Source organism: Trachemys scripta, chromosome 14, assembly GCF_013100865.1.
Source record: "Trachemys scripta elegans isolate TJP31775 chromosome 14, CAS_Tse_1.0, whole genome shotgun sequence".
NCBI lineage: Eukaryota > Metazoa > Chordata > Testudines > Emydidae > Trachemys > Trachemys scripta.
Window position 1 is genome coordinate 14,134,305 of NC_048311.1, and position 72,089 is coordinate 14,206,393.

General features: G+C 44.5%; 1 protein-coding gene across 1 annotated transcript; it reads right to left on the bottom strand.

Annotated features, from left to right (window-relative positions):
- Positions 1–10,214: 10,214 nt before the first annotated feature.
- Positions 10,215–56,343, bottom strand: LOC117887408 (heparan sulfate glucosamine 3-O-sulfotransferase 3B1-like). Its single transcript, XM_034790003.1, has 2 exons — positions 55,396–56,343; positions 10,215–13,942 (listed from the first exon to the last, which is right to left on the bottom strand). The coding sequence occupies exons 1-2, from the start codon at positions 55,932–55,934 to the stop codon at positions 13,324–13,326; spliced, it is 1,158 nt and encodes a 385-aa protein (XP_034645894.1). The 5' UTR covers positions 55,935–56,343; the 3' UTR covers positions 10,215–13,323.
- Positions 56,344–72,089: the final 15,746 nt, after the last annotated feature.

A 72,089-nucleotide genomic window follows, 5' to 3' on the forward strand; every position in this document is an offset into this window, starting at 1 on the left:
AATGCGAATGTGACACACCCCTCAGCTTCATTCATGCCACGTTACCCTTCTGAGCAGAGCCCTGGAAAGCCGGCAAATAGCCTGTCTCCAGAAGAATGTGTGAAAGAGAAGCAGGGGCATGGGAAATGGAAGCCAGCTGCAGCCATGCATCCTTCACTGCTGTTGTAGAAACCACTTGAAATGGTAAACTCAGTGTAACAGGGCGCTCTGCCCCTTTAATAGCCTTGGGCAGGGCGGGAGGGAGAACAGGGAACTGCTGACCCCACCCTCCAGAGAAGCCCAGCAGGCAGGTGCTAGGAATCAGCTAGATCTGTACTGCATGACCATGACAGGCCCACGTTCTCAGCTGGACAATATAAAGGGGGACAACCAGGTGAGAGCTGTCTCTTGTAACCAGAGCAGGAGGCTGCAGGCCGGCAGACCCTTTGGAGACCCATCCCCACCGCAGGGTCAGAGAGACCTACCCAGTAGCTACCAGAGGCTGAGAACCCCAGTCTGAACCCCTAACCAGACCATTTGTTTTTGCACACTTTTCTTTCTTGTTTGTAAAAAAACAGTAAACAGACCCCTGAACAAAGGGAAAGAAAACTAACCTGGGAGTGGCCGATTGTCTATTCCCGGCTGGTGACTAGGACCACCGGTGTACAATCAGCCCATAGGTAACTTATTGTAGCTTTCTTATTCCAAGCCAGTACAGGACAGTTCGCCATTTCATGACCACTCTGACACATCTAATTTGAACTAGCCATTCACAGTCATTCTGATGTTGCTCTGTTGTGTTTCAAAGACATTTTCACCCCTCACAGTGCCTCTAAGCAGGTAGAGCCGTGAGAAGAGGATATTCCAGGAATCCCAAACTATCCTGTCATACCTGCTTTCTATATAAACCTGTGCTTCAGCCATCTGCATATTGTCCTTTGTTTTCTTTGCAGCCTTATTCTTCCAGATAAGGGAATAGATCCTCAGCAGGTGTGACTCAGTATAGCCCATTGTCTTCAATTTACACCTATGAAGGATCTATCTGCATGGTGTTTCCCTTCTAAATGGCATTTCCATACTGATGCCTCCAGGTGCGTATGCTTCCTTCTTCTCTCCAAGAAATGGCATTTTACACCAAGGGCCAGTGGCCTGCCTTTTGTTTTCTGGGTCATTTGCTAACAGGACCACCAAACCGCAGATTGCACTGGAGCTATGCCCTGTGGCAACCCAGGGCTGGTGGGGCTGATGTTGAGCTTCTCTGGGTGACTTTGAAGGGACGGGATCTGTTTTGTTGTTAGTGACGGAGGAAAGTTTCAGGGGCTTGACTCAATGTGCATAAACGTTACTGGCTGGATGCTTCTCTATGTCAGAACGCCAGGCAGCCGGCTAAGGCAGGAGCAGGGCCCAGCTAGAACATGAGCAGCCTGTCAGAACTCTTACACAATTGGAGTGTCCCTGGCCCAGTAGCAAGGCTGAGCAGACTGGAAAGATTGCTTTTCTTAGGCACCTATATACCAGCCTTGGGATCACCTGGGTGGGTCCTCGCCTGTGGATTGGCTGAACCCTGGTTGAATGGTGTGAGACCTATCACATGACCTGCCTCTGATGACTCATCACACTCTCTGTCTCAGGGATGACTCATCAGGCTTAAGCCGGTTTAGGCTCTGATGACTCATCACGCTCTCTGTCTCAGGGATGGCTCATCACCCTCTAGGCTGATTTTCTTTGGTCTGCAACAATGGGACTGGAAACGTCATGAGAATAGGCTCTCTCTGGAGATTCCATGAGCTCTGGGTCCAGTCTAGAGCAGAGATGGGGACCAGATGCAGTAAAAGGGGGACATGGCAGAGTGAGTACCGAGGATTGTGGACTGAAGAGAACATAGGCCTCTGAATTAAGGGCTCACCACTCAGCTGCAGCTGAACTCTGCTTCTGCTTCTTCACAGCAGAAAAGAAAGATTTGCAGCTCCGTGGTCTTGAGGCTGGCTGGGGTCAGACCGGATATAGGGTTAGATGAACCCCATGTTTGATCCAGTACAGAAATTCCTCTATTCCTAAGAGGCCAGTTTTCTGACTTGGAAGCGATCAGAGATACCAGATAAGTGCTGAGGCTAGAAAACCAGTTGTAAAGACCAAGTTAGGAACCAAAGCTGCAAAGTAGAAGGGCCAAGGCCTACTATAACCCAAGCTTAACATTTGGAAGGGATCCAGGTGTAGTACCTAGAGGAACCAAGGTCATCTCTGCTGAAGGCAAATGGTAGCCTCTGTAGTAGCCTTTTTTGAGTAGAGCATTTAACCAATTATGAAATAGACAGGATAATATGCCCTCCAATGCATGCCATTTTTACATAGCCCATTTGCCCCACTTTCATCACAACCGAGAATGGCGGGTGCACTGTAGAATAATTAAAATCTGCAAGCCCAGGGGAGATCACATAGGCAAAGCTTCTGTACCAATGGCAAGGGAAGGGTTGAGTCAACTCCAGCTTCAGGAAATTAAATCCAGGCTCCAAACTCCATCATTCAGGTTTGCTACTGAATTACCAAGGGGTCATTTCTTTAAACAAGAATTGCATTTCTTTGCTTCAATGCCAGAAAGATATATAAAATATAATTCATGATCAGATTAATGAGAGAGGGAAAGTCATTAGAAATCAAAAATGAGATAATTCTGCTGTGGACATGAGTGATGGCAGTAAATAAATTATATATGGCTGACATTACTTAATTAGTTGGAAACATAGCGCTTTTTTAACTTTGCTTAGGTTAAGTTTTTCAGCTTTTGACAAGTAAATTTCAAGATAAGTATCCTAGATGTCAAGACAGCCAGATATATCTCGTCACTCATGTCATTTTTTGGCCATATAAATTTGAAATTTGATTTCATCATTTTAGAATTTTGGTTGCTGCCATAACATGGCATATTTTTAAATTGGAGTACAATATTCAGCTTATACTGTGTTCTTGATCAACTAGTCAGTGTCCTCTGAAGCAGCTCTTGATATGATGGGCAAAAGATCAAGTCTGAGACAAATGGTGTAGTCTTAATTGTTGTAAATGCTTTGATAACCAATAACACTTTGCACTTCTACAGTGCTCCTCACCTGAGCAGCTCAAAGCACTTAACAGGCATGAATTAAGATGCACAAACTAGAGCTGGCTGGATAATTTGGTTGCAAATAATATTCTTTAGGCAACTTTTCATCAAATAATTATTCACAAATGCGTGTTCCTATTATTTTGCTTGCAACCTCCTTCTGCAGTAGGAAAACATTATCCCCATTTTATATAGATGGACATGCCGAGGCAGAGAGGTTTAGCTGGCTTCTCCAAATCATACAGGGCCTGAGCCAGAGCCTGTTAAAATCACTAGGAGTGAGTGGTAAAGGGAGAATTAGAACCCAGTAGTCCTGCATCAAACCACTTGCTGTGTCCATTATTCCGTGTAACCAAGAGAACCCTCTTTTGCTAATGAATCAGGATCCCAGATCCTCCATGGTTCTACAACCCATATAGTCATTATAACTCTAAATAGTGGAGAATCCAAATTGGCTGGCTGGCTTAGTGGCTTAGTTTTCCTCCAGGTGGAACATTCCACTGGAGTGTTGTTTTTTTGTTTTATCTTGTTTAAGAAACAGGCCATTTAAGCACTGTGCAGAGTACTAACTCTGCATAGGGATAGTTGATTCTTATGAATTCATTATAAAACAATCATTACCTCTTAGGATATATGCATGAGAAAAAATTAACTTTGTAGGCCTTACCAAGCCCAGACAAATTGGAGGATAATAGGGTTAGCTTTTAATAAAGTTATTGATGGACTTGCCCCATGGCTAAGTGAGATTTTTAAGGAAAAATAACAAACTGCAGGGGGAAAGGCACATTAATTCAGATTGCTAATGTTTTTGCATTTTGCAATACTGCCAGCTAATGCAGTTATTGGGTTGTACTGATTGGCTAGGAAGGAGGGTTAGCAGTCATTTATATACCGAAGATCTTGCATGGTATAAATCAGCCCTGGGGCAATGATGGTTTGGGAATGACAACAGACTTTTATTTCGAGACGGTTCAGAGCTGTGAAGTTCAGACCCAGATCCAAAATTTCTCAAGCTTCCGGACTGTTTTACATTCAAGGATTTGATCCTAAGCCTAATAACTTTAGGGGCCATCTTCAAAGTTCGCAGCTTGGTCCAAACGCCAAAGTTTTGAGGGCATTAGAGAAGGGCCCAACCCACAGCCCCAGAGCCAAATGTGTATGGATATAATTAACCACTTAGGACTGTGCATTTTGTGCTCTGAAGTGTATCATGTAACTTGTACTGGGACAGGAGAGTCCCTCAAGGAGAGCTGCAGATGAAACTGGTCATTCAGGCATTGGTATTCTTTTCTCTTTGAGTCAGTACTTATCTCACTGTCCCAGCAAGGCATGGGGAGATGCTGTGCTCATGGTGATGTGTCCCTACCAATTGTGAAAGTAAAGCTCTCATGGTGCTTTCCACGCGAGTATGGGTGATAGTTCTGGGTTCCTGTTTGGGTCATTACATTCTGCCTCCTAAATCCTGCCTGCTGTTTCTGTTACTGTCCCTCTCGCACACATCCTTAATTCCCAAGGGATTGTCACCTGCACTCCCTGTCCCCTCCAAGTCGCTGTGAGTAGTGCATCTGTACCTCTACCCTCCTCCTTAGCCAACCCAAACCCATATCTTACGTCTAGCTCACATCCGGTGGCACCCTGGCTTGAGCTGAAGAGTCCTGCACCTACTGAGTTCCAGGAAGTGGGCGGGCACAAGCCCACCCATGTATGAAGGCCCCTTCCCCAGCCTAAGAGGAGGAGCGACTAAATCTGAAGCCCACTGGCTTGGCTGCTGCTGCTGACATAATGAGCTCTGCCACATTAGCTGTTATCAGGGAAGGAACAAATGAACAGGAAAATGTGCAGCAGTTGTACTAATTTACCAGCAGCACAGTGCGATGTCTTCTGCCATGCATAGACAAGGCTGTGTTTGAGCTTCATGCACATCTGTTATCCTGTAAGGCAAAGCTTCTCTGGGAGTTTTATCCAACCTAGGTTCAGCCAGATTTGGTCCAGAATTTGTCTCATGCCAAAAAGTTGCTTTCATTTATGCAATCTAAACCAAAGATCTGTCTACTTAGTCAAGGGCCTATCCCTCCCCAGGGTGTGTCAGGGTCAAGTGCTCACTCAGGCTCCAGTCATCCAATAGGAGCAGACAGCATCAGCTGTTCTAGCTGGGCTTGTCCCTTCCAGGGTTCAGAGGAAACAAAAAGAAACCAGTCCTAAACAAGCCACCAGCCTTTCTCCCTTTAGGGGCCTCGGGCAAGCCACAGTCCAACTCAATGGCCTCTGGTCCGTCACCAGAGAGTGTCTTGTGGCAATTGTTTATAATCCAGCCCACCTCTCTCTCCGGAAGCTCAGACAGTTCATAGGTATGGCTGGAGGCTCCACCCTTGACCGGACCTCTCCTCATGAGCTGGAAGATCAGATGTCTAGCTTCATCCTCCAGTCTCAACATGCCGGCCAGGGCCACTTGAGCCCACAGCACTGCCTTAACCCATTCCTGTCTGGTGCAGGGTTTGTACCCCCCTCATAGGGCCATAGATCATCAGCTTTACCCTGACATCCCTAATCAGCTTCCTATGCCAATTGCCATATAATAGCAATCACTACAGTCATAGCCCCAAACGCTGCAGTATTGCTATGATAAACTACAGCGGTGATAGTCAGACCTCAGTGGTTCAGGAACCAAAATGGCGATCAACATTACTCAAAACAGTCTCAGGAGTGTGAATTCATTATTTCACACGAAAGCTTATGTTCTAATAAATTTGTTAGTCTCTAAGGTGCCACAAGTACTCCTGTTCTTTTTATATATATGTTTGTGTGTGTGTGTGTGTCTTGGTATCCTGACCAAGTATTATTTTCTCAACTACAATTGGTTAATAATATCATAAAAGCATCCTGATTGGCTAATAACTTAGATTGGTTAATAATTAAATCATGCTGTTTTAACAGTATGTGCTGCAAACAGCCGCTTGAATTACAGCCCCTCAGACAATCACTATCATACGCACATCTCTCTCCATCAGGTCATTAACCTTCTGTTTCAGTTGATGTTTCTGAGCCTTGTCTCCTTTATCAGTGCCCTCTGGCCACCCTATCTTTTGGGAAATCCCTTTAACACGTCTCTCTGAGGAGTTCGCCTCTCTTTGCACTTAAGTCTTTCCCTTGGTCTCCTCATTCCATTTAATGAAAGGATGCCGAGCTGAGCTGCAAAACCTTGAAGGCCCTTTTCAAACGCAGAGAGATCTAGATCCTCAAGCTATTTAGGCACCTATTTCCCATTGACATCATTAGGAGATAGACACTTAAATACCTTTTGAGGATCTAGGCAGAGTCTACTTGATCTTTCCATATCAGCTTATTAACCAGCACCTGGGGTCCCCTGTTGGTGGGAGGGTTATTGCCAAAGGTCATCTGTGTTTAGGGATGTCTTGTCTGAGTTTAGTTCTCCTTAGGGAGGCAGTCCTGTTTTGCCATCTTTTCAGAAAGGAAAGAGACCCAACAAGAGAGCTAGGTTGGGATTGGAAATTGTAGTTGGTGGGGGCTCATCTACCCTAGAAGTGCTACAGTGGCACCAAGGCAGCTGCGCCGCTATAGCGTGTGTGGTGAAGACTTTCTCTGCCGTCTGCATAATAAATAGCAACAGGCAGGTGTTATGTTGGCAGGAGAAGAGAAGCTTTCCTGCCAACATAGCGCTGTCCACACCAGCACTTAAGCTGGTGTAACTTACGTTGCTCAGGGGAGTGGCTTAATCACACAGTGACATAAATTATACCGACATAACCTGTAGTGTAGACAAGCCTTGGGGCTCTGTCTAGTTCCTAGTGGACAAGCACCCATGTCACAAAACTGCTCTCACAATCTGCCCTCTACAAAGATGTCAGGGACTAAATGGGCCCGTAGCCTCACTCCCATTACTTTCAATGGAAGTAAGGATTTGGGCCATGGGGCCTCAGCTGTTTTGTCGATGCTGCTAGCAGTGGGACCATGCAGGGGCAGCTTGCATTGATTGAGCCCATGGTGTTCACAGTCCTGGTTAAATAGAACAGTGGTTCCCAAAACATTTCACTAAGCCAACCCACCAACTGCATTTTGTTTTTTGTTTTGCAACCCACCCAGGGTGCAGATTCATGGCAGGGGGACTTAGGCCGCATCTTTCTCCTCCTCACCCTACTAGGAGGGCACCAGCCACCCACAGCAGCACCCCCTCTCCCCCAGCACTGCAACCCTAATCCTGGCCTGGTGCAAAGGGGAGGCCCTGGCAGGGGTGTTTGGAGAGTCAGCGTGCCCTGCACTTATCCTACTGCAGCAGCACCTGTCTGATGGGGCTGAGCTCGGCTCTCTGCTCCAGGCATTGTGACCTAGCACACATGGTCACCATGGATGGGTGGCACAGCCAAACACAAGTGGCACTGCAACCCTGTTGCAATGCCCAGAGTGGGGAGCCGGGCCTAGTCCCCCTGGTGGGTCAAGATACACCATTTGGGAAACACTGAAATAGACGACTTTACTTTCTCCTTCCCTTAATACAGCAAATCTACTAGCACTAAGGACTGGGTCCTGTTCCAGTGCAGTCAAGGGCAAAACTCCCGTTGACACAGAATAGCATCTAAGGAACAGACTCCAAAGAGAGACAGCTGAACTTGAAGTAATATGCAAATTAGATACAATTAACTTAGGTTTAAACAGAGACTGGGAATGGTTGGGTCATTACACTAATTGAATCTATTTCCCCATGTTAAGTTCTCCTCGCACCTTCTATGGGTCATCTCGATTATCACTTCAAAGGTTTTTTTTCTCCTGCTGCTGAAAGCTCATCTCAATTGATTGGCCTCTTACAGTTGGTATGCATACTTCCACCTTTTCACGTTCTCTGTATGTATAAATATCTTCTGTCTGTGTGTTCCACTCTATGCAGCCGAAGAAGTGGGCTGTAGCCCACAAAAGCTTATGCTGAAATAAATTATTTAGTCTCCAAGGTGCCACAAGTACTCCTGTTCTTTTTGCGGATACAGACGAACACGGCTGCTACTCTGAAACCTAAGGAACATCAGTGATTCAACTAATACAGTAGAACCTTAGAGTTAAACACCTCAGGAATGGAGGTTGTTCATAACTCTGAAATGGTCATAATGCTGAACAAAACATCATGGTTGTTCTTTCAAAAGTTTACAACTGAACATTGACTTAATACAACTTTGAAACTTTGCTATGCAGAAGAAAATGCTGCTTTCCTTTCCCCCCCCCCCCCTTTTTTAAGTAGTTTATATTTAACACAGTACTGTACTGTATTTGGTTGGGGTTTTTTGGTTTGTTTCTTGGCTGTGTTGCTGCCTGATTGCATATTCCCAGTTCCAAATGAGGTGTGTGGTTGACTGGTCGGTTCGTAACTCTGAGGTTCTACTGTATAGTGAATTTTACACCTGATGCAACTCCCATTGCTATAATGGCAGTAGCATCAGATGCTAAATTCACTGTTAATTACATCATTGATGTTCCTGAGTTGCTGTCTCGGCATACTTACTGTGTATTACTGGCCAAGGCCTCCTCTATCCCTAGTGATAGAGAATATATTTCTGTAACTCAAGGTACTCAATCTACTGGCAAGAGGGACAAACTGTCCTATGATGCTCTCTTGCAAGGTGCTGAATGCCCTCACCTCCCGTTGAAGAGCTAAGGGCCCACAACCTCTCCAGAATCAGGCCCTCAACGCTTAATTCTGCATCACTGAAGTCAACAGTCAATTGATCTCACTGATTTCAATGAGAGTTTGATCAGCCCTTGTGGCTGTGATTCAACAAAGCACTTAAGAACATGCTTACCCCATGGAAGCCCATCCCTATTCAATAAGGCCCCCCAGTTCAGGAACGCAGTCCTGTTCAGGAAGGGCACTTAAGCACATGCTTCAGTGATGAATTAAGGACTATGTTCACATATGCAGCCTCCACTGACATTAATGGGAGTTGTCTACAAATATTGGGTGGCAGAATACAACCCCAAATGCTACCAAAATAAGCATGGAACATGATGTCCTTTATTCACCTCCACAGGTTACAATGAAAACAAGCGTGTCTATGATTTGGTAAAATATATTTTATTTGTTCATACAAAGAAATAGTATGAATTATCAGAATTTCATTTTCCTAGAAACATCTTTCTCTGTGTAAAATTAATTTGTGTTGTACATACCACAAAATACTTGATTTACAATTTTTTAATTTTTTAAAAACAAATTGGCTATTCTATAGTACCATGTTACAGACAACACATCGCTAATATCTGTACTGCACTTCTGAATACAGGGCTGAATGAAACTCAGCCATAAATTAATGTTACAATGTGAAAAAAGAAAATCTAACCACACCTCTGAGTTTAATGGTTTATCCTTCTTGAAGAAAACAAAACATGATGATAGCATTGAGTCCATTATTAGCAACCCAGATGCATACTACAGGGAATCCAATCTTGGTTGCCATATTGCTTAGGTAAGGCCTTTTATATTAATTGGTCTCTCATAAACTTCATTACAAAGGCTGTTCAGCTAGGATTAGCAATTTGCTTAAGGTATTCAGAGTATCAAACACCATATATTTCTATAATCCAACATGGTTGCCTCATGAAACCATTCAGTACCAAGGCTTGATTATACCAACTAAGCCAACAGCCTGGTGAATTTTGTACAGTTGAGAAAGACATCAGGAGATCAAAAATTGTTACAAAGAAAGCGATATACAGAGAGATCAGGACACCTAAATCCTCCAGTATATTAAAAAAAAAAAAAAACACCCTAAGAAAACAGGTGAAATGAAGAAATGGCAAAGTGATAAATACCTGAAGTTTGCCAAGTACTGGAAGAAATGGGATCACACGGTTGGACAATGTTGTCACTTCACCAGAAAGTGACCCTGGTTTCATAAAAGCCAAGTGAACAGCTGGAGAGTTATTTCTTCCTGACCATGCAGAGCCACCAGATACAAGGCTTAATGCAACACACTGCATAAGTTCTGCAGTAGGAAGACACAGGGATTCAAGTTCTAGAATAACTAGTGTCCTAGGATGCTGCTTTACAAGATCTAAAGCTTTTTTCTGCAATCATTCAAGACCCTCAAGTTAGCAGGCCCTTATGGTAAATTGAATATGCTAGTCTATTTATCACTCAGTAGTAGAGGTGGACCAAGACCTGCAGTCCATGGCGAAAGCCTGGGCCCAAAACACACACCCACACACACACCCACATGCCCCTTGAATTTTCATCTGTTTTGCAACCCAGGGCTCCCTCTGCACTGCAGTAATGAAGATGCCACACTCTCTATTGTGGCTTGCCACAGTATTGGCTAATGTGTCGATCGGCTGATGGAACTGCCTATGGCAAAACAATACTGTTTCACGGGCGAGATTTCACCTTTCCTTGGAGTGGGAAAGGCTCGGGGGAAAAAAACAAATCAAAGGTTGCACCATGCTCCAAAACCAACCGAAATTAGACTGTCATTATAGAGCTTGATACTGCAAAGTGCTAAGTATCCCCCTGCCTCACCCAGCTGGGATTTGAGGGTGCTCTCATATACCTGTCGTTCTCCTCTCCCACTGACCTGGGTATGGTCCCCTCCCACACATTTCCCAGTGACATTGATAAATAGGGGAGCTGGGTCAGGGGAACCTTTTGACTCTGTATCTACCTTTACTTGCCATGACATTACACTGCTCTTGTAAACAAGTTAAAATTCCCTGTTAGTCATTAGATTAAACTAAACACCCCTTGGGTTTGGAATGGGAGCAGATCCATCCACATTTCAAGGGGCAGCATTTTACTGCAAATCTCATTATTACAGAGACAGAGGGCTGGCGTCTGCTCTCAGTACCATTAGTGTAAGTGAGATCAGAGCCGGACCAAGCGAGAGCAACATGGGCCTGTTAATTGAATGGTTCGGAAGGAAAGTTATTGCATCTGCATGTCCATCATTAAGCAGCTGTAGTGGACAGCTGTATAGGACAAAACAAGAGCAAGGAGGCTGTTAAAGTAAAAGCAACATCTGAGGAATGCTATATGACAACCACCACCACAGCTGGGTATTGTTTAGTAATTATAATGGAGGGGTTGCTGACCGGGGGTGGCCACTAGCGTCTTCAGCCTGGTGCTAAGGTATACTGGTGACACATATGAAACCAACATATCAACATAATGAAATCATGTATCTTTTACCCATTGCTGTATCATTATACATGCAGTTGTCTAGCATTTTATTACACTGCACATATATTATGCAAGTACTTGTTTATTTACACAGTAATGTCATAAGGTTTATTTAGCCAATACCTTGCTGCTCCCACTACATAGTATTTATAGACATTCCTGCACGCTATGAAAGGTGCAATTAATAGCTTGTTTAATCTACATTCAGGGTTAAACTGAAGTCAAAAACAGCCATGTGTACCCTGTAGTTGCCCTGGAATGATGGTATGGCCCTGCTTTAATTAAATTCAATGGGAATTAGGATCAGGATTTTCTGCAGTTACCCTAATCACTAAGAGGTCCTTTAGAGATGGGTGAACCTCAGGTGGTGAGGATAGACACTCAAAGTTTGTGGAGATTCTCCACACCACCTAAACCTGCAAAATTTGGCCAGAATTATAGGGAGAATCATTCATTCACTCACTGCTAGCTTCTGCCAGGGCTGTAAATTCTGCAAGAATAGCTATTCTGGGGGTGGGTCAACATTTCTGGTTCCACTCCTGGCCTGACAGCAGAAACGCTCTTCTGAACAGCTCAGCTCCTCAAAAAGTGTTTGGTTCAAACCACAGGCAACATGTTGGGTTCTTATTTTAACTGGTTGTCCCATCATCGCTTATGTATTTAAATGATCAACAGTTACACCTCTGAGCAAAGAGCGGTCTTGATTAATATCGGAGCCCTGTGTGATTCAGGGTCTTATTTTCCAAGTATTTGGGGTGAATGTATTGCATGTGAAATGAGAGACCAGTGGCAGTAGATGCAGGCAAGTACTATGCAAGTATCCCTAAGTAGTTCTATGGATTCATTTAAATCCTGCCTGGTAACATCCCCTTCCAATTCCAGGTAGGGGCCTGTTCTGGACAGACTCTTGATGAAGTATTAGACCAAAATGTAAGGTGGACAAGACAACATCAAAGAGGAATAAGGCTGAAGCCCCCCCTCACGCATCCCCACAAATCATTGCACTGGTGACCTACCTCATATCCCCAGCTGTGCATGGACTCACAGTGTCCCCTACCCACTCCTCGGGGGACACTAAATCAGTGACAGACTCATCCCCTGGCTTTTGCTAATGGCTCCTCTGGTTCTATTGATTTCTTTGGTGTGTCAAAGCAGATGCGCTGCCTGCATGCTCGACTCTAGTGCGTTTTAAAATGGGTTCCATACAAGGCGAGTGTATACATGGAGGAGCTGAAATTTCATTTACTACAACATAGTTCCACCCAGCACTTCACATCTTTAATAAGAATAATACATTTTTTAAAAATGCATAGAGTCCCCACCCAGGAAACCTGTTTGGGCCAGGAGGGGGAGATTCTCCTTGTTTTTAAAAACACACCACCACAGACTGATAAGACTGCTCCCCCCTTGCAGCAAAATCTCATGCTATTGGTGCTCTTTTCCAAAGGTGCACCTTATGCACAGAAGCAAACAGAAGTCTCCCAGCAGCAGTATGGCTGGGGAGTGTGGATACTGATGGATTTTGCACATTATAACGCCCCTGTAAAGCAGCTGCTGTGTTGGGCCTCAGCATCTGAGCTTCAAAGAGCAGCACAGCTCTCCCTCCCCGACTGTTATTCGGAAGGCAGGAGGGAACGTGGATGACAGGCCAACAGATCTCATGCAAAAGGTAGGGGGACAGATACTCAGGAGTTGGAAGATGACAAGTAAATGTTTATAAAGGCCTAATACCCGTAACGAAAATAAAATTGTGCTTTCCCCCCCCCCCCGCTTCCTTTTTAATACTAATTTCCTCTAGGTAAATGGAAGCACCGTCAATTATAAACCAAACAAAATAAAAAGACCAATATTAGAATTAAACACCATGGAATGTTAAAAAAAAAAAAAAAAGGTTATGGGCTAATATTCTAGACAGTGTGGTTAGGCAGCTTAGTGAATTAATTACTTAAAAATTAAAAATAAATTATTATAAAATAGATTTCTGTACATTTTACATACACACACACACACACATATCTTTATAGAAGCAAGCTGCACCATGGGGTAATTACAAGGAGACACTGTCGTGCCAGCCTCAGTCCCAGCCGAAGTCGTGCCCAGTCATCTGGTAGAACTTCATGTTGAAAGGCCTGTAGAACTCCCGCAGTCTCTGCACCACCTCTCTGTCTATATTGGGGTGGGTCCTGCCTTTCGTTTTCCCCAGGCAGTGGGGTTTGCTGCTGCCTTCAGCTTTCTTCAGGCAGGGGAAGCCCTTGGTTTTGTTGAAGTAGAAGTGTTTGTCCGTGATGATCCTCTTAAGGCCCAGAAAGTCCTGGACCCTGCCCAGCTCCCCAGCGGGGTCGCTGATCAGCCTCTCCCCGCTGACGAAGAGGATCTGCCCAATGGGAAAGTAGAGGAGCCAGTTCTCCAGGTGCTTGGCGTAGATGCCAATCTGGATGGCGCTCCACGAGGTGTCGATCAGGCCTGTAGTCCTGTTTTTGAAGGTCAGGCTCTCAAAGGTGGGGATATCGGGCTTCTTCGAGAGAGTCTGCGTGTAATCGGAGATGGCTCGGGTCACAGGATCCCGCACCACCACGATGAGCTTGGTGCCCTTCGACATGGCGGAGATTCGAGCAGGTGCTTCCTTGGTGACAAAGTAGCTAGGGGTTTTCTCCATGGTGATCTGTCCATCCAGGGTTCTGGGCATCAGGTCTCTGCCAAGAAAACAAATGCACTGGTTAGGACAGCAGGATAACTCATCCCTTGCAATGTAACCTTTATGGGCCCTGCTATCAGCATAAGTCTTATTAGTGTGACTTGCAAATACACAAAGTAGTCAGGCACAAGGTTAGACTCCTGGCAATTATACCACAGTAGTGATTCATGCTCTGTGTTTGGCTTGCTTTAAAGAGACTAGTCCACCTCCGTGGGGTGTGAATTAGCTGCAGCCTTGAAACTACATCAGTTCAGCAAAATGGAATTGAAATATATTCATCAGAAAAAGCTGGAGCACAGAGAAAAGGAATCATTCACCCTCGGGTGCCTATGCAGATTGCCTGGCCCAAAGGAAAATCTTATTTCCCTATTACTTTGCTTTTGTAAAGGTTACGGGACTTAATTTCTAATGGGACACCCATTGCTCTTCTCTTTTGTAACACGACACTGGGAAGTTTTCTAATGTGCATCACAAGAGAGACTATCGCTTCCTTGTGAAGCATAAAGCATGTACAAGTGTGTGCAATGCAGCAAGTTGAACAACTGCACACTGACTTGTCAACATCAGGTCCACCATGTATACTCAGTGGAAGAGGCCTCTTAAATTCTCCCAATTCTCTTTTCCTCTAGACCCCCTGAAAGTGCACGATTGTTTCCTATAATACTTGTACAGCACCTAACAGAGTCCTGGTCTATGACACACAAAATAATAAAAAAACAACAACAACTCCTGTTGACTTCAATGGGAGCCATGATCATGGACCCAAGGGAAAAAACTTGAGCCCTGTGTTTTAATATCATGTAATGTGAACGTATAACATTCAGAGAATCCTTAGTCTAGGACAACAGCTTCTGTGCACTTTGGCTAGTAATTGTTTGTACAAATTATACCCAATCCTATAATACTTAACTCCTTGATGCAATGTATCAAATCCACTGTAACTTGTGTCATACTAATAGAGAATACAAGTGAAAAAAAAGTCAGTATCCCACATACCTCCTCTTAGGCATTCCACCCACTAAGCTCAAACATATTGAAACATCATAAGGAAGGAGCACTAGGGCTCTGTAATTTAACATGCCAAATGTTTTCACATCTATGTGCTCCTCTTTCATTAGAGGCAAGATTTGCTTAGGTGCAGTCTAGAAAACTCATGCCACTTAAGCCCACAGTAGGTCTGTGCAAAGTGGCAAGAGGCAAAACCTCTGTGGGAGGGCAGCTAGTCTTTGCACCTACTGCGTACTGTGGGAAAGGTTTTCGTGCCAGCTTTCCACAGGTCAGCATGTAGGGCAATGATGGGGCAGGCCAGTGGAAATGCTGTCGGATCCATGTTTAAATGGATGTAGTGTCCTACCATGCAAGCAGCCAGAGGAAGTGGATTTCACCTCTCCCATGCCCTTGCATTTCACCCACAGCAAGGCCTAACTCCACACGCTTCATACAGATGAAGTGCTATTTATTCATCGCATGCCATGCCTGATCTCTGGTGCCAGATGGAACCTGTGCTGCTCTATCAAATTCCCAGGATGAGTGAATCTCCAAAAAACACTCTACCAAGTAGAAGAGTGATTTTCAGGAGAAGCTGCTCTACAAGTGGCGAATCCCATAAAAGGTCTGTTTTCTAAGCCAATCACAAAATATAGCAGGCCAATAATGGCACAGCGAACAATTACTAAATCTCACCAGAGCCGAGGCTGAATTTGACAGGCCACTTGTTCACCAGTGTCTTTTTTTTTTTTAGGAAACTGAACCTGATCTCCATATCCTGTGCTGGCTGTCTCCTGGCTTAAGATGTTGGTTTTGACTTCTGAAGCCCTACTGGCCCGGGAGCTACCTATCTAGAAGATGGTTCACCCCTGCGACCTACTGCAGCAGCTGCGGTTGGCAGAGATGCCTACATAGAAGCCCCTTTGCAAGTAGAAAGGGGAGTCTGTTAGCGTGCTAGACCTTGGGAACTCCCTTTCTCCCCAGGTTTGAGAGAGCCAGAGCTAATTAGCCTTCAAGGAGGAGATAAGTAGTCTCCATCTCTTGCTGTCTTCAAGACCGGATGCTTTAGCCAAGCAAGTTATTGGGCTCAACATAGAGTAACTGGGTGAAATTTAAGGACTGATGTTACAGGGAGGACAGACTAGATGATCTAATGGTCCCTGCTGGCCCTAAAGTCTGCAAATCTAGGAAGGGCTGAGCAGTGGTGGTGTGTAGAACTCTTGGATGCACAGGGAGGGGGAAGTAGAAGGAATCTATTTTTATTATATTTATGGTGTTGCTGGGTCAGTTGATCCAATCGGAGAGGAAGTGACAGGAGTGTTTGTTTAGTTTGTTTTCTAAAAGAACATCCAGGGCACCAAGAACACTGGTCAAGTGCTCCATTATGCTTTGTATAAATCCAAAAACTAAATAACTAATAAATCACCTCCAGCAGGTACAGCAATTAAATCCACAGGTCTTTGGGATACTGGAAAAGAGGGATTCACTGGGAGAAGAATCATAAATCTCATGGTCTAGTGGCCTCCTACCTTTACAGATGTACATCCATCTCCCAATAGATTTACAAAAGAGCCACAACTGGCCAGAACCAGAATTCATGTGAAGTGCTGCTGACACACCTTAGCTCCTGTTGGCTTCAGAGTGAGCTGAAGGTGCTCAGTTCCTTACAGGATTAGCTCAAGAGAGTTTCAAAGCAAAGTTGTCTGGGCTCCCCCTACTGGATCTGCAGTGGCATTTTGTGGAAAGATGGTGTTCCTAGAGCTATGAACTTCCTTGCTGAAATGCTGGCACAGGTACAATAGCAGCAGCCAAATAGATTCACAATGTGCCTTCCTCTGCATGTAAAAAACCCAAAGTCTGTTCTTTGCCAGTGAAGAAGAATAAAACTGGTAGGGAGAGAAATGTGATCGTCAAGCTTTTCAGAAGGTATTCCAGGCAAAGAAGAGTAAGAATAAAGACCCTCTCAACATGCATTAGAGTTGTTGAAAGTGCCACCAGGATCTAGTTCCAAAGCAAAGCTTTCCCACTATGCGCTGACACTCTGCTGTATATTGGTAGCGTCCCAAGACCACCAACAGAATCACAGAGATTGTCTCACAGGGTCTGCCTTGTTTTAAAAGGCAGTGTACAAAGCGAAAGGACAACAATTGCATTTGATGGACAATGAAGCCTGTTGAGACTAAGATGGGTTTGAACATTGGATTAAAAACAGCCTCATGCTTTAGGAACATTAAGATCAGTATCTAGGTCCAACTTTGATGTTCTGGCCCATCTCTAGCAGAGATCTACATATGGGTCTTCCATGCTTTCCTAAACAGGAGAGTAGTTGGCTTGCTTGCGACTAAATAGGGGAAGCATCCAAGTCACAGGACTACAGGTTTACCAGATGGCCTGAGATTTACACAGGTGGAGAAGTAGCTAATGCCTATTGATACCTAGCTTAACTAATAATAGATCATGATGATTCCTAGGTGAGCCACCATCGGATTCATGTGTATATACAAAGGGCAAACTGATTTCATCATGGCACTAAGGGACCAATCCCTGCACATACTGAAGTCCACAGTAAAACTCGTTGGCTTCGGTGCAAGTAGGAGTAGGCCCAAGTCGTACAACCTAGTCGCTCTGAAAGGGACTGATGTGCGTTCCAGAGCTGCAGGAACAGCAAGAGCAAACTAAATCAGTGGAGAAGCACCATTGGAGAGAAGAAACAGTGGTCAGAAGAACTGCTGTAGCGGACACGTGTTGGCAGGCTGTAACCCATCAGGATGAAAGGAGGGGAATCTAACTTTGCCCCACTATTGCTGATCTTCTGTGCATAAAGGCTAAAAAGGCTAGTGTGCTGCCCCGATGGCTCTGTAATGTATTCTACAACTGCTCCTCATTTCTAATACATAGGTGCAGCTCATGGAGACTACAGGGTCCAGCCTTGACCTGCAGAAGATGTACATCCAAGTTAAAGATCTGGGTAGCTTCAATCTGCTCTGTTTTGTGCAAATGGGTGTGGCTCCTGATAAACTGTTAACACAGGGGGAGATAAAGAAACGGGAGTTAGCCATTGGCAACCTTAATACCCTTTTACACCTTTGACAACCTCTCCCATACTTTTTGGTTGGGCAAGGTTTGGGTGCCCAATGCTTTCAGAAAGCTAACAAACCCCACCCTTGGCAGTTCCCAGCCACTCCTCATACAAACACCACGGCACACTGGGCCAGACCCTCAGCTGGTAGAAGGTTGAATAGGTCCATTGACTTCAGTGGAGCTATGGCAACTGACACCAACCGAGGATTTGGCCCTTAAAGCTTCCGTGGAAGAGAGTCTCGGCAAAGCTATGAAGTGGCTGTGTGAGCAGAGAGATGCATTTTCCACAGGCAGAGAGCAGAGTGCCTAACTCCGAGCTCTTAACATGTCAGCGAAGATAGAATTAAAAAAGCTTTTCCTTTAATGAATATTTGTTCAGCAAAGCTTCACCCATCGTAGGCGAAGTGATAGGCTTACCCTAAAGATGGATTGGCCTACTTTACCTATTAACCACTTAGATTCTCTTTATTCATTCTTACATTAATCTAACTGCTCTAATCCCCAGGCCCTTTGCAGGCCCCGATTTTTATTAATAAAGCAAGCACACATAAATGTTTAAAACAAAAAAAACCCTGCACTCAAACTGCAGCATTTTAACACAAACTCTTCCAATCTGAAAGACAGAGAGATAAATTTACAAAGTCACAATGACAGGTGGCCACATGGTAATCCAATCCCTGATGCCTAATGCCCTTTGTGGCAGCTTTTTGTCCGCACAGAGGGACTCTGAACTAATCTGTTGACACTTCTCAATAAAGAATATCGAGAGAGGCTATTGTCAGTGGGAGGGGATGGGTGGATGAGGGAAGGTTTACAAACTGTTGAGCTGTTATTCATTTGTATCAAGTCGGCAGGTACAACAGACCTACGTTTGCAAGGGTACATTTTCACTACCCGCCGTATCGGCAGGTAGCAATCGATTTATCTGGGATCGATATATCTCATTAAGCCGTGATATATCGATCCCCGAACGCGCTCACCGTCGACTCCGGAACTCCACCAGAGCGAGCGGCGGTAGCACAGTCGACGGGGGAGCCGCAGCCATCGATCCCGCGCCATCTGGACCCCAAGTAATTCGATCCAAGATACGCAACTTCAGCTACGCGAATAGCATAGCTGAAGTCAAAGTATCTTGGATCGATTCCCCCCCCCCCCCCCCCCAAGTGTAGACCAGCTCCAAGAGAGACAAAAGCTTTCCCCGAGGGTAGCAAGGGTGTATGTGACTGACTAGCTATACTGATGGAACAGAAGCATGTCAGGGGTGGTGTAGTGACCCTTCCTGGGCCTATTCCCTGGGGAAAAAAACAAATGCAAGAAAGTTGGCTGTGTTGGGGGAGAGGAGGATGGGTGGAAAGCTAAACCTGACTAGAAAAAACATTTCTGAATCTAGGTGGCATGCAGAGCCCAGTTTGCTAAACATGTGGCATGGATTATATCCAATACAATTATCGCCCGAGTGGTTCTTATTGTCAGGAATCTGATCTGGAGGTGTATCAGCAACATCCACAGCATGGCAGATTTTAGCTTTAAAAGTTTCTCCTTCCCTCCCACATATGTCCATAGAGATTGTATTCACCTCTGGTGAAGTCTGAGACGAGCATTTCATTTTAGCCCGCTATTTCTAGCTGATCACAACTTATGTCATATTTACACTACACAAATATTGTTTTCCTGCCTCTCTACGTTTCTGTCCACAAAGCCACATTATGCAGGGGGCAGGTTCTCTGCAGTATTTCAGAGATGCTGTGAGAGTGGAAACTGAGTAAGCACCTTTCTGGGGTTGCCAATGGGGTGGGGCATCTGCAGAACTAGAGGTGCCTACTCCTATACCTCTCTTTCTGAAGCCTCTGGCACAGAGACCTATTGAGGCATGTCAGAGAGGGGAGAAGGAGCAGACAAAGTGGGATGTCCTTCTGCAATTGCCAGAGGAGACCTTCCAATTGGAAAGCAGCATATAACCCCAACCCCAGACACTTCTCCTTGAGACAGCTTTGAGCATGGGAGCAAAGAACTCCCGTATTCTAATTCCAGCTCTGTTCCAGTTGACCTTGGGACAATCACCTCCCTGCTCTGTGCCTCAGTTTCCCAAAACAAGGCTTATAAATGCCTGTCTCATGGAGGGAGAGATGAGATGAGACAGGGATGTATTTTGAGTGGTTTGAAGATGAAGAGAACCATTTAAATATTATCTGGATAAGCATGAATAGCCCAGATCCTCAAAAAGGTATTTAGGTGCCTAATTACCATTTACTACAATGGGAGTTAGGTGCCTAGCTACCTGTGAGGATCTGGGTCTAAATGCCTCGATGCTTATCTTGCCAAATTTACAGCTCTCCCTGCTTCAGCTCAGGCTACAGCCACAATGAGAATGACTTTTTGGTGCTGTATTTCCAGACTTCCCCTCCAGCTGTTCCCTGGAAGGAAGAGACTGAGGCAAAAGGGAAATAAAAAAGAGAATGGGGCTCTTTTGCAGACGCAATACACGACGACCTGGTATTTCCTATGGAAGGTGCTCAGGCACCCTGATGGACTGTCTAAAAACCCAACTAGTTTAGACTGAAGGTCCGTGTGCTTAGCAAAATCCCCTGCAACCACTTCCAACCAAAGGCTTCAGAAGACCAGCTGAGATGCGCGGAACATCTCTGAGATACTGAACTTCAAATGTTATTTATGACCAGGGAAAGGCTGGCCTTGAGATGGCTAAAATCAGCCTGAACATAACACTTCCTAAAGCTGCAGTGTAGATCTGTAAAGCATCTGTAGCCTTAAATGGTGAGGGAGGGATGCAAAACTTTAGACACCTGACAAGCCAAAGCACCAAAAGTTACAGGCTGCTTTTGAAAAGCTGGACCTTAACCTCTATGTGGATAATACTTCCCTAGTTCCTGGGATGTGTTGCCAGGACAAACTGGTTACTGTTTGGTAAGTGCACAAATACTACAGAGATGAATGGAGAGCAGGAAACCCCCATAAATAAAGCTCTTCTCCCCTTCCTGGGCTGCAGTGGGGAAGGTAAGAGTACCCCATGACTCTGTTAGGGATTTATAGAGCGCTAGCCAGCATCGTCCCTAGGTAATGACAACAGCAAGGAGGTATGAGGCAAATAAAAATGGTCTCTGTTCTCGGCTTACTAGGGTTTGGTCACTTGTATTTTTTGCTTTGTTCTATCCTTTATGACACAATGAACCACCCCACATTAATGAACTAGGCTGCAGGTGCAACAGAGGGGAAAACTCTGTAAGGAAACAGAATTCAGCTTCGGGCTTTGAAAGGTTATCTCCAGCAGGGAAGGGAGGGAAAGATTTAGGAGACTGACAGCTTACACTAACCAAATGAGGGCCACCACCATCCTCTGTCTGGAACTGGTGGGCAAAGGGAGGGGTGAGATGGTGCTGTAGAACCTCTGTCATCTTAACAGACCATTTTTGGAAGCAAAAATAAACCCCCTTGGATGCTCCAGTTTCACATATCGAGTTATCTTTGCCTATTGGGAAATTAAATGAGCTCCCCCTATCTCCCTTCATTTGCATTATGAATATTTCTTTAGGTGAAACACACTCTTTAAAGGTTCGGTTCCATCCTCTCCCTGCACTGCTAGCTCTCACTGCAAAGAGGAAAAAAGTGGCTTTAGAGGGCCATCAGGAATATAAATTTAGCTCAGAAGAGCATGTTCAGCTGGGGGCCCGGGAAGATTTGGAGACACTATAAAGAGGGGATGGGGGGGAGAATATCCCCATTACTGGCACCAAACAGCTTTGCTTTACATTTCATCCACTTTGCTAGGGCGATAACCAGTTGTTCCTAGTCTCCGAGATAGCAGGTTGCTGACAGGAAGTGGGAGAAATTTACAACAGTTATCAACGGAGCTGAGGGCTAGATTAAAAAAAGCTGCAACAGAGCCTGATAGACAAGAGAGCACTGAAAAAAAACTGGGAAGCTGAAAATGCAGCAATGACAGCTTAATACCAGCCTTTGTCTTTAAAAATGCAGTATCAGTCTCTTGTTTTCTGCACACTTTATTGCACGTAGGTCCTTTGCCAGCTTCTGTAGAGAACTAACCCAGGACTATTCTCATTTAACCCTGGCTGCAGCTTGCATCCTTCCAACTCACCCTGATTTAAATGACAGCAGAAGATACCCAGCACCCTGCAGGAGCCAGCCCCAGTCACTAGCTAATGTGGATGCTAAGGCAGAGGGCCCAAGCAGAAGGGCTGAGAGACATACTGAAACATACTCCTGGGTTTCTTTTAGCCCTACTCCACCCTCCTGGAGTTGGGGCTGGGGCCTGATCCAGCATGGCGCTGATCTCAGCAAGAGCTGAAGGTGCTCGGCAGGACTGCAGGACTGGGCACAGCTTCACTGGGATGTCCAGCGTTAAAGAGGATTTTGAAGGACTTCATGGGAAGAGGCAGGAGCTGAATAGTACCTTCCAGTGATGCAATAAAGACTATTTACTGCCAGGTTTAAACTTCTGGAACATGGCTTGAATCGTGATTGTTTCTGACATCACAAGTAAGTTTTGAATGAGCTAAGCAGCTTCAAGACAGACTCCAATGTCAGGGAAAGATGGTCTGGTCTGAGCATGGCTTGAGGGGAGGGGGAGGAAATCAAAGGAGTTTGCAGGGGGAGTTTTGAAAACCCTATGAGAAATGTTCCTCCCTCCCACCACAAGGTATGGAAAGGAAGCTACATAAAACGTGAAGTTATTTTGCTGGCCGCGCCAAACTACACTTCAAGTTTTAATGGTAGCTCTTTCCTCCAGCTCAATATTAAAATAATGGGATCCCTGAAAACTGGAAGAAATACTGTTCTAAAGCAAGAACCTGACAGGCCCAGGGAATGTTAAAGTAATAAAGTGTTTAATTACATCACAGAGGCTGCCATCCACACCAAGGTCATCTGGCTTTGAAGTTACCATTTGGCTTTTATTCAGCATTCTCACAGCAGTGGATGGGGCATGGGGAGGATATTGATAAAACCCCATTTAAGAGCCCGATTCTGCTTTGTTTGGTTGGGGAGAAGTATACATTTTTCACATGAAATAAACGGTGGGTTGGAGGACCACGCCCCCTCCCAACATTGCACCCAGGGCCCTGACAGTAGCTCTATCACCTCCGCCCCACAGCACACACCGCATGAGCTCCTTCATCTCAAGTAGGAACCCATTGTTTGGGTTGGCAAATTACACAAGAAAACCTGGAGTGATTGAACCAACCCGGGCAGTTTTGGAAGGGGTGTAAGTTGACACCATGCTGTCAAACGCATGCCATGGAATTTACACAAAACAGATGATGGGAATTAATGAACTTCACAGTGTGTGGGGAAAATAAATAATCGGGGCTGAAAGACTCACCAACTGCCTCCCCCACCTCTGCCACTTCTCCCCCATCTGTCGGGGAAGGGGGAAAGACCCCCCCCTCCACAGTCCTGTTCAGGATTTTTGTACAGCCAAGGAAGAGACCACTCCCAGGTTTCCAAGGCCCTCCTGATTCTGCTATGTAAGTTCCATTATATGAATGAAGAAGTATTTCCAGTCCAGTGTTTAGCCAAGGGTAAGGGCCTCACCCAACTCCCACTGAAGTCAGTGACAGCTGGATCAGGCACTAATTTCTCTGCCAGTTTGCTTTTCTACGGTTCGCTCTTTGCACTTCTATAGTGCTTTCCAAAAGTATACAAAAACTGAACTGCTTTAACTACACTAGAGCAGAGCAACGCCTCCAGTGTGGAAGCAGTCATGCTGGTATCCAAGGAGCTTTATACCTGTATAGGATCTCCTATATGGGAAGGGGAATAAGCTATGCTAGTATAAACCATCTTTATACAGCTATAATTGCATCCCCACTGGTACACTTTTTTTTTTTTAAATATAAACTGATGAATATCACACCCCTGACCAAAATAGTTATCCTGATGCAAAAATCCAGGCTTAGATCAGGCCGAAGCATTTCATAGTGATTCAAACACTGAGGCAGGGAAAAAGGACCACCCCCATTTTGTGGGTGGAGAAACTGAGGCTAGAGACAAAATGACTTGCCCCAAATTGCACATTCATAGATTCCAAGGCCAGAAGGGACCACTGATCATCCAGTCTGACCTCCTGCATAACAGGCCAGAGAACACCCCCAAAATAATCCCTAGAGCAGAGCTTTTAGAAAAAAAACCCAGCCACTCTTGCTTTTAAAATTGCCAGTGATGGAGAACCCACCACAACCCTTGGCAAGTTGTTCCAATGGTTAATTACCCTCAGTGTTAAATTTATACCTTATTTCCAGACCTTTTTAAGGTACTGAACCAACAAATATCAGGCTCTGCAAAGCCTTGTCTGGGGTTCAAACCCAGGCCTTCTTGCGCCCAAAGCAACTCACACTTCTAAACTGACAAGCTACTTTCAATTCCCAGCCCCTGTGACAGAGCTGGGAGTAGAGCCCAGCCATCCAATTTCTCAGTCATAGGAACACAGGACTGGAAGGGAGCTCCTGGGTGACTGAGTCCAGTCCTCTGCCATTTCTGGTGTCCCATCATATAATCCCATTCATAAATCCACCAAGCTCCAGGTTGTTTGTCACCTTAATGGGAGTAGTGACACTGCACCCCATATTCTTAATAGTGATATGATAATGGCATATTTATGACATTTTATGCAAGACAGGTCATGTTAGGGGTCATTGGAAAAGTTATGATGTGCCGAATATGATTATCCCATTTGTATGCATGTATCATTTTTGTATCTGAAGTTATAAATATTGACTATGTATCTGTATTTCAAATATAGTTACACCTGGGTAACACCCACTAGACAAGATGCTTTCAGCTGGTTGGGAAAGGCCTATTCAGGGCAATGAGCCATTAGGGAAAACCATAGGCCTTAGGAGAAGCTTATCTCCCACCTCGTGAGCCTTCCTGAGAACACTCCAGACAGCCTGTAAGTGATGGCTGCTATGACTCTACAAGGACATGTGACCAGGCCACATGATTCTGGACTCCATCTTGGAATGTCAGTATTTTTCCTACAAACCAGTCTGGGAACCAAAGTTTTGAAACAATGGGTTCCCACTCTATGCTAAAGCTATAGAAGTCAGGGAGTGACATCATCTGGGGTTCTTCACTCCCCACACAAGACGACACCTGGAAACACCTGAGAAACAAAGGCTGAACAGGGGGAAGTGCTGGACCCAGGCTAAAGGGATTTCTAGCCTGTGTATGAAACATCTGGGGAGTCCAAGCTGTAAAGCTTGTCCCATAAGAATCTGCAGCCCACCTGTCTCAGCCAGGGTGAGAATTTGCGAGTTCATATCTTTTCTAGTATCTTAGACTTAGTTTGTGTTTTGTTTATTTACTAGGTAATCTGCTTTGATCTGTTTGCTATCATTTAAAATCTACCTTTTGTAGTTAATAAACTTATTTTATGTTTCAATCCAAACCAGCAAGCTTTGACTGGAATACTTGGGAAAAACATCTGCTTGATTACCACGTGTGCATTGTTCTCTTCACATTGAGGGAGAGGCCAATCGGGTATTAAACCCATATACTAGCCACATTTGACCAAGATAGGACAGTACTGCTGTGGGGTCCTAGGCTGGGAAGCTGGTGATTAGAGCATGCACGTAACTGCAGCTCGGTGTGTCCCTACCTGTGTGAATGCTGGTGAAAGTGAAGCTGGAGGGCTTTGCAGCTTGTCTAGTGGGCAGGGAGCCCAGGCTGATGGGTCAGAGGGCTCAGTGGTACCCCTGTTCCAGGTGGCACCCCGGGGGGGAAAACCCATCACAGGAGGCTGTTCCAGAACCTCGCTCCTTTGATGGTTACAAACCTAATTGTTAGCCTCAATATATTCACGGCCTGTGCTTTAACCCCCTAGACCATGTCTCCACAGTCAGAATATATTCCAGACTGAACGTATGTTTAAAGGTATAGACAATTTACTGCATCACTAGCTCTTTGAAAGATCCGATCTGCTACCTGCTTTTTGTCCTAGTGTTTGCCAATTTTAATTCACACTTTGTTATTCTGGTGCAAGTTTTTGGGTGGATTAGCCATTACTGTCTCCTGGCTTCCTCTGGAGCTTACACAGGTGAAGAGGCCTATGACAGGAGGGTTAATGAAAGGAGTTGTTGATTGCCTTTTGAACGGAGACCTGTGTACTTGGAAACCACTGTTGGCTCAGTAGGACTTACCCTGTGCCACCCCTTCTCCTCCTCACCCCAGCAGATTAAATCTGCCAAGCATCTCTTAACTTGAAAGGGACACCAACCCCTTTTAGAGATGATAGGGAGGAAGTGACACTGCTAGGCTTCAAAAAAAGCAGCAGCTCGACAAGCACACCAGGTGAAAGGAGCACATTGGGCTCATTCTTCAGGGACGTGAAATGTGGTATTAGAAACATTGTTTAACTTGCACAACTGCCTTATAATCATAGGACTGGAAGGGACCTTGAGAGGTCATCTAGTCCAGTCCCCTGCACTCATGGCTAAGTATTATATGCTTAATATGCACTGAGTTTGTTATTAGGCTCCAGAGCTGGACTCCTGAGGCCTTAAATAACATGAGATCCCAATGTCCCTGAACTCGGGGGAGGATGCGGGAGAGGAGAAGGCATCTCTGACACCCTGACAAGAATGCAACAATGGTATGGCCCTTTATAATTAGAGCTTGTGTTTGAGTTCGTGCTAGCACTGGGATCTGTTCTGAAAGCAAGAACTCAGCTTTGCAGATGGAGCCAATCTCTACCAATCTACAAGTTTCTTTTCCCATCCCCACCTCTTCCCAGTATACAGAGGCACTAATAACCAGGCTGGTTACTTTAACAAGCTGCGCAGGGTTGCCAACTTTCTACTAGCACAAACCGAACAACCCTGCCCTGCCCCTCCTCCAAGGCCCCGCTCTCCCCATCCTCACTCACTCATTTTCACTGGGCTGGGCCAGGAGGGAGTGAGTGTTCTGGCTGGGGGTGCAAACTCTGGGCAGGGGCCAGGGATGAGGGGTTTAGGGTGCAGAAGGGGGCTTGGGGCTGGAGCTGAGGGGTTTAGCGTATAGAAGGGGGCTCTGGGCTGAGGGTTGGGATGTGGGAGGGTGTATGGGCTCTGGGCAGGGGCCAGAAATGAGGGGTTCAGGAGGGGGCTCCAGGCTGAGGGATTTGGGGTGGGGGGGGGGGGTTGGGGCGGGGGCAGGGGATGTGGATGGCATTTGCTCTCAGGCCTGACCTACCCTTAAAGGCTTTCCCAGTATAACTATTTTTGTCAGGGGTGTGGCTGTTGACTGGAGTAGTTATACACCAGTAAAGGCTTAGCATGGATGCAGTTACGTGGGTATAACTCATTCTCCTTCCCCTCCTGGAATAAGTTATATCAGTATAAGCAAAACCACTTTTACACAAGTAAAACTGCATCCACCCTTGAAGGGGAGTTGCCACTTTAATTACAGGATAGCTAAAACTTTCTAACTCAGACAAGGCCTCAGAGTAGCTCCTGAAGAGCCTGGGTTCCCCCACCCCCGCATCACCAACAGAAATTTTTATTTGAAATCTACCCAGTGGGGGCTGGGGCCTGTTTCTAAAGTCACTGTGTAAAGGTGCATCACTGACTCTCCCCAGGCTCTGGTCGGGGGTAGAAATCCAGCTAAAACAAAACCACTATATCCCCTCCCTCACACCTTCACCCATTAGCAATGGGCTTCTTTTGAGGTGCTACAGTGTGTGGATAGTGTTTTTCTCTTCTCCTCCAGTTACCAGCCAAGAATCTGGAAGCATAACATGCTGAGAACCTCCAGGAGGAAGCCTCTTCCTAGGGGATTTTCAGCCCCAGTTTACGTGCTGGGGAACTTTGGAGAAATATGCCAACACTTGGATGCTTAAAGCAGCCCTCTCAAATCCAACCTCTTTCCCTTCTATCAGTGTGCCATCTTATCCCCTGAAGTGTAGTAGTCAGCTGTGATTGCAGAGCAGTTTGGAGATTGCACATGCCAGTCAAAGAGAAGCATGGCCCTGTGGCTGGGAGCGGGGAGAATTTTCTTGGTGGCCTCATTCTCCACTGCTTTACCTTGCCCAGTTGTTAATCACAGGGTGGTTAGGCCCAAATCACTACCACTCTGAGCAGGCAGCATTTACAGCTGCAAGATGGCATGGTGTAAGGCACTGAAGAATCAGGACTTCCTTTTGGGGAGGGAGAGACATGGGAGAGCTCCAATCCTTGTCTCCTGTTTCTCAACAGGAGATTCAATGGAGCAAGCAAAAATTCTCTTTCCTCCAAGCTGCTTCTTCACTAGAGCCGGTCGAGAAGTTCAGGGGACCCTGCCGGCTCATTAGATAGAGCCTCCTTTTTATGTAAGCACTGCAGCCTCTTTCTGTTTTTGTACTTTAAAGCTCTGAACTTCCACTAAATAATTATCTTCCTTTCTTGGTGGGGGCAGTACTTTACACATCAAAAGCCTGCTTTGAAGGGGCCTACTATAATTTTAGATGAAGTGGTAAATATTCTGTTCACTCCAGTTATAGTTATAATCCCATTAGAGAGGGCCCCGAGAAAGCAATGGCATTATCATCTAGTGAGCATCTATGAGGATTTTGGGGGGGGGAGGGGAAGCACATGGCAGAAGGCAAGTAAAGAAGTGAAAGTAACAAAAGATGCATTTGCCAGCTCCACTCCCCCCGCCCCAAAAGATCTGATCTCCATTGTCCTGATGCTTCAATGGTGCTTTGCTCTGTAAGTTAAAAAAAAAAAAAAGCTTTTGAGTGCAGCAAGGGGCAGGGCTGAAATGAGCATCTTATTCCTTTTGGTCACCTCCAGCTTCCTTTCAATCTTTGCAGGAACTACACCCCACCCCCTGTTCCCCTCCCCCAGGGTGGCAGATCCCCTTAACAAAGAGCACCAGTTCCTGTTCCTGGTGGGGGTGGGAAGGAAACAGGGGGGGTAGTGCTTAGATTAAAAGCTAATTGCTGTTTATGGATGAGTTCTTTAGAATATTTCTCATCATTACCAGACTTCACTGCCCACTGGCTAAGTCAGATGAAATTAGAGTAATCTGTCTATTTCCTTAAAAAAAACCATGCATGCTTCTGTGCTGAAGGGGGGGGGGCTACTGGGAAACATAAGTTAAAGAAACCCTCTAAACCCAGCAGGAAACATGATGGAGCTAAATGGCAAACTAGGATCAGCTGAAAAAGACTTTAGCCCCAAGGACAGCTACCTGGATGAAGCTTTTTGGGGATTTTTTTTTTTTTTTTAATTCTGTAAGAATACCTCTTAATACCTTGTTTAAAAAAAAAAAAAAAAAAAAGAATTACCCAGACTTTTTCCCCTTCCATCAATATTCTGATTACCCCAGTGTACTCCTCCCCCTATAATGGGCAAGTCTACACAACAGCCGGGAGGTCTGATTCCCAGCTTAGGTAGACTTACACGCACTAGCTCTGTTTGAGCTGATGCCTACATAGAGCACTGCGGCTACACTGGTATGGGCAGGAGCTTGGGCTGGCAACCTGTGTATGGACCAGGTGGGGATGATTTGGGGGGGAGGGCGGCGGAAAAAAAATTGTACTCTTGCAACTAGCCCATTGCAGCCAACCTGCTATTTTTAGCACACTACCTTGAGTTGAACTAGTGCATATACATCTACCTGAGCTGGGAACAGTGGCTCCAGCAGCTGTGTAGATGTACAGGTTACTTGGTGTTCCTGGCTTCATGGACATTAATATGAATCCCTCTTGACCATCAACATCATCTTAGATTTCTTTGTACAATATTCCTGACTCCACCCCCTCCAACATGTTTCAGCCTAGTGCACAAACAGGCCTGATTCGGATCGGTAACACTGATTTCAGCAGATATAAATTGGTAGAGTGGTGTACATTTTGAGTGACTGTTTGGTTCTCACCCCATATTAAAGGGAGTTCATTATTCCAGTTGCCTCCTGGATTGCTGGTGCAAACTTAGGGGTAAAATGTTTTATGCATAAAAAACAGCTGCCGAGCTCTGAATCTCTGTGGAGAAACACAATTCTGGATTGTTGCAAAACACTTTTTGTTTTTGTCTACAGAGACTCAGTGCTTGGCCTTAAACATGGTTTCACTGGAGCCTTTATTAGGATTTTAATGTTAGGACAACAGCATAGGAGCCAAAAGAGCAAAAACCGCTAGTCAGTTTCCCTTCTCTCAAAATCCATAACATTAAGTCAATGTTAATTTATTGAAGCACTTTGTAGTTCTGTGTTGCCATCATTACAGCAGTAGCCCTGTTCCTTGAGTTTTGAGGCCATCACAAACACAGATAACGGGAGCCAGTGGTTGGAAGTTTAAGTGGGACTAGAAACAAGGCATAACTTTCTATCAGTGAGTGCAATTAGCCACTGGAACAGCTTACCATGAGTTGGGAAGATTCCACATCACTGGCAAGGTTTCAATCAAGCTTGGATGGTTTTTATAATCGATGCTCCAGTTCAAACAGGAATTCATTCAGAGATGTACTATGGCAGGAGTGGCTGAACGTACTGACCCTCCAAGCTGCATACAATAATCTTCAGACTTTTGTGAGCCGGGAGAGACACACACAAACTGCTGGGGTGTGAGGCTTCTTCCCCAATGCGCCCCCCCCCCCCCCCCACACACACACACAGGACTAAAGCCCCTAGTCCCCTGTCCCTGCAGGGCAAAAGCCACTAGTCCCACCACCCTGCTGCAGGGCAAAAGCCCTGAGCTCCTCCCTGCCCAGTCTTGTGGGTGGAGAACCAGGGGGCACGTGGGGGGCTCTGGGAGCCGCACTTTAACTGTAAGAGAGGCACATGCTCACAAGCCCCAGTTTGGCCATGCCTGTACTATGCAGGGTCAGACTATGTGATCACAACGGTCCCTTCTGGCTTTCAGCCAGTTTAAGACCCCCTTAGGATACAGATTTTTTTTTAAATGCAATGAAGATGCCTTCCTAGGATGAACCCCATCTTGTAGTGTGCGTGGAGGGAAACTGGAACTAAACCAGCTGACCAAGGACAGATTCAACAGTTACAAGCAAGCCAACAAAACAAGGCGGGAGTCTGAATCGGTAAAATCTTGAGTTCTCATCTAGCTAAGATGCCGTAATGGGAGAGATGTGAAAATAAACTTGGCTCTCATAGGCTTTAGCTAGCTCAGAGCAGGCTAAAGGAAGAGGCTTCACTTGGAAGCAGTTTAAACAGCTGATTAAGATAAAATCTGAAAAAGTTTGTAGCTGCTGGAAAAATCTAAGACAGCCCCAGCTGCATAGCAGCGGAGAAAAGGCTGTACAGATAATCTTTGGGACCAGTTCTATCCTGTGAAGTTAACAAGAGTTGTGCCATTGGCTTCAATGGAGGCAGGACCAAGCACCTTCATCAGAGCTGCACCATTAACAAAAAACAAAATGCACCCTTTACAATTCTGCAATTTGCACCATTTCTCTCCTGGTTAATGCCTCGTGATGAATTTGTTAGCATCCAGTCTTTGCACCAGACAGGGGAAGGGGCATTAATAGCCTGATATGACAACGTTATCAGAGGAATAAGCCAGGAGCCTGCCAGTGCCTGAGCCTGCAATGACAGCAGTTGGAATGGACTCATCTGTATTGCCCTCTGCTATGGCCTGGTCTAAAAAGTCCTTGTACAGATACAAGTATGAGTTAGGGGTGTAATTCCCAGATTGCTACAGTTCCTAGCGTTGATGCATTTATCAGTATAAAGATGCCTTAAACTGGTATCGCTTATTCCCCCTCCTGTACAGGAGTAGCTACACCAATATAAAAAACACCTTCCCAGGATATAACTGCATCCATGCTAGGGGCAGCTGTGCTGGTACAATTAAAGCAAGACAAATTTATAGTGTAGACAAGGCCAAAGTCTTTCATATGACACTTCCTTTTCTGGAATTCCTCCCCCACATCCCTCTTCACCCCCCCTCCCAACCCCCAAAATACTTCTTTAGAGATAGCCTGAAACGATAGTTTGTGGATTTGCTTACATGAAACAGTGGCACAGTCTCATTACAACTCATTTGCACCTCTCCCTGGAGTCTGCAGTGGAAAATGGCTGCAAATGCAGATTACTATCCAAGTTATCCAAAACTGCAGCAAGTTCAGCAGATTCTGGAGGCCCTGGGTTGTAAGTTTTGCATCTTCTGCCAATAGTGGGATCTCAAACACCTCTGCAGGGAATCCAATGAGAGCAAAAAGTGCCTGTCAGAATACATGTCAAGATTTCACAATAAGCATCTTAATGGGGGGGGGGGGGGGAGAAGAGCATAAACTGAGCAAAGAGCCCTCAAACTGCCAAACTGCTCTCACTTGAACTACTTTGCTCCTTTGAATTGAAGCAGAGCACCATGCTGTCGGACAAGGAGTTAAAAAAAAACAGTCACCAACCACTCATCTGTATGGTATTTAAGTTATTGCCTTCCCATGGTCCCAAGAGAGTCTACTTTTAACAAAAGTATCAAATAACTACAGGGTTAATAAGATGCTTGCTTAGAAGCATTTCCTACTTGTAGTCACACACAGTGGATCCCCTTAAACATTAGGGTTTGGTATAATGGTGAGCCAAGTAATAAGTTTGTTAACACTCTGGGGTAAAGGTATTGGCTGGAGTCGTCATAGAACCACTGAGGATCAGCTCTCATTCTACATGGGGTCCACTTGTGGATTTCCATTTGAAGTCAGTGCTTCAAGGAGGTGCATGGGTCCCTTTCTCACTAAGAAAGGAAACCTAAATTCCATAGAACCTCAGGTTCTCATCCAGCTCTTCACCTTTCTGAATAGAACTAGTCCAAAAAATTCAACAACAACAACAAACACACAAGACAAAACACTTGAAATTTATGATCCTTAATTTATTCTCCCTGGTTTTCTGAACAGCTCTAAGGGCTCAGTCACAGTGGTGTAATGCCACTGACTTTAGCCAAACCCACTGAGCGCCATACTGTTCACTAGGTTTGCCCTTTTGGCTCAGATCTTTTGGAGCTATGGTCTTGTGCCTCCCACAAGGGCATTAAAAATGATATGGATATTTTAGTTGTAAGTTTATTGCAAAGTGTCTGTACCCAAAGTTTCCCCTCCAAGTATTGAGCACATGCAGTGTGCCTGCCTGTCAGCCTTCACCCCAGAGGTAGCTGTATTTCACTGATGTTCTATGCTGGTCCTTGAAGATAAGATCTTGCATTTCTATAGCACATTGTAATTGTGGGATGCCCAATGAGATGACTCATGTAGGAGTCCAATCTGTCAAGCATGGATGGGAGTGCCACATGCACCTATTGGAGAGCAGAATCTACATAGTATGTAGTATCAAACATTCTGCTGGATTCTTACATTAGTATCTAACCCAGCAGAGTTCGTATCACATCAAGGTGAAGTGTCAAGAGCAGCAAAGCGACATTTAACACGACACGAGCAGCTGTATCACAAGTTGAACACTTCACAAGACTATTTAACAGAGGTGGCCTCTTTCAGAGTTAAGAGCAAGCAATTAACACCCTGCACTGGTAGGAAAATGAAAAATCTCTGGTTAAAAAAATGCAATGGTTGTTACTGCATCAACAACTAAAAACAGACTTGGAAAATAGTTCACACATTACTGGGGTACCTTCATTATAGTAAATTTGTGGTATACAAGGGAAACAACTCCAGAAAAAAAAGTGTGTGTTTCGGCAAGGGTGGAACTCTTGGAGTTATAAACTTGGGGGGCGGGGGGGGAGAGAAAAAGGAGAGAATAGAGCTTTGGCCTTAAGTATGAGCGATGTCCCTGCAAAGAAACACTGCATTATTAGTATCACACAGGTACCGTTTGTGCGAAAGACAGACATAAAACCACCATCTGAACAGGACAAAAGCGCCACTGCAATAGGCTATAATTGACACTGGAGCAGTCACAGCAGAGAGGCTAGAAGCTGAATTAGCCATGGAAAGTGAGCTCTCCTTTGCCCACATAGTGGTGGTCCCTTCCAAGTGAGAGCCAGGCACACAGGGCACGTCCAGACTACAGAACTCAGTCCAGTGGTTCACCCTTGAGTTACTAGCCCCAAGTCAGCCTAGCACTGAGTGCATGCTGGACCCGCACTACATGTATTTTTAACGCTACACCTCAACAAGAGCGATGCCTGATCTCCTGGTTCCAGAGCTATGGCAGGGGGAGCACAGACCTGCCAGTTTCATTTTTCACTAGTGCCAACTTCTGTTTAGAAAGCTCCCTGGCTAGGCACCACACAGGTGAGCAAACACCACAAACAATAGGTTTGCTCTTTGTGTGTGTCTAGGATACAAAGCTGAAACTAAATTAATCAAGTCCAAGTCCCTTTGTGGGCCCTTTCTATGTTTGCCACAAGCACATACATTAATGCACTAATCTGTGTTCCTAGCACTCTGAGATAATTGGGCAAGAAGTTGTACAGGTAATGTGGCCCTTTGTTACCCAACTATTAAAGCAGCTCAAAACGTTTGCCAGGAAACTGCATTTCTCACCACCTTGCCAAGTTTCCTCTAATAATGCCTAGTCTCCTGGTGCCTTGCCTTTATAGCCATTATCAGGAAGTGCATTTCTAATCAATCCAGAGCTGACATCTGCCCCCAGCCCCCCTTTTTCTGTGCATAAAGGCATCCCACCTTCCACACTCATGGTTAGTGACTGATCCCGGCAAAGGCAGCACTCAGTGGAATATATTGTTTCCTCTGTCCTCAGGGTGGGTGGGAGTCTTTAAAACCGATGAACATTAGCCCGATCCTGTATTTGATTAGAACAAGTGTCAGCCATCCTGATAATGAAGCTGTACAAGCTCAGATTTGCCAGAGCCAGAAGCTAATGGATTTTGTGCCATGCTCAGTGCCTCCTGTGATGTCTCTTGGGGTCCTCTTTCATTCAGTTGACTTCAGGCCTGGGGAAAAAGCCAATCTCTGAACAAGCAACATGCAAAAGGGGCAAGTTCCCCTCAAGGAACAGCGTGAATGGGCAGGAACAATGCTGCATGGTCTGCCATGCGTGGAGCAGCTTTCTGGAAAGATGAGTATTTGACATGAAGTTCCTGTCGGGCTGAATCGCTTTTGTTCCCATCTTCAGCAGGAGATTCCTGCCTCCCCCAGGCCAGTTGTTTCAACCCTTGTGGACTGCGTTCAGTCACTGGACTAGCAAAGTCCGGGCCACCCTTAACAGCCCCAACTCTTCCTCCCTCCACTGCTTCCTCCTCCTCTCACAATTAGTCTCTGTAATTCCAAATGAAAACAATCCCTTCCTCTTCAGACCCCCTTCTCCAGCCTGGATAAAAGGAAGGGGTGTTTTTAACTGCAGAAGTAGCCACACTGTGAGAAGAGGCTACTTAAGGAATTGTGTGAGGTTAAGACCCCCTGAACAGGACTGGCTACAAGGTGGTAGCCATGTGACAGGCCTGCCACCGACTGGTTTCTTTATGGTGGCTAGGTGCTGAGAGAGGGAGCGTGAGCACCCCCAACCGATCATACAGGAGAACCAGCTTTTGATTTTTAATTTATCCAACAGCACTTCACTCTGCTGGGCTTAGCTGCCCTCCCTGCATTGAGCAATGAACTCCTATTTGACTGTTGAATGGGAATCAGTTTTACTGATGAATGCTGAGCCCGATTGGCTTCAGCACGCAGCAATGAAGGGAAATCCATAAGGTTGGAGGGGGGGCACTCAATGTTAATTTTAAAAGCCAGAGACATTGTCAAAAGGTTTTCAAGAGCAACTACACCTCTACCCCGATATAACGTGACCAGATACAACACAAATTCAGATATAACGTGGTAAAGCAGTGCTCGGGGGGGGGGGGGGGGGGGGCAGGGCTGTGCACTCCGGCAGATCAAAGCAAGATCGATATAATGCGGCTTCACCTATAACACGGCAAGATTTTTTGGCTCCTGAGGACAGTGTTATATCGGGGTAGAGGTGTAGTGATTTTCAGGTGCCCAACCTGATACCTTAAAAGGGACCTGACTTTCAGAGGGCAGGTGCTCATTATCGTCTCCAAAGCAAACCCTTTGAAAGGAATCAAAGTTAAGCACTGAGTCAGTTGCAATAAGTCACTTTGCCTTGCTGTGCCTCATTTTTCCCAGCTGTAAAGTGGGGATAATAGAAGCCAAAGATTACCGGATGAAGCTATTTCAGTCAATGTTACATGTGGGGACAAATATTTTATTCACTGAATTAGTTGTCCAGCAAAGATTTGGTCAGCTGGAGAGCTGGCTGCATAACAAGTTAACTGCTGAATAATGACGTTTATGGAATACAACACATGGTTAGTATGCAACCAGCTGTGCAACTTGCCTACTTCCTACAAGTGCTGGAATGCTTACTGAAGTGTGCAAAGTGCTTTGAGATCCTTAGATGAAAGGCACTAGAAGAGTGGAAATGCTTATTAATCTGAATCTCTCCAGAGCTTTACCTCCAGATTGCTAGCCATGGGTGTCCTTATAGCAGAGGCTTGGCTGACCAGCTCTATTGCAGGTTTTTCATTATTTTAAAAACCTCAGCCAATAAAGCAGCTCAAGATGTTTATACATTAGTGAACTAATTGGATAGGCCAACATGCAATAGACTCTCCCCCTCCAGAAGGGCCAGATGTTCTGCTCCAAAGAAGGATAGGTCTGTGGGTTTGTTGTTTTTTTAAAACTAGGAGGGTGGGGTTGAAGAGGTCACTGTTTAAATCTACTTTAAACTACAATATGACCTGGACAGCATGTACTTGCACCAGGATGAACTATATTTGCCACTCTGGAATAAAAGATCTAGCAAATTAATACACTGTTGACCCTCTGTACTGATCCCTAAATGCATTTGAATACAAATGGGATTGCCTTCTCTAATCACTCACAATTGGATTTGTGATTACAGTCATAAAGGGAGTAGCCACTGCATTAAATTAGCGTGGCTGTAAACAAAAAAGAAACCATCAAGTCTAGTGCTGGACGATCACCTCTGCAAAATCTACTTACCAAGCCAGCCCCCACCCTGTCCCTCCCCCCTCAATCTCCAAAAATAGAAAAAAAAAAGTTTAAAAAAATGATGACTAAGTTTCAGAAAGAGTACTGGGATTGCTGCCCAGTAAAGTTACAAAAAGGTACAGCTTAATGAGACTACAAAGTCAGAAGCCTGCTGTCCAGACAAATCAGAGCTAAAACATGCTAGATCAGATGAAAACAATTGGCCTAAGGCGAGAGTGAAACTCCCAGAGAAGTAGGACAGGTACCAATTAGAAACATTAAGCAGGTGTGTCTGCAGAGCACCCCCTCCTCCATTAGTTACAGGGGCTCATGATCTTGGTGTAAATAGATCCAAAATAGACAATCAACTCAACACTGCCAAAGGGTCTTCTAAGGAGGACTCAGCCATGAAGATGTTCTCTGCTGTGTGTTCATGTAATGAGAAGCTGTACCTACACACTTTAATGAAAGACTTTGCATTTCCATACCAATGATCTGACAGACTGAGTGAGTCTATTGGACTATCCACATGCGCACACTCCTGTTCAGATCTGGGTAGCCCAGATCATCTCTCTTTATAAGAGTAGCTAGTCATCCTATTCACCAGGATAGGTCACATCCTGCTGTCTTCACTGGACACCATCAAATACATGGTTAAGGACGGATGGAGCCAGTTGGATATTTTGATTCTGTCCCATAACTCTAACACCCACCACATGCCTTCTCAGCTTTTTGCACCCAGAGATGGTACCTATATGGGGTCAGAATCTCAATTAAACAGCAGCCTAGCCACATTGTGAAACAGGTATGTGTGCAAACTCGTACCTCTCTTTACTGTATCCTCACCCATAGCGCCAATAGATTTTTTAAAAATTTCTCATATCAAAAATTACTCCTAAATCCTTCAGCCACAATTGTGTATTAAGAACCCAGTGGGCTTGTATGCAAGAACTTAGTAAAGCCCAAGTTAAATGACTTCCTGCCCCCCCCCCCAAACACTGCTCAGTTTGAATGAGAGCCATTGTTATTCAGATTAAAGCAAGTGTCAGATTAACAAATCAATGAGCATATGAGATATAAGACTGGTTACCATTGAAATCTTTCAAATACCCAAACATATGGATGAACCAAATCTGAATTGTAATTGACTCACCCATCTTTGATCTCTGTACCCTATAGGCTCCCAAAGGAGAGTGCCATCAGCCTCCACACTAGGGCTGAGGAGTGAAAAGATTCCATTGTGAACCAGCCACATACAATGCCTATTCTCTCAGCTTCCGTCTGCTGGATGTAGATGTGCTGTGGCACTTCTAATTGAGACAGATCAGCTCCAAAATCAAACAGCGAGTAACAGAGCAGAAGAGCTCAATTGGGGTCATGTTACGTTCCACAGAAATCATTTACAAACCCATCTAGTGCAGGTTATTTTCCAGAGATCCCACGTACCGCTTACAAGTGGTCCTCATGTGTGCCCCAGAATTCTAACAGCGTCATCATTTTAAGCTGCACAGAGGAGCATCATGCAGGAGTTTTAAAGGAGACTCTGTGGCAAGCCAGCACAGGGGTTTGTGGTACTCATGGTGTCTGAAAAGGCCACGCAGCAGTGAGCCCTTCAGTTCATCTTCCTGATTGCTCTCAGATTCAGAGGACCCAGTTGCATACAACCAAGCACAGAAACGAAGGATGGAACTTCTAGAGTCACTGTACTTTATTATCCATTGCTAGCACTGACAATCACCAGGCATTCACTCCTCTGTGGCAGGCATATGACAAGAACCTAGATAGGTTTCTGCAGTGCAATGCTTAGCGCTCTGAGGGTCAACCCAAGCAAACGAGAAAGAAACGCAAGATCACCCTTTAACCATGTTAAAATGCAGTCTCCTCCCATCGAGTCCAATTCTGCCACCCTTACTCAAGTGGAAATCAATGGGGACTATTAGCTGAGTAAGGTACTACTCTACTTAAGTAAGGTCAGCAGCGTCAGGCTTGCACAGAACTGTTTACCACTTTGTCCAGCAACATCCCATGCCTGGCAGTTCACATTGCTTCTAATTTTGTTTAAGCTCATCATTTCCTGCAATGGTTTTCTTTATTAGATGGAGTTTTGGTGGAATTGGGGGGGAGGGGTTTGCAGCCGATTTCAGGAGCAACTAAAGCATTGTCCTTCAAGCCAGAATACTTGGTTTTGAGTTTTGTAATGAACAAGATTTTCCTGCGTTTGGGTAGGAGGTGGGCAAATAAAGATTTGAATCATATATATTGTCGTTATGTAAAAGTGGAAAGATTTCTCAAACAAGCCACATAACAAATATTTGCTAGGCTCAAAGTTTCAGGTTTCATCACCAACCCAATATTTGGGCTGGGTTTCCCAAAAGGTCTGCAGGAAACTTGCCAAATCCTTCAGCAATCTCCAAATCCTAGAAACACAAAGGGAGGGGTTTGTTTTCAAACCCTGAACCAACAAGTTTCTATCACTAGGGTTTTGTTGCAAACCCTTGGCTACCTAATAACTTTGGTAATTGGGTCATGCAAAGATCAGAAACTCCTGCTCTCTATTATCAGTATTTGGCATATGATCCCAAGTTCAGCAGTTTTGATTCCTTCCAGTAGAGGGTAATGATGCCACATAGTAGTCAGCTCCTTACAGGTACAAGAGGCGGTGGGGGGGAAAATCATACTAAATAGGTGGTCACAAAAAACACAAATCAAACTAGCTAGAAAAGTTCACCAAAACTGACAGACTTCACAGAGCTCCATTTATTGTCCAATCCTGCAGTTGGCTTAACACTGCCAGCGAAGTCTGCTGATGAAATCTAGAAGAGTTCTCAGTGTGTGGCAATTATAGGAACTGGCATACAAGAACTGGGGAAAGATACAATACCTTTACTTTATATTAAAAAAAAAAAAAAAAAAAAAATCAGAAAATTCACAGGCTCTTAATCTGCTTTAAGACCACCTGGGCCTACTGTTTATATATAGCCTAATTATACTACCTTTATCTATGTGACTGCAACATTCTCTTGGGAGAGCTAATAGCTGTAATGTTAAAGATACAGTTTGCCAGAAATTGCAACGTACAACATGGATATCACACACACACACCCTGATGCTGCAGAAGCATCAGGGAAAAGAGGGCTCCACCTTCCACAACAGATCCAGGCAGTACAGAGGAAAGAGAACCTGTAATTAACAAGCTTAAGGACAGACAACTAGAGCTCCCAGCCCATATCAGTTTGCAGTGAGACCTGGCTTGAAACGCTAACCTGCTATTCAGTTTTATCTGAGCCTGATCCATGGCAAATCTGACAACTCCTCCCAAGGCATCGTTCCACTCTTACACTTCCCCCTCTGCCCCATTAACTGGATTCTATCAGACTTTCAGAAACACCAGACCAACCTCCTACTCACTAGCTTCTAGAGCAGTTATAAATGGAAACAAAATTCGCTCTCAGAATTATGTGTGTCAAATTCTAACAAACTGATGGCAAGGTGGGTGGGGGCAGAGAGACATTACACTCCCCTTCCACCCACTCCCACAGAAAGTGTAAAAGCCAAATCAAAAACTTTACAACACTAATGAGCTCGGCCTGCAATTCTGCCAGTCAGCAGAACACTTAGCATTCTGGTATAGAGATCTATTATACGAAACATTCTGTTTAAGTGCATGGTTAACATAGGGTTCACTTTCTACACTAGGATCCATCCATTAATTCCAACAAAGACAATGAATTAAAATGGACCCCAAAGATATAGCTAGCTCAAGAGTAAAATTTCTACAAGCGCCTCTGACTTAAGAGAGTAACTCTCATTTTCAAAAGAGACTTTAACCAGTTAGCTACTGGCAGTTTAGTGGCTTGAGGTAAAGTTTTCACTGGTGCCTCTATTGAGGAGTGCAAGTCATGAGAATTTGTGGAAAATTGTATCCTAAACCACTAAACTGTCAGGGACTAATTGATCTACGAAACCCCACCGTCTAGCACATCACAATGCTATGGGATCAGTGTTATAAGATCTTTGGATTTATTAAGATAATATAAAAGGAAGGACCAATAGGAGACATGCACCAATGCTGGACTGAAATTTAGTTAAGCCATTCATTCCCATTTTTAGCGCTGACTCACCACTGTTACTCTGGAGTTACACCTGGTATAGCAGCTGCTGCCCCATAGCACATAATACTGGATTGTGTGAGCAAGTCCAGGTTAAGGCCCATTTCCAGCAATGTTTGCATATCCCGGCAATGAGGCCAGTGTCAGAGTGAGGCATTCAGACTCACTTCTGTCGAGAGGAATTCTGTTACTGATTTTAACTAAGAACAGGAGGAGGCCCGTCGTTTGTACACCACCGCCAGCGTCATTTTATAATTACTTTATTTGGAAACTAGTTTCCTGGGTATAAAACATAAGATACATTTTTACAAAGACAAATTATATTGATGTTTAAAGGCTAGGATACTTTGTCTACTTACAGGAGAACCTCACAATTCTTAAATTATTGATTTGAAAATTCATTTGGCCTTTGCACATTTCTAAACAAATATTTAATAGCTAAGTGTGGCAGTAAAGTCTATTCATAAACACTTCTTTGTTAGCCATTGGCCTAACCCAGCACTAAACACTGGAGTAATTACAGAATTATTTGTTACTTCAGGTTTATGTCACTGTTATTGAGAGCAGAATTGGTCCAAAGTTGCAAGGTATTTTAGAATCCTATGAAATACTCCAAATTTAAAAATGGAATGACGCTTGTAAAAATAAGTGAATACCACACATTGATACAATGTTTTCTTTTGAATGGTTTGTAACCTAGACACTAATTTGCATAATCCAGTAATCCACAATTGATCTCCTGGTCAGTGCAAATTATTGGTTCCACTGAAGAGCTATACATATACAATACATTTTAGTGTGATTAAAACTTATTCACCTCCCTGGAGACAGATTGCAGCTTTGCAAAATAGTGGAGGTTATTTTTTACATGATGCAACTAGCCTTGAGGGGTTCCCCCCCCTTCTTAAACACTTATTATGCAATAACCATTACAAAATGTAAGGGTTGCATGTATTTATTGCAAAGTGTATGTATAGATTCCATGCACACAGAAATAGATATGTGAAGGACCCAATCCTGCATTTCTTACTCTGTCAAAATGCCCACTGTGACTGAGAACTTCAAGAAAGTATTTTGCAGTTACCATGCATCAGGTCCTAATGTCTACAGCTCCAGTGTTGGCTTTTTAAAAGCGTATCCCCTCACTACAGTTACTTACATGTTCAAGGTATTTTTTGTAAGAGGATTTCAAGTGCCGATTCCAAGGATACTTGGATCGGTTCGTCACAGGGCCTGCTGTGCAGGGTCAGGCCCAGCAGCAAGGACGATCAGAACTTGGTCATCCTCTCCCCTACCTTCACAAACATGCCGTTCTCACTTAACTGATAGAACAAGCAATGGAGTACTGATCGGCTAGGAATCCATACTAAAGCAGGTAGAACATGCCAATTTAAACAAATAAAATTGAGTTTTCCAATGGGAATTGTGCTAAAAAAAAGCCACCTCATGTACATACTTTGAAATCCAACACAGTGACGCTGAAGTCTTGCATTAGTAGACCAGCCAGATTAGAGCCGTGATCTTTTAGGACTCATCCTTAATAGCGTAAGACTTACTTACACAAACAGTCCCACTGATTTCATTGTGAAGACTACTTGGGCAAGGCTTTGCAAGAGTCCCATTATACTTAGCTAAGCACAGTATTAAATTAGCCACTTGTCAGTTTGGATGGAAGATTAAATTTAGGGGGCGGGGGGGGGAATTTAGTACAGTCTGGGCCTTGATCCTCAGCTGATATAAACTGGCACAGCTCCACTGACTTCAAACCGCCAGTTAAACACCAAGTGAAGAGCTGGCCCTTGATAGAGGGTCTCTTCCCCTATCACCCCCCCCCCCCCGCCCCGAGGAAAAAAATGGACCTTTAACTGGACTGGTTTGGGGATTATTTTGGGCTCATGGTTTGATAGAGTTAACTGACAGTAAGACAATGTATATAACCATTTTGTTACAGTCAAAATGTTCATTAAGTAGTAAGAAAAAAAATCCTTGATACCGTTTCTAATTTAATAGAATTGAAGACAGCGGGAAATAAGTTTATTTTAATTAAAAGGGAAAGTCTGATTGCATTCAATAAACTTGAATGGGCACAAGATTAGACCCTGAATTACATGCCTCAAGATAGAGAGCAGGGTGTTAGAGGGACAGTATCAATAGACCACACATTTTTGCCTGAAGTGTCTTTTGCTGTTATTACTACAAATAACATTTAAGCCCCAAATCCTGCAAGTGTGCATGCTTGTGCTTAAATTTTACCCTTGTAGCTACTCCCACAGACTCCAACAGGGCTACTCATGTGTAAAGTCAGGCATGTGCATATATGCTTGCAGGATCAGAGCCCAAAATTCTTGGGCCTGAGAGATTCAAGAAATTATGCTTCTTGTCCTCCTCTACCACCCCCACCAGTTTATGTTGAGCATTTGACAGCACTGTAGGTAGGATCAGTTTCACTCTAGTCTAGAGGTTCTCAAATTTTTGTACTGGTGACCCCTTTCACATAGCAAGCCTCTGAGAGAGACCCTCCCCCCCTTATAAATTAAAAAAATATATATATTTAACACTATAAATGCTAGCGGTGAAGTGTGGTTTGGGGTGGAGACTGACAGCTCGTGACTCCCCCCCCAATGCAATAACCTCATGACTCCGAGGGGTCCTGACCCCCAGTTTGAGAACCCCTGCTCTAGTCCATTTCCCTTCTTAGCATGGGTCTTTTCCACCAGTTGCAGGAGTTGAGAGCACTTTTTAAAAGAGAAATTGTTTGTAAGACCAGTAAGTGGCCGAGGAAATTGAGCCAAGTGCAGTACCCAACACTAGTTATTTGAACTGGACTGGACTTCAGCTTGATTTACTGATCATCCAGGATGCCATTGTGTACCAAAGGTTGTAGGAATTCTGTTTTCTCTTACAGCTTTTCCTTACTGTCCCTAGACAGAGGGCCTGGGGACAGGGTATTCTTGGAAGAAGGATTCTGGTCCTAGACATTGTTGCCTCCACTGGTCCATCAGAACCCAAGTGTACTGATCTTCAGAGCAGGTGGCAAAATACAACATTTTGGGGCAAGCATTTGCCTGGCGAAATTCTTCTAATGGTAGCACAAGGATCGATGAGGGCATTGTTTGTGCCTGATCAACTTTCATATGTTGCTCATTTTTAATGTTCCATGTCACGGTAATGGGTGCCTGACAGTCAATTAAATAGTGTCACTGGCAACAAAAATTGAGATGGGAATCTGCTTAATTAAACGTGTTTTGCCCAGCATAAAAGCTTTCTTCCCTCCCCATTTGTGCTGTGGCTAACCACCATGCTCTGTACAGCTGATCTGCATCAAGTCATGCATGTACTATGGATATAAAGAAGAATTTTCATAAGCTATTCAGTACTCCTGTGCAGTGTCCCAGTCAAATCTTCTGCCTTGTGTTTAATATTTAGTTTATCTAGTGGCCAATATTGCAGTCTATCGGAGTGCTGTTAGTCATGTGAATAAAATTGCACGATCAGAGCCTTAGAAGGTGATGTTGGGGGAAAAAATCCCATTTAGATTGGAACATGCGGGGGGGGCAGATTTTGCTATCACTCGTGTCTTTTGATGCTCTTTGCGAGCTTTTTTAAATTATGTGCAACATTACAGTCTAATTCTGTTTCTTAGTGAGGTTGCAAGTTTAAAGTAAATCACTACAAGTAAAGAGATGTGAAATTGTTGGGAGCATAAATGAGAGCAGATAAAGTAAACTTCTCTGAAATTTAGATTTCTGGGACTATTTTGAATGTAACATTATTGTGCTTGAAAGTTTAATATACAATCACACAGGCATCACTTCAGTCACTCCTCAAACACCACATGGTGACAACAGGTAGCAACCGATAGCTTCCTGACCTTCTCATTAAACTGCCGAAATAACGTGACCTGGTATTTGTTGTTCTTTGGAGCCCATATGTCCACGGTCCAACAATGACCTGGCCTATTAATTATCCCCCAACCCACTGATTGTTGCCATTCACACCAACACAAGAGGGGAATGTTCATGTTGAAAGATGACTATACTTTGTTCTTACTACAAGGAGCCCAAGGTCTATGCTGTTATTCCATCCCAAGTCAATTGAGCAATTAAAGCCTGCTCTTGGCAAGTACTCAACAGCCTCAATTTTGTTTCTTTTTGACTAGGATGGTACTCAGCACTTTGCAGGGTAGGAAATAAAGAACTGTTTAGGCAGTATTTCATCTAGAAATAAAAAAAGTTTGGCACCTACATTTTTCAAATGACAATCAAAGCCTTCTACCTCCCAGAAAGCAGCTAAAGATATTCAACTGCATAAGTTAAAAAGAGTTCATCTTGTCCACTTTAATAAGAGATAAGGAGCACCAGGGATTTTCTTCCAATTATTTTGATGCCAATCACTAGCATAATGTTCCATGACATGCCACACAGTATCGCACTAATCAGATTAGCTAGGCAGATCCACCACCCAAATAAGTCACACACACACATACACACACACCCCCGAACGCATGGTCAACTTTGAAAAAGTTCAACAACTCAACAGGTGAGGCTATGAAACCTGATCACGGCAGACAATGTAGCTCCTCTCAGCATCGTGCTGGGAAGAACTCATCACGTGCGTCATATCAGGCGATGTGCTTGAAACAGAGTAGCGCACTGAAAGCCCAGCAACACGAATAATCTTTGCCATCTGTTTGAACAACTCAACCCTCCTCAGATCTAAAGGAATGATCCCATGCAAACACAAGGGCCTTGCTGACTGATCATAGCAGTCCACCCCTCCTTTCTGGGGCCATTTTCTTCATAACTCCACACAGTCACTAAGACAATGTCATTTGGGTCTGTCAGGATCTAACTGGAGGCAATAAGTGCCTTGCAGAGCATTTAAAAAACAGAAGTAGTGATAGTCCCATTTAAAATCCTATTGGATTCTTGCCTGTAAACGATAATGAGTGGGTGGGAAAAATCCCACTCAAATGATTTTTGGGGGGGGGGGTACTTATTTAAACCAGTATGAGGCAAACTCAATAATAGCGAGATTTCTTTTTGCAAGAAAAAGAACAAAGATCCCAAAGGGATCAAAAATGTTAAGGAGAAGCCATCCAAACAAGAAAGAACAAAAAGCCTTTATTTTTAAATAAATTGTAGCTTTCGTTCCAGTTAAGTTCAACTCAATGACATTTGCTAGAGAAGCTTGCCTTCTTTGTACAGATACTATGATTCATATGCATGAAGTTTTTTTAATCAAAGGAATCCAGGTTGCTCTGAAGTTTATCATAAGAGACCCCTTGCATCCTTAAAAGCAAGAGCTTGCAAGGTTTGAGTGCCCGCAGAAGATGCTGTCAGTGGTAGTGGAGGGCACTCAGCACTTGGCTGCATTGGATCCTTGTTGCTTTATCAATAGCTTGCACAGATATACGGTAAGAGGTGTTGGAACTAGACACTTGTTACCACTGTCAAGCAAGAATTTATATTGCTGCAGCCATCATGGGTGAAATCCCAGCCTCAGTGAAGTCAAGGAAAGTTTTCCGTTAACTTCACTGGGGCCATGATTTTACTCCAGATAGTTAATAAACCATCGACTCAGACAGACTAATTATCCCCCCACCCCCTTTTCTGAGCTCTGACTAGGTACTCAGGGGCACTACAGGACAATTTGCTCATTATGGCAATTGTGATCTTCCTATGGTAAGGAAGTTCACGGCTCACCAAGTCCTAAAACTTGGCTTTCCAAGGCAAGGGTTCATCGTTTTTTGTCCAGAGCATTGTACATTATGGTGCTATTATTAAGATGACAGCACTAGGGCACTTTCCAAACACAGACAAAGCCTACAATCTGTTAGTCTAAATAAAAATTCAGTGGGGTCCTAGGGATATTCAGCACATTGCAGGAGGTGCTTGGCACTGCAACAAACTGGCCCTACGGCAGACAGAAAAATTGTTGAAAAAAAAATATATTTATATAAAAATAATCCAGCAAGCAATATAGGTTGTTTCACTTCTTGCAAGCCTAGAATATCAGTTCAATGATATTTTGAAACTATTTTCTCTGTATTTTTATCATTGAATTCCTTCTTTTTATTTGGGAGAGCAATACTACTCTTAAATAGTGCGAAGAACTTAAAAGTCTGTCTCACAATAAGTGTGTTTTTTTGACAGTCCTGTAAGGCAGCAATTGCACTACATACCAGACCACAAGAGGCTATTCCCTGGCCTCTCCCCACCACACACACGGTTGTTAATGCTGCACACTTCAATGTTTTAAGACAATCTCAAAGGGGAAGCTTATTAAATATCAAAAATTCCACACACTACTTATAATTAGTTTGCAGTAACGGCTGGATCTTATTTCTTTTCTGTCATGGTAAATAGTCTCATTTGAAGCAGCTAACATGCTGCATTAATTACCAGAAAAAATGCAACATGCTTACAGAATTCATTTCTATTGGATCTCCAGCTATCTTACTATTGAAAATCCATTCAATTTTTCCCCTCTTATCGCTTTGCTGCTTCAGGGACTGTATTTCCCAACATCTGATTTTGCTTTATTTTTGCAGCAGAAGAAAATCATGTTTTGTTTCACTTCAACAACCCCTTTACCTTGCAAACAATTAAGCAGAAGAAAAACAAAAACCACTATTTTGCCTCTCCTTCACAAGCCAATATACCATATAATTTATAAAGGAACAGTTCAGACAAAAAGTGATATATTAATATTAAATACTATCAGTCACAAATACCATTCCAGAATGGAAACTTATCTAGATACGCACGTTCTATAGAAAGTTCTGCCTTGCATGAGTCAGAAACTTAAAAAAAAAAAAAAAATTGTGTTTTAAAGTTGTCTCTCAACTAAAACAAAGTACCAATTCCTCAAAGATCTACCACCTCCCCAGGGTTAAATAATCCCATTAACATATTGCTAGGAAGAAATATCAAGAAGAAGATCTAAAGTTTAAAAACTGGACAATTGGATTTGTGCAACAAGGACACAATCCTGCAAACACTTATGCGTATGAGTAACTTTACAAATGCAAGCGGCCCCATTGACTTCAGTGGGACTACTTGTGAATAGTTTTAAGTGTTCCGTTAGGATCAGAATCAGGGATCGTATGTATATAGCTGAACAGTGAGCAATTTATATTTTCTGGTTATGCTAATGACAAAAGAAGAAATTTTATCATTCAGCTATAGCTCTTTATCCTTTTTGACATTAACTTAAAACACTAATAGAGATTATGGAAATATGCAGGACCCTAAAAAGTGCTGTGGCTTAGTCAAATCAGTGGGAGTTTGGAGACAATATCTTATTTCTAATTTATATGGTCAAACGCCTTTAGCTTATTTGGATCAGAGTTAGAAATTTACAAAAAGCTTTTTTTTTAAATAAAAAAAGGGATATGCTGTCAGGTTTTTAGTTTGTGACATTTATAAACTGTGAAGCTGTTTGGCAATTGCAATGTTCATTTTCCAATTGCAATATTCATTTTTAAGAGCTAAACTTAGCCCTCAGTCTTGCAAACACTTATACTTGAAAGTTATTCATGTGCCTAATTTGCAAGTGTGCCTAGTGATTTAGAAGCTTAAATCCTTTTTTAAAATGTGGTTCTTAAATTCCCAATCTCAAGCCATTTTGGTGACAAAGTTTTACATGTAATCACATTCCATTGAAATCAATGGGTCCACTTGCATAAGCAAAGTTACACAAGTACATAAGTGTTTACAAGGTAAGGGGCTAGAGCTCCCACAGAAGCTTATTAAAAGAATTTATATTCCAATGAATTGCTTCAGAATTAATTTCCAAATGTAAAGCAAAAATATCTTTTAAATATTGACAGTCTCCCAACTCACTGCATCTGGGATAACATTTATGATTAAATTACTTTTAGTTATTCCCCCCCCCCTTCACTTGTAAAAGATTAATCAACCATTTTATGGTCTAATTTAGGTGCCTAATTAAAAACAGAGTTCAACACCTTCAACACCATTTTTGCTAATAAATCTTGACAGCTCTTCTGCTTTGTAACATGCAGGTTCTCATTTCAGAATACTGCATTATAAATGCAGTTTGCTTTTTTATTTTACCTTAGCTGCTATAGGGTTGGCAGTACACTGTTGAAATCCCAGAATTGATAGCAAGAGATTTCAAAGAGACTTTAGCTAGATTGTATCTCCTCCACCACCTCTCAGTAACCATTGCAGCATACATTGTGACCTTATTTTATGTTTTGCTAACAGAAGTTGGAGGGTGAGAGTCTCTCAAAGTGCATTCAAATTAAAATTTGGAGAGCTTGAAATCTCCACAGCTGCTATCTAAACTCACAGGGTTTCAAATTTAACTCTGTTTACAATTTTATTTTTAGTATTCCTTTGCCCTGGGGAAAAAAAGTTTCTTTAAACATCAGTATTTTGCTAATCTTGATTTGACAATTTGAAATATTCATGCAAATCTTCACCATGCTCCTACAGGCTGCTTATGCACATGCTTAATGCTATGCAACAGTAGTTCGATTGGCTCCAAAAGAGACTACTCACGTGTGCAAAGTTAAGCAGGTACTTGCAGGACTATGGTTTTTATAAAGCCTGGATTTCTGTTCTAAGGCCCCCCAATCCTTAAACCCTATACTTGTCCCATTGACTGCTTGTGTGTCAATTATTTGTGTGTTTTCAGGATCAGGCCCTAGAACTGCAGATTTTAGAACTAAATAGCTCCTACCTCCAACCATGCAATTCCAGCCCCACTGCCACTGAAGATAATGTTCATAAATTTTCTATTGCTCTGAAACTCCACCCAGATAACGCTGAACCTGGTATCTAATCAGTTTTACCCCCATTAGTGCAACTCCAGTGTAGTGAATTAATTATCTTCATTCTGCTTCCCAAAATGACTAATCTGAGTAATTTATCAGTGGTGAAACTGATCCTGTGAGTAAGAGAGATACTAGGAGAATTAGTGTATGAACTCCTTAATGCCAAAGTTTGGAAATAAATTCTCCCCTAATTCATACAGATCTAACCACCACCACCATGTTCTAGTCACAGGGCACACAGCAGAGCCTGTAGTGATACCACTATAATTTTTAGTATGGTCAAAATAAAGATCTGGTTCTGCTAAGACTTTCACACTATATAGTAGTGTTTCAATAGCAGAAGAGTATTTAAACATCCTAAATAGGTCAAAGCAACATGCAAAATCTTGAAAGTTAAGCGGAGGGGCGAAAAGTAATGTTCAGAAGCTGAGCAGTATTCATGGTTTGTGTAAAATATTTCAGTTTTAAGTTTACTATTAAAACCAATTTGTAATTGACCTGTGGCTATAATTTTAACTTGTTTTCCTCTATATTGAGGTTATTTGCACAATAGATATAGATATAATCTAAATATTTTCCCCTATTAGATTAGCAAATAACATGTTGTATACTACAGATTTGGGGGGGCGGGGGGAGGGGAGAAAGAATCATTCAAAACAAGAGCTTTTAATTAGTATTTCCACCTCATCTTCAAAAGCATGTCAGCTCTGAGGAAGTGATCTGGGACAGTATGAGAGAATAAATTAGGTAAAATCTGAAGCACTCCAGTCGTAGTCTAAAGCAAACCTGATTACAGGGGCAGATGACTGTTTCGTTTCTTTTCTTTTCTCACAGCAGTCCTGAATCATCACAGCAAACGGAAAGGGGAGGGGGGAAAAAACATCACCCAATCAACATCTTTAATGAGCTTCATCACCCACAAATCTCTTTTGTTTAGGTTAATGGTGCCTTGTTATGCCAAGTGGAACTACAATTAAATTCTGATGCTTAATGCAAATCTCCTCCTCTGCTTTGCCACTGTAGCTCTTGGGATTATCGAACTATAAAACCATTACCCACTTAACTGGTTGTGAGTAGTGCAGTTTGTGCCGAAGTGACAACCTGCAACATTACAGCCCCTCAAGTCTACCTTAGACAAGTCAGGCAATAACTTTTCTGAATATCCTAAACAGACAACAACATGGGCCACAAGGTATATATAGTCTAAACCTTAATCTAGGGTAATAAATTCCTCTTCCATTCCCTCCTATTTTAATAATGTTATAAGCAGAGCACCACCACTGTTTATGTAATGTATAAATACAAGTCATCCTTATTTATGGGCTAGGTTGTTGCATTATTTTTCATAACCCCTGCAATAATTTAAGTTACCTCTGCTTTCAAGCAAGACGGGGATTCAGGAGTGAATAATGAAGAGTTATAGAAAGACAAAAAACAACAACAAAAAAGCTTATCTATTTTTTTAATCCTATGGGGGGGGAGGAGAATAGACCCTAGTTTAGAATTTACAGTACAAATGCATACACTGAACATTTTAATTTGATTTAAATTTAACTCCTGAGTTTGAATAAAATTTTGGATTAATTAGGTTAACAGGTTTTCATCAGTGATCGGACCTTAAACCGAGAGCGGATTGTAGGAGGAGCAGAGAAATGAAGGTGCATGATTGAGCACAGGGGTGGGAGAGAACCCAGCATTTTTAATAGGAGTTTACATTTTTCCAGGCAATTATCTTACCCTGGTTGCAGTAGGATCCTAATGCTGCTCTTTCAGCAGAGATTAGTGTAGAAGTTAATGTTTCTTGTCACCCTGACAGTTTTGCTCATTCATTTTGTGTTTAGTTTGGGGAGGATATTTAAAAAAAAAAAAAAAAACACCACTGTTTTGACTCCCTTGAAGGCAAGTATAGTGCTAAGATTACCAATCTCCTCTTAGGCTCTACTAATGAAAATTCTTAATGAACTGCTGAATAAATAACAAAAACAAAACTTGACACATTGGTGCTTTGAATTTTGTTGTTGGAAGATCTTTAAAAAAAAAAGGATTCCACCTTTATCACTACCACCCCTCTCAAAAAGTCTTAAACACATACCTAAAGTGACTAATAGACTTTGAATGGGCCAGACCCTATAGTCTTAACACAGAACCCCCATAAATTTCAGTGTCTGCTTATGGGTTTCAGGATTGAGTTAAAATAGATTTGACTTCTGTACCATGTCCCTGAAAAAAAGAGGGAAAGATTGAATGGAAGAATAGCTAGTTTGGTTTCTGTTTTATTGCAACAAAATAAAGTATTTCCTTTTGCTGGAGTCCACCACCTCTTTGAAATCAACAAGTACCCATTCCCTTTAAAATCAGCAAAGAATTAAATATACAGTACTAACACAGTTTTGTAACTAACATCCCTAACGAACACTGTGGGTGCTACTGGATTTTTCACTTGGTTTACAGTTTATTTTTTCCTTTCCCACCAAATGTTTTCCAGCTGACACAGATTATACCTTCACCTTTCTTTGGGGGATTAAATTAATTACTCCAATTCAAATGGAAACATTCCTTAATTTAATAGAGTCACTGTTTTGGAGTTAGAACATTATATGCCTGAATATGTTTTCAAAGGCTAACCAGATTTAGAATTTTTTTTTTCCTTCAAGGAAAAAAAACTTGAGAGAGAAAGAGTGAACCTACAGCTAAAAAGCAGTCAAGTATAAAATAAGTGTGACGTTCAAGATTTATATTATTTACTGCAAGACAGTCAGATCTGACTATTGTAGAATTAGACAACTGATTTTGTTTAAGATAGACCCAGGCTTCTTTATACATAAAAATCGTAGATCTATATATTTAATGATATGATTGTGTGACTGTCTATAGACACACGATATAGATCTACTAGATAGGCCTGTACACTCACGTGCATTTTAATCTCTAGCTATGTATCGATCCCTTCCCATCAATGCGAAGTCGGGGCTAGTTCTCGATTAGTCAGATTCCATTGTCTCCTAGGATTTAGTGGAAGTTATTCGCTTTCCATTGGTCATAAAGCGCCAAAAACTGGGCTTTGCGGGAATCGTGCTCGCAGCTTAGTTAGTAAAAAGGGAACCAGGCAGATGAAGGCTGCAGGTGAACAGCCTCCCCCTTCCCCGCGAAGTTGGGCTAACTTTTCTCCCCTGGATTTTCTGTACAGATCCGTCACCTGCCGCTCAGTGCCCCCACCACCCCAAACACCCCTGTAATGCAGCTCCAGGGTAAAGCAAGGCAGCTCGCAGCCTGGGACATGGTGCACAAGATGCCTTTCATCATCCAGCAAAATTCAAGAATAAAGAAATAATTAGGGGAGGGGAAGAGAGGACAATCAAAGCACTTTAGTCTCCCGGGAGCTGCATTTTCTCTCTTCAGTCCTTCCCTTCCACACACGCTTAAAAAAAGAAACTGTCAATTTTGTTCTTTGGCGATTTTTTCAACTCGTATTTGTTCTGAAGACAGGACTTTTTACAACCATGCTGCCAAAACAGTTTTAAACAAAATTCAGAGACATCACGCTGGTAAGAGACAGACAAAACAAAACCCGTATTTGGGCACCACAAGGCAAGCGGGGAGAAAGAACAAAGCGTTAATACGAGACTGTTACTCTTCCATTGCTGTTCAGCTCGGCTGAGCCCAAACAAGTTGGACCGCAGAAGTTAAACGGAACGCGGTGCAAAAGGACACGAAGCAGCAGCAATATTTCAGGAACTCTATCGATGGGATTATTTATTTCCAAACTCCGCGAGCAAATCGGACCCAGATTATCCAAAACTACGGGGCAAATCTAGTTTAAACTAATAATGTACTGGCAAACTGGAGTTTGCACCTCAAAGCCTTTAAACACCGGCTCACTATAAAATAAAAATAAAAATCTACCACTGGAACATCGGAGGTCAATTTCAATCCAGAGACATTTTACAGTTAAACGCTTTTCTGGCATTTAAAAGAACAAAAAGGATCCGGTGCATCTGAAGTATTTTCCCCCTGTAAACTTTTCATGATCAAAATTTATTTCTAAGGCCAAAAAAAAAAAAAAAAGCCGCGTTTTATTTTGTTTGATCGATAAAACCAAACAACGTGTCTTGCAAACGCTCAGAGAAATCTGGATTGGTTCGAATTAATGCGGAGCCATACCGGAGTTTTTGATCGATTCCCTTTTGCAAAGAAGGAGCCGAGAAGGGTCTGATGCGCTGGAAGAGATGCTGCAGTGTCCCTTTCTTCCCAACAGAGATCACTACATCCCTGCTCCATGCTAAAGCTGCCTCCTCGCAGCGATCAAACCCCGTCTTGCCAAAGCAAACTACAGGCGCCAAAACTACATGCGAGAAACTGAAGTCAAGGGCACGTTTATATGGATACTGGCAAATGCCGAACCTGAAAAAGCAGCTATTGGTGAAACGGTACAAGATGGGAAGGGGCATCTGCCTTGCCCCATCGGTCACGACAGCAAATAACTTTCCATCTTCTAAATTATGGGAACTTTCCCAGCTGCCTTATCTGGGATTTTTAATCACCAGCTGAGCTGCCTTCAGGAAACAGAACCGGGACACAGCACTTGACTTGTTGTCAGTCAACAGCCTGACCTAGAACATCAATCCGAACCGTTCGGGGTAATCTTAAAAATTATGGGCAGATCCTGCTCTTGCAGAAGTCCGTGGCCCACATGGCTAATGCCTGAAATAGCAGCAGAATCTGTGCGACCGATCCTTCGATAAGACAGATACCCCCTGATTCCTTCGCCGATTTGTTAGAAACAAAGAACGGGTCTAATCAGAGTGCTTCCCCTCTGGGGCATTCCCCTAGTGTAGCTCGCCCCCTCATGCGGGGATAGTAGAAAGTAGCTGAATGGTTCTCCAGGATTCAAATTTAATTGGAGGGAGACGAGACTTTTTTTTTTTTTTTTTTTTTTTTTGCAATTTCTATATCGCGCTAAGAGAGAAACAATCCCACCCTCTGATAGCAGAGCAGTAAACCCACTGCACGGCAACTGGAGTAGAAAAATAAACTTTAAATATTTTTTTCCTGGAGTCTCTGCGGTAATGGGAATCCCCAGGGGACATCTCGATTTTGTTTGCTAGTTAAAGCAGAACTCCCTACCCATTTCCACAGAGGGCAGTTTGCAGGAAATCTTGTCCGGCTGGAGAAATCAGAAAGGGAAAAATACACACTGGATAGGTCTAGCATGGGCCAGGGCAAAATCCAACCCGGAGCTGCACCTAATTTAGACCCTTGTCTGCTGCAAAGAGCGACGCTAGGGAAAGCTCCGGGAGCAGCATCTCTTGCATGTTCAGAGTTGGGGGAGGAGGGGAGTGACTCCTGCTGCTGATCTGAGGCTATAAATTATGGATCTGTACAAAAGGTGTAAGTGGAACCCCCCCCCCTCCCCTGGAGGGGGAAACGAAGCAGAAATGGCCCGGAGGGTGAGGAAGGTGATTTATGGGTTTGGTGCAAGTGACCCCGGAGGGGTTAAGTTTCAATCACGCACACGCATCGGGAGGCACAGGGAGGGGTGGGGGCAGGGGGGTACCTGTACCAGGCGAAGCCCTGCTCGTAGTTGCGGTCGAAGAAGTGGGGCTCGGCCCCCACGGCCCGGATGTCGGGGTGCACCCGCAGGAACTCCAGCAGCGCCCGCGTACCGCCCTTCTTCACCCCGATGATGATGGCCTGCGGCAGCTTCTTGGTGCCGGAGCCGTTGAAGAAGCTGGAGATGGGGCTGGTGGGGTCGGGGGCCGCGCTCTGCTCCTCTCGCGGCTCCGAGGGGGAAGCCGCGGCGGAACCCGCCAGCCCCATGGCTCCTCCGGACGGCGCCCGGCGCAGCAACTTGGAAAGCACCTGGAGACCCTCTCCGTGCGCTCCAGCGGTGGCGGCAGCTTCCCCAGCCCCGGCAGCGGGCCTCCCCGCGAGGCCGGGCACCGAGGTGCAGGAGCCGGCGCACGAGTAGAACATGTAGAGCCAGAGGAAGAGCATGATGCAGAGCAGCAGGAGTTTCCGTCTCACCGGGAGGAGCGGCGGCGGCGGCTGCAGGGCGCTGGGCGCATCGAGGCAGCAGATCAGGCGCTGTCCCATATGCCCGCCTGCACGCCGGGCAGCATGGCTCAGCGCACGGGCACCGCCGCGGGGGATGCTCCCGGGCCCCGCCAGTCGAGCCCCAGCGCCGCGCGGGGGTGCCCCTCTACCCAGCCGCTCAGGAGCCGCGCTGGGCAGCGCATAGGCGGGCTGCGCTCCCCGAGAGAGGCTAGCGCGGGGAGGCTCCGGGTGCCATGCTGCGCTCTCCGGGGCGCACGGCCACTGCCCCAGGGCAAGTCACTCAGCAGGCTCCGCGCGACGCGCCCAGCATCGCTGCCTGTTCCCCAGCGCCCCGCGGCTGCTCCCCGGGAGCGTGCATGCAACCGGCCCCTCGCAGAGCCTCCCCCGGACTGCCAGAGCGCCGGCCTCCAGCGGGCAGCCCCTCAGACCGGCGAGGAGGGGTGGGAAGCGGGCGCCCGTGATAGGCAGCCCCAGTGGCCTATAAGAGTCGGGCTCCCTATGCTAATTAGCTCTATTTGTTGATAGCAAGGCAGCCAACGGGTATGCAGGCTGCTCCGGCGGGGCGGGGCACTGGGGGCGGCTGGAGGTGATTAGTGATTCTAATTGGCTAATGAGCCGTTCAAGGGGCAGGGGCGGCTGAGGAGTCAAGGCTTTTTGGGGGAGTGGGGGGTGGAAGGAAGGAGAAGGGGAGAATGGATCAGCAACCCCCTGCCCCGAACTCATTCCTCCTCCACGCTCAGCCACGCAGCCAGAGAGCCTGGGCTGCGTGCTGGAGACAGCCCCGTTACCCGCCCAGATGTGCAGCGAGACGCAGCCAGATGTTGCGAGCGCGCGCACACAGGGAGGTTATGAGGGGGGGAGGGATACTGGCTCCGGAAGGCAGCGATCGTCCGGGGAAGGTCATCAACCCAATGATGAATTGAGTTGGCTGAAGGGACCCGGTTAGTGGATGAAGAGGAAAGGAGACGCCTAGCAGCAGACAGTGTTGCTTCCAGCGCCCACCCTCCAGCTGTGTATATAGAGAGCTCTACCACCAACAATATACATAGAGGCCCCCGCTCCCAATAGTGCATAGCACTGCTCCCCAGCAATATAGGTAGTGCTGCCCCCACCAATCTGCGCAGCTCCCCGACCCCCAGAAGTAAATGGCACTGCTCCCCAGCAATATATATAGTACCGCCTCCAAGTTATATATACAGTGCTCCCCCTCTCCCAAAAGTACTGTATATAGCCCTGCAGTCAGCCATATAGCTATCTCTCTCTCTCTCCAGCAGTATATAGGGCTCCCTCCGATAGTCTATAGCGCTGCTCCCAGTCATAGGGACTTTCTTCTGCACCAACCTGGCTCCCCGGTGCAGGGCAGGCAAGTTACAGCGCAAGGACCTCAGAACTAGCTCACGGGAGGCCCATTTGTTTCTCCTCCTGACGAATCGCTGCCCGCAGTTTCCATTTGGGGGCTTCGCTTTCGGAGCCGCTCTACCTTCACTGGAAACATTTCGTTTTTCTTTCTGTCTCCCCCACTTTTGCCCTAGCCTGGTGGGGTTGCTCACAGGGGAAGACGAACTTAAAAGTGTTCTTTACAGACAGAGACTGTTAACTGTAACCGCAGATGAAGCCAAGGAGAGAGACAAACGGGGAGCTAATGACGTTAGTACTTAGTGGGGGGTGTTTTGTTGTGTTTTGTTTTTTAATGAAGTAACGTGCCTTAGATGCAGGAAGGGAAGGGGGAAATACGCTGATAAATTCGATACAATTGTTATGCTTTTTATATTTATATTGAGGGCAGAAGAATGTATATCCCATGGACAAATGCTCCTAAGATTTAGAACGAAAAACATTGTCATGTCATGTTACTCTTTTCTTTCTTTCTTTCTTTCTTTCTTTCTTCAAAACCAACAAGACCTACCTAGTTCGACTTGCAAAATAGATAAACATTGGTGCTTTAGCCCCACACTTAACGATTTCATTTTTTTTTCTGCGGGATGCCAGATCGGTCTGTTTTGTGTTGTGTTGTTTCATGGCAGAGCAAGATGCCCCCCGCCATAGAGCAGAGAGCTACTGTATTCATCAGAAGCTGGCTGCCTCATTATTTTTGTCTTTCCCTAATAGTGGGATAATCATTAAAGGCCCTTCAGGAGTGCAGCAAGTGCGCTGAAGTTTACAAAGAGAAAGAGGCAGCATTTTTAGGGGTAATCGCGAGGATTATCTGCCCACCTCACTCTGTGGCTAGCCTGCAGAATGACTTGGAATCTTGCCCCGTGTATAAAATGGTGCTACCCGGGGGGAGAGCTCTCTGTTGTCCACTGCCTGGAGCTGCAACTGGGCTGCCCAGCGGCTCTAATTACAGGCGTAACCGGGATGGCCAAGAGACAGGTTTCCCAACGATCCACTTGAACGTGGCAAAATGCAGCCTTCAAATGGCCTTTTCCCTTCCAGCCAGGCGGCGGGCGGATCAGCCCCTGGAAACTCCGCCAGAGGAACTTTCTGAAGCAAGCAGAGGTCCCTAGCCTCAGCCAGGTTGGCGGGACAATGCGGATCACACCCACACCCAGGCGACAAGATGTTCAGTGCTCAACCCCGGAGGGAGAGACTTCGAGACAAATTCAACTTCGCGACAGGGGACCGGCACAAAGCCTCTGATTTTATATGTATACGCCTGTTTTCCGGGCACACAAAAGGCAACGTTTGTGAAGTTCTTAAGAGGAATCAACATTTTCCTTCTTCCCCGGGGCTTTAAACCAGCCGGGATCATTCAGTTACTTACGTCTTCATTTGCTGTTGTGAAAATAAACAAGCGCTACAAGAAAACACAACACTGGGTTTCCATAGGAGTTAGTGGGGGTGGGGAGAGGGTGTCTGGAAGAAAGAAGAATATTTCAAAGTTAACATTTCTTCCTAAGGAAAATACATTTCTGTTTATGGATCATCACTGCTAGCCGTTTCCCTCTAAAGTGGGCAGAGAGTTTTGCCAATGGATTCAACAGGAGAGGATTGGGCCCTTGAATGTATTTTGCCCAGCTAACGTTCTAGCTAAACTTTGTTTGCCTCTAGACATATTTAAATAATGTTTAAAAGAGAAAAAAGGACAATCTGATTTTTTTTCCTGGCGAGTTTAAGTACTTGCTTCTCTAAGTCTTTTGAAGATGTTTCGCATAACATAATCATTATTCACCCTTAGGTCATTTTTAAAATAATTCTTACAGCGCACACAAACAAATTCGACTAAAGGGCAGATCAGATCTGAATCCACCTGAATAGAATCTGCGTTATCACTTTTAAGGTTGATTTTTTTAAACCAACATTTTGTATCCTAGAGGGGGGGGGGGATTCCTAAAGATTAATGTCCCGTCCCTACTTTTCACAGCTACCTGGTAATGATCCCTTGAAGGAGGAAAGGCCAGAGGAAAAAACAAACGAACACGTGTTTGTATTCCTACTCTAAAGAACAAAAGAGAACTACACAATGTAAACAAGCCGGACTCGTTTAAGATCGCCTTATAGTTGTAACGTGTCAATTTCGCAGTGAAAATAACCCAGTGCAAATAGCTGTCTCTTTTGGCCATAGCAACTATGGAGTTACTAATTTCCCCCCTTTTTGACACAGACATTTGCAATTTGTTTGTCTTGATTTATAGACAGAGGATTGGTTGATAAGTCCCCAAAACTTGTCAAAGCGACACTCTCAAGTTTTATCGGTAGGAAACCGTGTGTATAGCTTGTGTGCTCAACCGATTAGCTCCGTCTAGCCCATCGAAAGCTACCTCGGGATCTTCCAGGGGGTTGTGCGGTTATGTTTGTCACCTCTCGGAAACTGGTGCTTGGACGGAGCAAATGACTCCCAGCGCTAAGCCATTGTCTGGCCATCCCAAGAGAAGAGATGCAAGGGATCTCTTCTCCGCGGCGCGCAGTCCCGCTGGCTGGAGGAGGGAAGTTTAGCGTGTCCCTCGGCCAGGAAAGGAAGGCGATTGAGTTTCAGTTCGTTGCAAACCTGTCTCGGAAAAGCTTTGAGGCGAGCTGGCAGGTACGCTGAAGCCAGCAGGGGCTAGGGTCTCCAGTTCCCCGGATCAGGGCGCTCTTTCTGATAGCAGTAGCTCAGCGAACGACAATAACACACACCCGAGGGGTTCCCCCGCCCAGAACATTGGACTTTTCGCTACGGGACAGCCCAGAGATCTGCCAAAGCAGGCAAGCCCAGTGGGTAGGAATCGGTGCAAGTCAGGGGTTGCCCGCGCTTCTCCCCAGCCCCCAGCGAGAGTTGGCAAACCACACCATGTGGGTGCCACTGTGCTCAGGCGAGCTACCTCCCTCTAGACTATTCCTTACCCATCTTAACCCTCAACCCTGGGGGGTTTCCGGCCCCCGGTTCTCCTAGCTGCAATAAATAAATCCATAAGATCAATCAAATCAAAGCAGCACCTTAAAGGAGTCGAGAGCAATTCATTGCTCTCTGATCCGTTACGATGCAGTGACAGAACTCCCCCCATCCAACCCGGCCCTTTTTGTCTCTTCCAGGAGGACTGGCAAGCAGGACAGAGAAAGCCACATGGCCAGCTAGCGAAGGTCACTGACTGCTCACCAAGTCTGCTTTGATTTCTCTTTATAATCTTGGAAAAAACCAACAACCTCCCGAACCAATTCCCCCACTAGGTCACTAGCAGGCGACTTCCCTTGTTTCCATACAGTCACCCTATGCTTTTCGCAGCTGTCCCGGGCTTTCAAAACTTCATTAACTCATAGGCTGTGAAATTTTTTTACAGCTAAGACAACTGTTTCTTGTACCTGTGGCTGCATGGTGCATATCCAGCCTCAATCCAAACCTTCTTAGCTACTCTATCGCCTCCAGCTTTGTTCCCCTTCCAGATCTTCTTTGTGGGAAAGACGAAATCTGGATGATTTCCCTTTAAAGGAAGCGGAGTACATCACGGCATACATTTCGGCTGCTCTCCATAATTCAGCGTCCCATTGTTACCAAACTCTGCAGTGGAACCGGACCTCGGATCGAGGGAATCTTTACTTATAGAGACATAGAAGGAAAAGTCTCAAATTGTTCCCATGCCTTGACATGTGCATGCAAAACAACTTCTAAGGGGTTTAAGAAAAGAGGATCCCTCAATAGTGTTGTGTTGCCTCTGGGTGCACACACTGAAAGCTCTGGTCTGTTAGGGGCATATTTCACTCCACTAATCCAGCTGGAGTGTTACACACTCAGCAATGCTTTACCCAAGTCTGAAAGGCGAAATTCTGGGGCAAAACACTTCTTTCTTCTCCTCACAGTTATCTGGTTAGGAACCGCGCTGGGGAAGCTGCCGCGTGAGAGCTGTTTGTTCTTCTTAGCATGCCAAAATAATCAAGGTTAACAGGGCTGGGGGGAGTTGAGGCAATAACCAGTGTAATGAATAGAGGGAACCTGGGACAACCGACACTGAATGATGCCTGGTTTCTAAGGAATAGTCGCATTTCGTATTTATTTATCTAGCTTTTGATGGCTAATGCAAAATTCCCGCACATCCAGAGTAGGAACAATACCTAAATAAGGTACAAAAGGGCCCGATCCTGCTGTATTGACGCAGCTAGAAAGTCAATGGGGATTTTGCCTGCCCAGTTCCAGATTGTAAAAAAGGGTTCAAAGATTCCCTCTTGTGATATTATGACGTTTTCCCTCAATACCCGCTCCAAGGATACTACTTTGGTGACATGACTGCCTGGCTGTACGAGAAGGGAATAAACTACTGATTCTGGAAATTTGCTTAATGCATCAGAAAAATGTTTTAAGATTTTTTTAAACCCCCGTCATCAAGAAACATTTCACATTATATTTAACCACACAGATCTTGTCTATTATTTTTACAGAAACCTGCAAGGATAGGCATGTAAAAATAAATAGCCACATGATGGGCATTTTACCATAATACAAAATGTGCTTTGCAGACTGTTTGGTTTTGGTTCATGGTGAAAATATCAATAGATTCGCAGATTTTAAGGCTAGAAATGACCACTCTGATCATCTAGTCTGACCTCCTGCATACCTAGGCCAAAGAACAGCATCCAATAATTTCTGCATCAAGCCCATAACTTCTGACTGAGCTAGAGCACCGCTTCTGAAATATATAGCTAGTCTTTATTTCAAAACGCCAGGCATTGAAGAATCCACCACAGCCCTAGACAAGTATTCCCAAAGGTTAATTGCCCTCACTGGTAACATTTTGCACCTTCTTGCTAGTTAGACTTTGTCTAGCTTCAGCTTCCAACCACAGGATCTTGTCACGGCTTTTCCTGCTGGATTTAAAGCAGATTTTCTGTCTGCTGTCAGAAATCTCTTCCCCCAAATAGCCCATTTCCTAGCTTTTCACAGAACTCCCATATTAAGACAGTGAGCAAAGTGTGGGAAACATCCGATGATCATAGAATGAAAAAAAGACCAGCTCGGCTATGTTGTTTGTTCATGTGTTACACTGGGGTGATTGTGGCAATGGTAGATTAACGCACAGGCCACAAGCCGAGGCAAAGAAAGCCCACAGCTCCAAACTAAGTGCATAGAGAAGCACTCAAACCCCAAAGTCTTTCTTTCTTGGAAAGCTGGCCCAGCAGTTAGAGTTGTGCTGTGGGCAGGCTGAGTTCAGTCCCTGCTCCCCCTGAAGCAGCCTGTGTGGCTTGTAGTGTATTAGCAAACATTCAGCTTAATGGGTGCATTTGGCTGGTGCCCCGAGGGTAAGTAGTATTTAAGGAGGTTTTACACAGTGGTGAAATGTAGAGATATTGGGTGAAATTCTGGCCCTACTGAAGTCAATGGCAAAATTACCATTGACTTCAGTGGGGTCAGACTTTCCCCTCTTTTCATTTAATGCAAATTGCCAAATAGAGATTCAGAGAAGAGGAGTAAAACTGAAGTGTGGTGATGATCATTTTTATTCAGTACTATATTTATTTTCAGCATTTGTATTATGTATTTGATGGTAGGCCACAGTCAGGACCCACACCCCATTGTGTATTGCATGGTACCAATACACTGTTAGACACGGTCTCTGCCCCAAAGGGCTGATGGCTCCTCTTTTACTCAGAGCAGACAGGCTGTTGGCAGAGGGGCTGCCATTAAGAAGATTCTACAGTCGAGTTGGTCACAAAGTTTTCCTCAAAACAGTTTTCTGTCAGAAAATGCCATTTCGATGAACTGGTCACAAAATCATTTTGACGTAGGCACAAATTCATTGAGAAACAGAATCAGAACAAAGCTCCGGTTTCAACATGACCAATTCCAGTTTTTCATTTGCAATGATTTTTGACGGTGACATTTACTTGTATGTGATATTTAAAAAAAATAAAAATGTCAAAAGGGTCGCACTAGAAAGAAATGATTTCAATTGACTTGGAACGTCTGAGGGTGGTTTTTTTTGGAACGTTACTTTACAGAAATGTTGAATGTTGCATGTCTCGTGTTGTCCCAGTTTGGGACAAAATTGTTTTGTGGGACAGAAAATCCATTTTCCGCCCAGCTGCGTTCAGCCGGGCCAGCACCCAGCCATGTGCTTCCTGACAGGAGAGGACTGCATGGTCCTCCCCAGTGGTTTGAAGCCTGGCCAGCTGCCTCAGATACTTATGGCAGTGGAGCAGGATGCTGGCCGGACTTTCCCATAAAGGGCCAGCACCTTTTAAGGCCAGATAGTCAGGGCATTTGTATCCCACAAGGGAGCATCTGGCTTGAGCAAGGCTGGCAGGGGAAGCAGGATATAAAAGTTCTTTGTGGAAGGTTTGGTGAGAAGAGCAGCTGGCTGGGCTTGCTTGACCCCAGGAAGGGAAGGATCCAGAGAAATGAGCCAGCATCGAGTGGGGAAGGACTGCTTGAATCCCCTGATCGAAGGGGAGAGGAAGAAGGACCACAGAGGCTCTGGGAAGGGAGCTGCCTCAGAGGATTAGGTCTGGGGTCTGCTATGACATTTGAGTTTTGAAGGACCAGTATCAGAGTCTGGAGAGTGGGCTGCGGAAATCTGAGGGGTGGATGTGCAGAAACAATAGGATGGGAATAAACCGGGGTCTGAGAAGAGAGGCTCTTTGTCGGTAGGATAGTTCCCTCTCCCACCCCACATACCTCAGACCTGGAGGGGAAACTGAGATAGGGTGGTCAGGTGTGTCCGCTTCTAGCAGGGGTTTATCTCCGGGTGTGAAAGATCTACATGTTATGGCTCCTGCTGGTGACAACCCCATGCCATGCCCATGACATCCCTTCCACTCTAGCCTTACAGTGGTATGAATTGCTACTGACACAGCCATGTTCTACTCTCCTATATTATTGCACTGGCCAATCCAGAAGCATCAATATGAAAACCCTACCAGCATTTCCTACCTGTTCTTGGTGTCCTGTGCATTCCCTGCAGCTCACGTGGTGGACTTGGGCGCTCTTGGAGAAAGTGGCATTGTTCGACAGAGTTCTTGGTTTTAGCATTGCTCTAGGACCGTGGTGGTGATAATCCCACAGGGGATTTATACCTGCAGAGATGGAAGCAGGCAAGATTTCCAGAACATCAGGACCAACCGATTGTGTCCAGCTAGCTGGTGTTACTATGAGCCGAGGACTGAAGGCCCCTCATCTTTCAGCAACAAGAGACAGTAAAACAGAGAAACCACATTTCCTCTGTCAATAAAAAGAAATTTCATGGTTCAGGCTATCTAAACTGACCTGTTTCCAGTCTTTTTGGGAGGCCTATATAGAATCCTATATTCTCTCTCCAGGACAATTTTGATCCAATACACTACACAATGAGGGAAGCAGCTTGGAAAAAGAAATGGCTTGTTTTCTTGGTTTTCCAAGGAAGGTGAGGTGCTCCCATGCTTTCCTCTCTAGATTGTTCCCATTCAGGCGAATGTAACACACCATGAAGGCCAAGACTATAACAGGGTTCAAAAAAGAACTAGGTACGTTCATGGAGGATAGGTCCATCAATGGCTGTTAGCCAGGACGGACAGGGATGGTGTCCCTAGCCTCTGTTTTCCAGAATCTGGGAATGAGCGACAGGGGATGGATCACTTGATGATTACCTGTTGTCCTTTCCCTCTGGGGCACCTGGCATTGGCCACTGTCAGCAGACAGGATACTGGGCTAGATGGACCATTGGTCTGAACCATTATGGCTATTTTTATGGTCTAATATGTATTGTTGATTATACACATTCATCAGAAGGGGAAATCATGGTCTAATCTGTGGACGTTTATTTGCATGCATATAAACACATGCTTCTGTGTCCCACTAGAGCTTTGTGGGAACCAGAATTTCCATTTTGCAAGAAATGCCACAATTTAATTTTTTTTATTCATTGTTACTGTTGTTGGTTTTGTTTGTTTGTTGTGTTTTAATAATTTTGAGTTAAAGTGTTTTGTTTAGATAAGATTGAAACATGACATTTCTCTTTGTTCTTCTGTTGGAGAAAGAATATGGTGGATTTCACCTCAAAATCTACTGGGGGTGGGCAGGAATTGCGCAAACATATAGATTGTGGGAATCCTCTACAGCTGGGATTTTCAAAGGAGCCTGTGGGAGTTTGGGGTCTGGCTCCCTTAGGCTCTTTGGAAAAATCTTATTCTACACTCTTAAGACAACGCTTATCCAGAAGGCCCCCAAAGACCTTGACAAACCATGGGCCAACTGCTGAAGACCTCCTTAACTGGGACAAAAACTCCTATTAGGTTCCAAGTGAGCATGAAGTTATGCTTTAGCTTATTATGAAAAATGGTGACTATCATGCACAGCTTCCTAGCCAAGAAAAGAATTCTAATAGGTACCTTTACATGGTCTAAACATCTATGCTCTCTTCAGTGCCTAGGGATCCTCTACAGAGCTTTCTAATCAACAGGGATTAGACAACTTGTGATTGACAACTTGCCCTAGGTAGTTGGCACTATAAGGGTGCAATCCAACTTCCAGTTAAGTCTGAGTGAGTCTTTCCATTGACTCTAAAGGATGTTGGATTGCCATAAGGTACAATACTAGTAATTTTCACTGGTTATCTAGAGCACTACAGTAAGGCTGCAAGTCTCGGCCCTAAACTTCCCTGCATCCCAACTCTGAAATGTAGCCACCTTTGGTGTGGAATTTATCATTCTGAGCCAGCTGCACACAATATAAGCAGTATGTTAAATGAGAAAATGAAGACCAGCTCCCCCAACTGAATCTACATGCAGGAGTTTAGATAAGCATGATGTAATTACCAGAACAAGAGTTGGGTCAGACAGTTGAAACATCTGGAATACAACAAGTACTTCATGGAATGTCCATCTCTCTTGTCTGTCTTGTATCTGGGCACCTCACAATCTTGAATGTATTTAGTGCTGACAACATACTTATGAGCAAGGCCAGTGCTGTTATCCCCATTGTACAGCTGGGGCACTGAGGCACAGAAAGACTGTCCCAAGGTCACCTAACCAGTTTGTGACAGAGCAGGGAGCTGAAGTTATGTTTCTTGAGTCCTAGACTAGACCTTAACCCTGTTTCTCTAATTCTTTTGTTAGTTCTCCTTAAAGCTCTGACTGTCCATCATAGTGGAGCCTGCTCTCTGTATTTACAAATCCACATTATCCTTGATAATGAATTCAGACTGTCTAAGTCTCACTGATGGATTCCCAGGACTTTATATTGCACGAGTTATAGTGGACTGCAAAGATGTTTATAAACCATATATAAAACGTATATACTATTACAGTTCTGTGTTCCACAGCTGCCAGGTTTCATCCCAGAGGTGGCTGCATTTCAGTAGCAGCTAAAACAAGATGCAGCTACCTCTGGGGTGCTAACCTGGCAGTTGTTTAACAGTGCACTGCAACATTATATATCACTGTAGGCAATAAGTAAAGGAGAATCCTATATCTAGCTATCTCGAAGCCATAGGGAGGCACAACGTATCTGCTCAAAAATGGTAGACACATGGAATATCACCTTGCTCTAGCAAAAAGTGCTTTGGGCTACAAGTACTCAGGACTTTGACAGCACCTCCATTAACATAGTGTCAGCTAACACCGTGCTAGGGCACTGGACACTACTGTCTCAAAGGGAACAGTACCACTTATTCAAGCATAAGTGCCACTCCGCACTGCCCCTGGGAGACTGCTTAAGATAACCCCTCCTATTACCAACTTGTCCTGGCCCTGTGTATCTTAGCAGAACAGACACGATCACAACCCTCGCTGGCTGGAGCTACCAAAGCTAGTAGTAGGTCTCAATTTTGCATGTTGGTGAGGATGACGTATCCCAGGCAACAAAGCACTTATGCGTGTTGTGATTGGGTAGTCTTCCCCTTAAAGGCAGCACTACCTAGTGGTCAGCACACCCCCAGTTATGTGTCATGGCTCTTTAAGATGTTGGAAGTTTTGGGTTTATACAAAGACCTAGGACAGTAGAGGTACTGGAGGAGAGGAAGCGACCCCAGGAATGAGTGTTTGGAAGAAAGTCAATTGCTATTTCTTTATGGGCTTGCGACCAGGAACTTTGCAGAGTGGAATGCTACCTTTGCTCACCCAACCAACGGGGAGCAAGATGGGAGAAGGGGATTAGCATATATTCTGCCTGCTCCCACCTGAGTCATAGCTGGGCATGTAGCACTGGCAGAAGGCTACCTGCCGAACCCTCCAAGCTGGTGGACTAATTGGGAAAGGGTGCCCAGCTCAAGGGAAAGTTAGCTAAAGCCTGGTAGCTGGCCTAAAATCCCAATGCCAGCTCTGAGGAGGAGAGCTCGGGGGGGTGGGGGGGAGGAAGATGTCTGCCACGAGGGATGAGTGAACTGCCTAAACCACTAGCCCAGCTCTGTGCAGGGGAGTTGTGGCAACTCCTATTTGGAGACTGGAGACAGCCTGAAATCCAGCCCAAGCCCCAGAAACAGGACTGAGGGGGAGACTCCTGTTTGAAGGAGGGAAATACCGACTGCCTCCAGTGGAGAACCAGAGGGACTGTTCAGAATAGAGCCCCGCTGCTGTGAGAGGGGCTGGGAGCAGCTTCCAGGAAGCAACTCCATGGCTGGCTAAGAGGAATCCGTGAGGAACCACAGACGGAAGATGGGGATAGCAGAGTTCGCAGACCTGGTGAGGATGCTGACCACAGGGCAAAGGTAGGAACAGCTCAGAGAAATGGGTGAAGGACTGAAGGAACAGTCCTTAGCTGCCTAGAACAGGGCCACTAGGCTGCAACCCAGAGGAGAGGGTGAGCCCAGGTTTCTCTCCCTCAAACAAAGAGGGAAAGTACAGGCATCCAAAGTGAAAGAGGCCAAGAACTATAAGCCCCAAACAGAGGCAGAGGGGTGGGCTTAGAGGCTACTAGACTTTGGGTTTTCTTATTTGGAACTTTTCCATTAACCTCAGAAGGAGAATGGACTGGGAGGTGACCTGGCTGGTGGGGAGACCACAGCAGCAGCAGACTTGTGGGACAAGGGGGCACTAGAATGAAAGAACCCCTGCAATACTGCATCCTGCCATAAGGGGGTGCACTGGTATAGCTATCTCAGTAAGGAGTGTGGAAAAAAATCACACCCTGGCCGACATAGCTAAGTCGACAAACTCCTCTAGTGCAGACTCAGTCATACTGGTAAAAAAGTCATTTGGCTGGTTATAGCTTAACTTGTTGAGGGATAAGCCATGGTGGCAAAAGGACAGTATAAGCAGTATCTCCCTAGGTGGGTTTGTTGGTATGGCTATAATGGTAAACGCTTTCTAGTGTAGACAAGACGGATAGAGGAAAAGAGGGGAAACGGAAGCACCGAGAGACTAAGTGACCTGCCCAAGTCCATGCAGCGAGTCAGTGGCAGAGCCATAAATGGACCTTAGGCTCCTGAGTCATAGTTCAGGGGACCATGCTGCATGCCTGTCCTTTTTGGGATCACCATCACTGCACCCTACCTACTAAAGAACTCGTACCCTAGTGTTTACTATTTCAGCCATTGTGTAAAAATTTAGAGACATTTCCTAAGTCTTTGCAGGCACTTTAGATCTGATTATGTTCCCAAAGCCGGTGATGGCATCAAACAAGCTCTGGTAAAATACAATCCCAGAAGAACGATATTTTTTCTCTTTCTAACATGTGTAGCGAAGCTAGAGCTGCAGAGGACAGCTTGTAGCTAGCAGAGTGCTGTACTATATCAGCAGCTTGATTATAGTAATTGTGACAGCCGCTTCGGAGCAAATGAAATTAGATGGGAGACTCCCCACAGTCTGTTTATAAATCAATATTATAGGCAGCATTTGTTCAAGAGATGATGGAAACTGGCCTGTCAGTCTAGGATGGTAGTGTATTTAGTTAGGTAACTATTATTCCTTTATTTTGTGCACTGCATCTTTACATTTTTAAAGATTCTGCTGTCTGCGGAGTCAGGCAGCCATTCTGCATTCAGGTCAGTGCAGGAGAGAGACACACACACTGTGCTCTCTCATGGAAACTCAGCTTTTGTTCTTACTTCTAAAGGCCTTTCTGACTGCCAGGGTCTTGTTGCTCCTTGCACGTGGCAAAAACCTAACCAGGATAAAATCAACAAAATGGCACAGAATGATGTTTCTGAGCCCATAAAGCATTTACTTATATCTTATAAATTGAGCTCAGCTTTTAAGACAAATTGTTATCACCAAGATGCAGTTACAGAGAAATCTGTCTTAAGCAGCTTCTCCAGGGAATGACAAAAACTGGTTGCTTAATGGAGATGGTTTCCTTGCAAAGGTGCGACAGAATGATCTATTGTTTGTATTGTAGTAGTGCCTACAGGCTCACTCTCACTGTATTCATTATTAGTTGTATGACCATATTGCCTAGGAGCCCCAGCGCCAGGCACTGTACAAATGGAACAAAAAGATAGTCCCTGCCCCAAAGAGCTTACAGTCTACAAACCTAACAGTCCTTGCTTTGGAGACCTTAACAATTGAACTTGGTCAGTTGGAAATACTTTGGGGCAGGCCTCTAATATCTAAGAAGGGTGGAATCTTGTATAGTTTTCACTGCATTTAATTATACTGGTAAATTCAAAGCCAGGGGCAGGGAGGAGAGGACGACCCACTTGTCATTCCTTACCAGCTGACATGGCACTGAACTGTCTGCTTAATTCTAGCCAAAATGCAGCCTGTACGTCAAATGCAGCCCACAGAGCTCTCCAGTATGGTCTGTGAGCTGTCCTCAGCTGTATCTGGAAGTGAAGTCCTCTGGGGATTGCAGTTCACATCATGGCATGCTCTGACCAGAGAGAAAGAGCACAGCATGCTGGGATCTGTAGTCTTTATGGGGCTATATGAAAGAGGGCATCTCCAGTTTGCATCATGATATTAAGGAAAACACTTAAGCACACACTTCTCATTGAAATCAATGCAATTTAATTGCAGGCTTAAAGTGAAGCATGTGCTTAAGTGCTTTTCTGAGCAGCCCTTAAGCTCTTGCTATGATGCCAGTTTGGTACCCAACTGAGCACCATTTAGATGGAGGTGGGCCAACAGTCTAAAAGTCCCTGTTGCAACAGGAAAGAACATGGAGAATCCTGTCAACTTTCCTGTTGGAATAACTAGAGAATTTCAGATAGAGGCAATGAAAAAGACCTGTCAGCCCCTCTAGGCCACCCACCTGGTATCAGTGCAGGATTGTTCCCTACCATTCTCCAATCCTGTGTGCAGTGTAGTGTTATGGCTTCCATCACTTCCCTGGAGAGACTATTTCACAATTCATGGTCCTTGCCACTCATTTAGTATTTAGCCCAACCTCTTCCCCCCTCCCCCCCCCCCCCCCCGCAATTTCATCTGGTTACTCCTGGGGTTATGCTACCAAATAAGAAACTATTTATGTGGTTTGGAAACAGATGCCCCTTTTCTAGCCACAGAACATCTTCATTTCAAAATGATGTATATTTTTTTGCTGAAATTGTTCTTTGATGCTTGGAAGTGGAAATTGGAATCTCTTTATTATAGACAATAATTTCCTAACTCAAAGTGTTGCATCCAACTGGAACTGGAACTAAAAATCAATGGTAACTTAGGTACTAGTAAACATGACTTGATCACATATATAATGTGCAAACAGAATAAAGACCAGATCAGTGATATATATATAACACACACACACACACTCCTTTAAAAGGGCCAGTTTCACAAAGCTGAAAACAATTGACCCAAATCATATGGGAAGAAGAATTTAATCAGAAAAATGTGAATGATCATTGGGAATGGTTTAAGAACACTTTCCTACATACCCCAAAAGCCACAATTGAGGAAGAAGGTCACATTGGTTAAAAAACCCAATGTGGTTTAGAGGGTCAGTGAAGGCAGCTATAAAAAACAAACAACAAATGGAAGAAAGAGGAAGTTAATAGTAATGAATATAAATCAGAAGCTAGGAACTGTAGAAAATTGATAAGGGAAGAAAAGGGACAGAAGGAGAGGTCTATGGCCAGCAGATTTAAGGACAAGAAGAAAGAATTTTGTAGGTATATTAGGAACAAAAAGAAACCTAACTATGGTATTGGTCCATTACTAGATGGAACTGGAAGACTTAACCGTAATAATGCAGAAAAGGCAGAAGTGTTCAATAAATATTTCTGTTCTGTAGTTGAGAGAAAAAAACAGATGCAGTCATACCATAACACACTTTCCATTCCACTAGTATCTCAAAAGGATGTTAAACAGCAGTTACTAAAGTTAGAAATTTAAAAATCAGCCACTAGGCAGCTTCACAACTTTGTCTCCTCCCCTACAAATGACTTGCTTTGTAGCATGTCCCAGGGGTCAGCAGACTGGGGCTAGTGTGGACCAGTGTGAGGGGAGTTGGGAAAGAGAGAGGCAAAACAGAGGGGCCCTTCCGGAGAACTGCCTAGCAGCCTCCTTGTCTCTTATAGCAAGGGGATTCCAATTCAAGTACCCCCGACAATTCCAAGTGCAGTCCCAGGGCAGTGAGGAGAGAATGGTCTCTTAGGTAGGACAGTCCCAGGCCATTTAGGACTTTGTGGGTCAAAACGAACATGTTAAAATTAACCCAGGAACCAGAAGGCATGCAGCACAGGTCATGTACATTGGGCAAGAGAAATGGCATCAAAAGTGAATGCAAATCCCTTTCTTCAGAATTCACTGCCAAAATATACAGAGGCCTGGGTTGTTCTGGTGGTGGGATGGCATGGTATCACCAGAGGGAAGGTAATCTGAATTCAGGAAGGTGCAGTCACTGGCGTGGAAGACATCATGTAGCTTTTAAGTGACTTC

Coding starts and splice junctions, on each gene's coding strand:
- LOC117887408 (XM_034790003.1), bottom strand. CDS start 55,934: ATGGGACAGCGCCTGATCTGCTGCCTCGATGCGCCCAGCGCCCTGCAG. Junction 13,943..55,395: donor CAGGGCTTCGCCTGGTACAG/GTACCCCCCTGC, acceptor TTTTCTTGGCAG/AGACCTGATGCCCAGAACCC.